The sequence below is a fragment of the Mizuhopecten yessoensis genome, unplaced genomic scaffold (assembly GCF_002113885.1).
Source record: "Mizuhopecten yessoensis strain PY_sf001 unplaced genomic scaffold, ASM211388v2 scaffold6971, whole genome shotgun sequence".
Lineage (NCBI taxonomy): Eukaryota > Metazoa > Mollusca > Bivalvia > Pectinida > Pectinidae > Mizuhopecten > Mizuhopecten yessoensis.
The window spans coordinates 77,124-149,212 of record NW_018406816.1 but is presented as its reverse complement, the minus strand read 5'-3'; the positions used below and the strand labels follow the sequence as shown (position 1 = coordinate 149,212).

Here is a 72,089-nt window from a genome sequence, read left to right as displayed (position 1 = left end):
TGTTATATATATTTCTTTGAGACAATATATACTTTTCATGGTTTTCTTGTTGTTTGTTAATTACGAATCAAAAATGGTTTGAGTAAGTGCAAGAAAATTTATAAGGCAATCTTGTTAGGTTGCAAAATCCTGTCACAGAATTGTAAACTGTACCAGCGCCATCTGGTTTTTATGTGTGGATACAGAGTAAGTTTACTTTTGATGAAGAGAAAGTAAGAGTTAGTACACAGGTTTATTATTGTAGTTATAATCAAACTGACAGCAAAAGTAGCGTGGAAGGTGACAATTGTTTAACTCTATCATGTCATGATAGACTCAAGCTGACAATACTGATTTCAGATATTTTGTATTTCTGTCTCTTGAATTTCAATCTAAAAGGGGTACATTTTTTTCATGGAAAAATCAAAGCTTCTTTGAAACTGAAAACATTATTAGCTAGAAATGTTATGAAATTTTACCAAAAACAAATGGGAATCCATGCATATGCATCTTAAAAACAAAAGAATGCACTTTTTTTTTTTTGTAATTTGATTTTTTTTTTTTTTTAATAAAACAAAGCTATTATTAGAAGTTTTTGTTAGTTTGTGCATGTGTCACTGGTGTCTTCAAAAACAGCATACAAAAAGGACCGGTAAACTAAAGGATGGTTATATAGACAGAAATTTCTCTTGATGCATGGCTTGTCGTAGTATATGACATTGCATGTGAACTACTGGAAAACAAACTCCACGATTTTCACACATTATAAGACCTGCGTGTTTAATCAACATTATTTATCATGTTTGGCTGTCAAACAAATCCCAGGGAGATTTCATCTTTTATGCTTCTAATGAGTAGCGGAAAAAATAAAGCTAAGAACAGCCAATCAAAATTGATGCATCCTAAAACCGATTTGTGTCGTGTATAATGAGCAAATTGTGTTACGGATCAACAGGGAATTCGTTAATGCATTGGAGCTTTAATCACCAAGCTTCTGCATCAGAAGTGTTAATCGTCTTCATTATGAGAAAATGGTGTTTTATTTTTGTCGTTGTCCAGAATATAATATAAGGCGGTATTATTTTATGGCTACCCTTCTGGCCCGACTATCGTGGTCTTGGACCTGTGTGGACTTTTAAGCCGGTGAACACAATGGATTAATTAAAACCTTATCTGAGAAACGTGTGACAGATTTATTTTCTAGATTTTACGATATTAATTTTATTTCTTTGGCCGATTCCCCTTGTGATATGTGAGTCATTTAAGGTCAAGGTCAGGGTGGCCATTTTGTATCAATTTTTGACACAATTAAAAATTGAATTAAGAACAAGATATGCAAACTAATATGGATCGGCAGTCAAAGAGAAATGAACAGGAACTTGAGTCAGAACATGAAGTGTCATAGTCCAGGTAAAACAGACCTTCAAATATTTAGAATTTGTTCCAAATCCTCTAAAATAACCATAAACAATATAAAAATGTGTAAAAAAAGGAGAAAAAAACCCAACAAAAAAACTATCTGGTATTTTAGTTAAATTTGTGTTGGGAAACATTGTCAACATTTGATAATTTCACCCTTGAAACATCTAAATATACATGTATCAGATGTAGGTTAAATATTTTCATATCATTTTCATTAATATTTGACAATAGTTATGAAATAAGTTTCATTAATCACTTTACTTGACCGACAGGATAGAAGCAAGGAGGGGATCTTAATGTGGAGGAAATTGAGGTATCCGAAAGTTAAACATTCAAATAGATTGACTATGAATATATGTTAAGAATTTGCAGTAAGTTAAATGTCAAACATGATAGCAATTTCAGTGCAATATAAGTAAAATTGTATTTGAAAGATGCAAAGGTATACATTTAATGATTTTGTTGGACAATACTTCCACCTAAAATATGAAGAATGATTTTTGAAAATCTGCTATCGGAAAAGAAGGAAGATTGAAATTCTACTAAACAGCTAGAATCTACTAGAAAAATATCATAAAACCTTGAACCTCTCACAGAATTCCATAAGGCGATTTAGATATGCTGATAAAACGCATCATTCATAACAAAGAAGTTACGGATGTTTATGATTTTTTTTTTTAGTTGCAAATAAAAAAACCCATCAGATTGTCACCAATTTGTTGGATAATTCTATTAATCCTTTCACCCCTATGTAACTTTAGTAGACTCTACCATGCATTGATCTGGACGAGTCCATTATGGTCTACAGTGTTGAAAGGGTTTAAAGATTCTGTCTTCATAAGAAAACTGCTGTCAGTGTTTCAAAGAGTAATGGACTTAACCTTTGTAAGCTGGTAAATTTGACATGGAAAACGAAAATAGAAAGTTGTCAAGTTAGCTAGGTGACAAAGAATGGAAGAGCAAAGACTACCTTTTTTTTAGAGTGTTGGTAATGTACTGGTGTCTTTTGTGCCTTTAAAGTTATCTCCATGGTCACATACATCTGTCAGTGAAAGTGAAGGTACTTGTACAATTCAGTTCCTGTTTACATAATTATTGAACCTCTCTTATGTGAACGGGTGTGTTCAGAACAGAAGTATTAGTAATGTTTAAGTTCAATTGGACAGAAAATGTTAAATTATTATATGAGTAAACCCATCTTATTCCGTCTTTTTGTATTGCAGAGTTATCTGCTCTTGTGAGCAGGTATTGATTGTTACGTCATTTGTTTGTGAGAATAATGCATAAATTTTTGAGAAAATGAGGTAATTTTCTCACACAAAATAATGACGTAACAATCAATACCTGCATGTTCACAATAGCAGATAACTCTGCAATACGAAAAGACGGAATACTACATCTCGGCTGAATTAGTATTATTTTGTAACCCGTGTATTAGGATATACATTTCTGTTCAAGATTAGTTGTTGTTTAATATATTTTATTGCAAAGGACATTTGAATAACAATAATTTTGTAACATACAGAATATTTCGGATACAAAGACAAGACATGAACAGTTTATCCTTTTTTTCTTGTTCCTAAATATCTTTACAGAACACATGATAAAGTACATATGGATAACTTGCTTGGTCATTAAAATGTTTGGCATGTTGTATATCGGGTCATTATAATGTTTGGCATATGGTGTTCATCATGGTCATTATAATGTTTGACATGTTTGGCAAACTGCAAACGTTGATGAACTGACAACCACAGCATGCAGAATGTGCCAATTTAAAAGGACTTAACCTAACACATGTAATTTATTGGCACAGCCTACAATAACATGCGTGTAAGTGTAAAAGATGAAGGGTTGGACGTATAGATCAGCAGGTGATGGTAACAAATTGTTTTAGTTATCTTTGTTGATTATTATAAACATTGAAGGAAAGAATCTTCAGTCTGAGGAATTGTAATCCTTAATTTGTTTTTCTCCCATTAAAACTTTGAGGAGGCATAGATACTTTAGTGTAAACATGTATGCATGATCATCACTTGGTAAAATGTGGTCCTACAAGTCAGGTGGTCTCTCATGGACAGGTGGTCTGATGATTGAAATCCCTTTGGTATATTGTTCCTTAATTGTGATAGGTGGACTTTTAGTAAAGTTCTGTTTTGCCAGGTGGTCTTCCTGGACAGGTGGTATCTCCTGACAGTTGATTTATGAAAAGTGATCATTTTAGACATCAGGTCGCACTAGACAGGATGAATCATATAACCCAATACCATGAAGTTTGATATGGAATTATCAACCCAAGGGGTGTTACGATTCCAGATCGTCTTTCCCAATTCTTGCTTCAGGAATCTTGTCTTTGCCCAGCTCTTGATGAAAACGCACTGATTCATCCACTGATTCCCTATTGTAATGATTCTTTTCTCCTGTCAGTAATGTGTTCCAATAAGTTGTCCAGAAACCTATAGGTGTATTTACTACCAGCATTTGCTGTATTTAAAGTTATCCTCCGGATGACAGTTCTAGTTAGCATTTGGAAATTGTTTTCTATCCAGATTTTTTACCTTGTTCGCTATCGCCAAAACTTTATTGTGATGTCGTATTTTATTGTTTCCAAGATGTCATCTTATTCAGGTGTTTTTTTGTCATGACATTGTATGTCATTGTACTGTCTATCAGGTCACAAACATGAGGATTTTTCCTTCAAAGGTCCGGTCAGAACTTGGTCTTTTTCAGCAGCAACAGGAGAAAACTATGTGAGGGGTTGGAAAAAGTCATGTGACATAAATAATCTCAAAATATTTGTTTTCTTTCTCTGTATCAACGGTTGATTTATAAAGACAGATACTGTATCTGTTACACAGAGTATTACAACCATCACATGTAGTATAGTGCCCAGTGTAATGTCACAAATGTATTGCTTTAATTCTAGTGTAATTTTCGACACAACATTTTTATGCTCATATGTTAAAAAAAGGTTGGAAATTGGAACTTGTTTGAGGTATGAAAACTTGTTGGCGCTGGCATGATTGTATCGCTCTAGTAAATGTCATGCTGTGCTTTTTGTTGTACCTGGCAAGTTACCAACACATCTATTGTTGATGAAGATATACGTTTACAGTAACACTTTGTAATGCAGTCACTTTCTCGTCCTATAGATAACATATCTACATTTGTCTGTGGGATTGATAGACTACTCGGAAAAGTGTATCTCATAGGGTGACAGCAGTTAAAAAAATAGAAAAATAGGATACTTATAATTATCAATTAAGGCTGTATGTTGCATTACAATTTATATCTGTGTCATTTTCTGTAAGAGTTGTTTCCCTTAAAAAAAATAGCAGTGTACATCCATTTTAATAGTTAACACATGCTAACTAACATTTTTATACCTGGTATTTGTGTTAGTCTCGATAAGAAGAATTAAGCAGAACTATAAAACATATTTTTGTGTCGCCTGCGAAAAGCTGGTGACACATAGGTATTGCTTTGTCGGCGTTGGTGGCGGTGTCGTCGTCGTCCAAACAGAGGTTTTTCGTGCGATAACTTGAGTTTCCTTTGGCCGATCAAACTCAAACTTCATGCAGTGCTTCCTTACCAAAAGTGCTTGCTTGGGATTGCTTTTCAGGTCCAAAGGCCAAAGGTCAAGGTCACTGTTACTATAAATAGAAACTTCATTTAAACTGTATACTGGATGGCTTCGATCTACCACTTGACCCACCGTGCATACCTCTGAAATGCCGTCTTACTCCAAATGTTATTGACAACACTAGCTGTTTAACATCATAATCAACAAGTTTATTCATTTATTTATGGGAAACCATCCAACAAATCATATAAATTAAACTTGGAATTGAGACAATGAGTATCCATAGCAAGTTCCTTAAAACTCAGAGTATTCTTCCCAGAATAACAGATCATATAACAAAATGATGCCATCCAAAAACATAATCTATGATTATTGCTTACTTTTAACATTATTTCTTGAAATGAAAAGTGTATCTATTTCTTCGTAATCTCCTAGCTTCCTGCGCAGGCGACACATCCACTTCCGTGGAATTCTTGTTATCTTAAGTCTGTAAATGGTCCCTTATGTTATATACACATGAGCTTTGCTCCTCTGAGGCTTAAAGTGGAGCAAATCAAAAATAAAGTTGGAGGTTCTTAACTAGTTAAGGCTATATCCTCCTTCACAAGAGTTATACCTGCAATCTGCTTCCCTTAAAACTGATAACTTTTGTCTTGACTGTTTAAAAAAACCACAACAACATGTGTTTCATCAAGTAGAGAATGAATTATCAAAAATGGTACACATTAGACCTGTTTCTAAATGTGGAACCTGTAAAATAAAAGTGTCTTTAAGGATGTAATAAATCAATGTAAAAATGAGACCTTTATTTAGAATTGTATGGAATGATTTGCTTCCTCTGTCTGGCCTTTATTTTGATGGCCTGTCAGGGCTATTTTAGGGTTTAATCAGCAGTAGAACTAATATGTTATATTTCTGGGACTCCATAATAAATGGCCAGAAAGCTGTCACTAGATTCAATCCTGTTAATAAAAGCTTTGTCAGGTTGAATTAAGAAAACTGAAAACGATTCTATATACAATTATTTGTAAGATTTTGAGACTGAAAATAAATCAATTATAGTTTGAATTTATGCTCCTTTGTGATAAATTTCAAACATATTATTTGACTCAAATTAAATTAAGAAAACTGACGAATAAATCTTTAATTTGAAAATCACAGCAAGTGTCTTTGTAAAGAAAGATGATTTGGTGTAAGAGATTTTGGGATTTAGTGATGGGTGGGATTGACCGTTGGAGGGAGTGACTGACCCGTGATATGTTGGGGGTGGCGCTGGGATGACATACAGAGGCTAGGCTTGTAAGGGATATGTTTCAGAAGTAGAACCTGACACATTTATAAGAGATATATATGAAGCTGTCTAGTTCTACCAAGACTAGATTCTGACAGATAGGCACACACTGGAAGGAAATCTACACAGGTTACAAACAATGACAGGTTTGTGTCAGTTAGACAGAAGGAAATCAACCAGTGTTGTATATACACTGACTAGTTGTTGGTTGTGATGGACATGATACAAGACCTGCCAAGGCAGAAATCACGATGGTCTTGACTATTTTTTAGAGGGGGGGGGGGGCTTCTGAATGAGCTTGTGATATTTATGCCATGTCAGGATTTGGACTTTCACTGAATGCACCAAGATGGGGGAAAAAGACAGAGGAAGTATTTAGCTGTTGAAGTTTATATATTTTCTTTTTTGTAAACTTTGATTTCAATATATTATTTTTTATACATGCAAATGTACAAGTGTTATGGAGTGCATTACAATTTATTCACTGACTGTTGCATGCTGTGTTAAAAAAAATCTAGTGTTGTAAAAATGTTAATAGAAAATTAAACTGTAGATATTACGATATAGAAATATTACAATGAATGTCTTGCTTTTCATTCCTGAATATGGAAAAGTTAGACATTACCTTGACTTGTTTTACCTAAGAACTGTAGAAGAAATGATATGACCTTTAACTATTTTTAACTTGAACAAAGTAAAAGGTATAAAAATGCCCTTGACCTTTAACTTTCCTAATCTAGAGAAAACAAATATTAAAGCGATATATATAAGCAATCAATTATTTCTGAAATAAGAAAGAAGACATTTTACATTGACCTTGACCATCAACTTTCTAAACTTGACCTTTTGTTATTTCAGGGTCGAAGGACACGTGACCCAGCACGACGGGCCACTGTGGTGACGTATAACCCTGGGAGTGTATCGGGTGAATATGAGGATTCCGACACCATGTCCAACATCGAGGGTCCGGTCACTAACTTCACCAGAGGCGGGTACATGCGGTCAAGTCTACCCATCGTCCGGTCACCCCCAAACACCTATGAACGACCTATGGGTAAGTAGGAAAGGGACTCAGGACATTGTTTTAAGGAGAAATATCAGCACTTGAAAGTTGAAGGCATGATGCCTGTACCACTGTCAAAAGCTAGCACTATGAATTGGAAAAATGCATATTTAACAAACATGAAAAAAACTCAAGTGAATCCTTTCTTAAAAGAAACATGTGCCTTCTGAATGTTTATGAAGTGCAATAAAGATTAAATACACAGAAAAATATCAACAACAGTAAAAACCTGTATTTCATTAAATGTCAATTTATACTTTGATAAATAGGATTATTATAGTGTGTTATGATTACTGAAAGATTATAAATACATTCTGAATCCTTATCTGAAGTGCAAAGCATTGCCAAGGTAAACACAGGTACTTATCATTACGATCAATATTCAAATACATGAGCTATGTATTGAGTTCGTTTAAGTCGGTGTTTAGATGTGTGTGTGTGTACAGTGTTTTGAGTAAACTTTAAGTGGTTTACTTAACCGTGATTTATCTTTGAAGTATATATTTATTTTCCGTGTAAAGTTGATAAGACATATGTAGAGCATGAACCTCATTACAAAATATATACAACAGAAATGTATGACAATGAGTCAGTTGGATGTATTATAATACCGTATTTGCCATAACATGTACCCCACCATTTATAAGTATGACTAGGCTGTTGTTTTTCTTGTTGTCTGATCATCTCTCACCATCATTTAACTCATTCACCCCTGATGACGCATTCGAACTCTTCCAATTCAATGATTGGAATAGTTAATTATGAAATTTCAGGGGTGAATGAGTTATTACAAACTAACTGAAAAAGGTGTGGTAGTTTTTAGAATTTTGTAAGGTTCTACAGTCATTCCTATAAATTGTTAAGTGTAAAGGACATTACAAGTTTAAATACTGTAGTCATGCATGCATATTTGTTACATTCTGAAACCCTCTCCTTACCTTCAGCACAGAAAACCCTGCTGAATATTTCTCTAAATAATCATGGAATTTATCACTTTCTATCTGTTTTATTGTATGACCTGTATACTATTCCACTTTCCCTTCCATACCATGAAACATTATAACCCAAAAAGTTGTAGCAGTTTCCCATCCATACAGATAGATGTTTTGTAGTATATTTTCTCATTTAGACAATTACAAATTGTGGCCATCTTTACATATCTTTTTCTCATCCTTATCTATCAGAAAGAATTAGTGTGTTATGTTCAGATTTCCAATTTCAGATGTCATTAAGACATTCAAAACTCAATAAATTATTTTTGATCGGGTGGTGCGCAGGGGCGACCAGTGTTCAGTTCACTGATGATCAGGTGTGAAAATGTGTCGGTCACCTGCAGGACCATGCGGGTTAACTCTCTGTGTGTACCCTTACTGATTTCCTCCTACATTAAGATCCCTTTTAACCCTTTCACCCCTATGTAACTTTAATAGACTCTACCATGCATTGATCTGGATGAGTCCATTATGGTCTAGAGTGGTGAAAGGGTTAAGTTTCTATCTTGGCAAACACATGAGTGATTTATATATGTCATTAAGACCTGTTTCACAATTATTAGAAATTAAACAATGCTTATCTAGATATATCATACATTTATCAAAAAAATCAAAGTCGGCTGTCTTGACTGGGAGGTCACTGGGATTTTTCTTACCCCTCAATATAAAATGATTAGTATGTGACCATTGTGTCAAAGTTGTGTTAAAATTGTTTTATCAATTAGATTGTGACATATACTTTGTAGTAAATTTTAACTTGAAATAATCTGGAATTGTTTTCTTAGCACCACATGGCAAATCTGATCACTTTGAAATACATTTGATGATTGTGCCAAAAATACCCACAATTTTAATGACACATGTATACATAGATCTTTTCAAGTATAGTACATTTGTATTGTTCCTTTTGTATCAAAAATAATGTTTTTTTTAATTTTTTTTATTTAACATATATATTACCAGATTGATGTTTCTAAAAAAAAAAGCCTGAAGGAAGGAAATTTGCAAATTTTATGATTATATTGTTAGTTGAATTAATTTTCAGGTTTTGTGTTTCTCATTTACCGGGAGGAGACACGGCGTGCTGTGTTACCCAATGAAATCACACACCTCGACACTGTGCGAGCCATGTTTGTTCGTGCATTTCCACAGAAACTGAACCTGGAAATACTCGAGTCACCTCGCAGGAAGATATATGTCCTTGAAGCAAAGAGCTCCATTTATTACCAACTGGAAGACTTACGGTAATTATCTCCCCTTAAAAGAAATGACAGCTGTTGCTATGGCAGCAGGTGCAATTTTCATTCTTTGACTTCAAAATGCAATTGATTGGTTAATAATTGAAAAAAACAGGTTTGACTAATGATATCTTCAATAAAATATCAAATAAATTCTTGATCCATCATGATTCATCACAAATATTTTATGAGATAGATTGGGTTTTTCCGTTTTTTTTTTTTTTTTATCATCAATTTGAACCTCAAGGCCATTGATGATTTTAACAGCTCCATTTGTTGTCCTTAATTAATGGGGTTTTGACGTTTGCATTATTGTGGTGTCCCTAGGAAAACCAGGATTTTATTGTTCGTTGCTGTTCATGCTAGGCTATAAATACCATTTTACAAATTTTACTATTTCTAAGTCAATCTGTTTCAATAATATCTTGATGGTGTACCGATACCTTGGTGTGGCAAGCTCTGATATCATTACCAAACTTAAATCTGTTGCAATAACTTTCTTAATGTCTAAGATATCAGACAGACTTCGACATGACAAATTCTGATGTCATCACGAAGGTTGAATTAAGGAGTGTCAGGAACTGGTTGTCACATATTCTTCATTATATTATTGCCCCATTGAGTAAGAAATTTAACAGAGAAAATAAAAATCATAAAAATGGATCAAATTTCAGAAAGTCTCTGTTTCTCAAGGTGATTCTCAAGGTGATTATTTCTAATTCCAGAACAGATATGATCTTTACTTCCATTTCCGCATAAATCATATGAAGTTGTTATTGTTTATGTCATACAATAAATCATGTTGTCACGGTATGGGGATTAATAAGTTGAAAAACAATCTTAGAAACAAAATGAACTCCTTGCAGAGTTGCATATACTTTTACCTTAAGCTGTCATTGCGCGTAAGGAAATATCATTTTGTAAGACATCCTGTGAAATTGATTCTACAAACTACCGTATTTAACAGCTATTGCCCTTAACCTTGTCTAAACGAAAAAAATTCTATATAATTCAGAAACCTTTATAAATCATATTTTTAGCTCGCGTATTCAGAGAATAGGTGGGCTAATGTAGTCACGCTGGCGTCCCACCTTCTGAGGTTAAACGTTTTGGGCAAGTTTTTTCCAGACAGTGTTGGATCATCACACTCAATACACAGTTGTCTTTTATGAGGTTATAAGCATTTATACCGAGTGTGAGCAGTGTGCTGGACCATATTTTCATATTTTAGGGTTCAAAAACAGCTTAATTAAACTTGGTTGAAGTTTTGGGACTAACTTGAGGTTTATAGAATAGCAAGTCTTCTGTCAATACAATAAGAACACTCCAGGTTAATTCTGTATCCCTTACTGTAAATTCTCCATAATGCCCATTTTGAGTCTTACAAAAAAAAATCAGTATTACAGGTTCAGGATAACCTTGGTTTTTCGATTAACCTTGACCTTTGCCTTCTATATATATTACTTTGACCTTTCAGGGATATCCGAGACCGTTCTGTATTGAAGATCCATGAATGTGACAGTTTTGAACCCCAGAAGATCAAGGAGCCAGCCCCTGAGACCCGGGGCAAACTTGTCCAGCCTCCTGCAGGACAGAGGGGGCAGGGGTTCCCTGGGGAGTCACCAGCTACAGCCATCACAGACCACGTAAATATTCTGTCAAACAGAGATCTCTGTCTTCACAATACATTCCTTGTCGTTCTTTGGTCATTTATCTTCTGAGGAAATAACTTCCAAACTGAAGAAATTGTTTTTTCCTGAAGAAGGGTTTGTTCCTTCATATAGACCTATCACAACAGGTGAAGTGAAAAACACCAACGTATGATGGGAAGGGTTTAGCCATCTTAGCGATCAAATAAAGTTGTTTCAGTGTAATATTTGATGTAGATACTGATCATCTTTTAACACATTCATCACTCAAACTGTGGTATTTCATGTTAATATCAGCATACCTGCCAACGGCTCTACAATGAAATGAGATTATTTTTAAAAAGTTCAAGTTGCAGGTGTAGCAGCCATGCTATAGTCATTTCTGTGTGGCAACTTTTCAAGTCATAAAAGTCAGTTTTATGGCAATTATGAAATTTGCCTTTAAATACACTTGTATGGTTATTTTTAAACATTTTCAATGTTGGGTCAAGTGTGGTTATTTTTAAACATTTTCAATGTTGGGTCAAACAGTGCAAGTGCAGGGGACTGCAATCTGTGTAGGCCTTATGACGTCTGTATACGTATTTGTTAGCAAGTTATGTTACAGACCTCTTTCTGTGTGTAAGTAGTAACATTGTTACACTGGTAGTGACATTCCTGTTACCATGGTTACAGATGTTTAAGGTTAATACTGTTTGTTGTGTTGAGTATACAGTGTGTCGACAAGTGTCAGCGGTCCACCAGTGATCAAATGTTGAATATTTTCTCTGCAAATGTTGGATTTTTTCCCCATGACATTTATATATATATTCATGACACTGAACATTGCGTATGTGTTGCTGATGCTTAAAGCTGGTGCCAAAATGGGTTTAAATCAACAATAGGTGATCACTGGTCAAGGACACCCGCTGGTAGACCATCTGTAGTGACTGGCCGGAATACTCTATAAATATGCTGACATTTCAGGTACGGAAAGCCCAGACGATGCCTCCCAGCATGGCTCATTCCTATCCGTCTTATGTGGAAATGGAGTATGAAAGGCCAAGGTCACAAACACCTGACCCCATACGAATGTCGAAAAGTCAGGGGACATCGTCGGGGACATATGGCCGTGTGATGTACCAGTCCCCAGAACGCCAGCTTTCACTTGAGCGCCCCAACCTGAGACCCATCCCAGAAAACCACCAGATGCAAAATGGCTACATTCCTAACAGTAAGAAGACTTCATATGATGATATGGACGGACGTGGCCAGCCTATATATGTTCATCTCCAGGGCTGTCGGAGTCAGCCCCCACCCGGGGATCCCCTTCGGAGAGCCTTTTCCCCGCCCCCTTCTAGTGCTGTTTCGCAGGAATATGAACATTTTCGAGCACCAGGAGGGCCGGCGCCAGGAGCACCGCCTCAGACATATGTCGCCCATGGGACACGGGCAAGCAACGTGTCTGCGCCACAGAGGGCAACTGGACCAGGCACTGATCCACGTACGTAAACAAACCACAGTAAAGACCCCCACCCCTACTGATAATGTATTTTTGTAAGTTAACAAAAGAACATTAGACTGACAACAAGACAACAATCGGTTACAACACGCTTTCAATTTTTATGTAACCACGATTACAATGAAGTTGTGTCTCTTGTGACCAAATGGAAGTTTCGTTAACAGGATGAAATATTTTCAAGTCACAAGACAGATATTTCATGCCTTTTTCATGAGAAAGTCAAAGCTACAGTATATTGCCCCATTTCTTGAAGTCAGACTGGTTAATTTATTCCCTTTACCTAACTACAATTTGTCATTAATTTTGTAGGACATGCAATGCATAACAATCGGCACTCACTAGCATTCACACCCATGGCTGATAAAACTGTGTCACCTACCAAACCTACAGTCACTAATGGAGTTCCGAGGTCACAGAGTTACAGGGTGGCCCCTGACACAGAGCGCTCAGTGCCGTTACCACAGCGACCTCGGAGTGTGACCCCTCAACCCGTGCCCCCAGATGTAGACTCAAAGTACGACGATTGGTAAAGGGCAAAATAATACATTCTTGATGTTGTACATGAACATTAGAACCTTTTTAATTGAGACCTTTTAATTTTCTAAAAGAATTGTTCTTTTAATTCTCTTTGTATTTTCCATCCATATTATTTATTTCTCATACAAATCTATATTTAAACATTATTGTTTTGGGAGTTTGATTTTGATTTTGAGAATCTTGGTTAACAAGACCCCACTGTACTGAACTGTTTTTGTGGCACACATTAAAAACACTGTTGAAGTCTTAGATAAACAGGAAATCTTTAAATCAACAGAAATGGTTGGTGTATGGATGGGTAACTTTTAATTGATCAGCTGATTGATTGATTCTGAATTATAATGAGGAATTGTCAAAAAAATGAGCAGGGGTGTGCAACTTTACTATCCCAAAACCTAGGTTAGTAAATGCTATGCCAGTTCTGCTAAAAATGTTTAATACTTACTATGAAATTCTTGACGGACGAGTGAAGAAACAGTGAAATATGAAATTGTTTACCCATTAGTAAGGGAGATCACTCTAATAGGAATTGCATTACACAATATGTAAATACCTTCCTGGAAGTCATTGGAAGTATTATATATGATTGACAACTTATATTTTCATGTTCTGAAGTTCAGTTTTGTCTCAGGCACCATCTTGTTTCCATGGTTACAGGTTTCGTATGGACAAGATGGAGGCCCAGATAGCCAACCTTGCGGCCTGGGTACAGACAGCCGTGGTGTCCACCAACTCCAGCCGCGCCAGCAGTGTCAGGAGTGGTGCCAGTACTACACCCTCGGACACAGGGGGCTCACAGCTGGGGAGCATTCCTGGAAGTAAGTTACAGAGGTCATACAAGGTTACTAGGGGTCAACATACATATGTCACTTACGTTAAACTTGTCAGGAAGACAGTGAACATTGACAAAGAATGTTTTTAGAGGTCAGGAGGGGTTACCAGAATCACCTTTAGGGATAAACACACTTATAATATTTGTTTTGAAATTAGTAATAAAAAAATCTTGTAGAGGTCATATCAAGGTCACAAAAGTTATGAGGTCAACCACAGATCTGGATGTCAAATCACTGGGGTCTGGCTTGTATAGCATATAGCTTTTAATTGTTCTGTAAAGTGGCAAGGTCATTCATTATAATAAGACACCATGATATTTCAAGGTCACACAAGATATGTGGGTTATTGGTCAAGTTTCATTGTTATATTTTTGAGAATATATCACACAAGTGCAAATCATATATGTATGGAAAATGATTTAAAAAGTTATCATACTTCATTCTTTGAATTTTATTTCTTCTTTAATATCTTCCTAAATCCCTTCCATTGTGCACCGTTTGATTACACAAATAATCTGCTATTTCATTTAAATTTGTTGCTTAATTGGAAGTAGAGAATCTTTGCTAAATGCAAATCATCCATTAATTCTGGTAATACTGCGAGTTGGTAGATCATGATTTCATCACAAAACGTGGCATGGAGTTTGTTTAATTAACTCCTAACATAAAACTATTTGGAGCATGAGGTTAATATCGAAAGCAACTAACCTTTTCTCTGCTTCAGTAATAAAGCAGTGTCTTAGTTATATTCAAAAATAATCAATGACATCTTTTTAGATTTTTTGATTTCTTATTGTCCAATATTTTATCAATTCCTGTTTTACAATTTTTCACCTACATTTTTTTTCAGACAAAATGTTTGCACTGATGTCTTCTTTATGTCTGTATTATAAGCATGGTCCCTATTGTTTAGTGACTTCAAATTGTGAATACTTCAAGTTTTAAGTTTGTTTGAACTTAAATTAAGATAATGTAACAATATTGGACAAATATTTTACCACTGTGGTCAAATCTAGATAATTTGTAGTTGAAATTGTGAAATGTATTTCTTTTCCAATCTTTTCAGTAGTTTCAGAGTTAATCTGTTATTGGAATTTTATTATTGTTAATTTTTGTGTTTATCTCATCTCAAAGTAAGCCATACTTTGGTAACAAAAATTATCAGCTCAGTTTTCATTGTTATATCCGATATAATAAAATGTTAATTACCTGAAATGTTTCATTTTCATTATTCCCTGGCAGTCTTTTTAGGTCACCTGAGCTTTAGCTCAAGTGACCTATTGCTATCCGTTTTCGTCCGTCGTCGTCCGTCGTCCGTCGTCCGTCGTACGTCGTCCGTCGTCCGTCGTCCGTCGTCCATCGTCCGTTAACATTTTACATTTCAAACTTAAAGTCAAGTTCTGCTGGGCCGATTGAACTGAAAGTTGATAGGAATGATCGCCTCATGGTCCTGACAAAGTGTTGTTATTTTTCGGGTCAATCAGAAATACAATTTGGCTGCCATGGCCGCTATTTTGCTACTAAGTTCTAATAGGCCGATCTCACTTAAAATTGGTCTAGGAATGATCAGCTCATGGTCCTGACAAAGTTAAGTTAACATTATACTATTTTTTACTCAAATTGGTACATATTTCAACAACAAAAATAAATACTATAGACTCAGGTGACCGTTAAGGCCCATGGGCCTCTTGTTTTTATTAATCCTGGCGACTAAAAGGATAGTTCATCTCTGCTTGCTTTACTGGTACCTTTGTACTGTACTACTGCGAGTTTTGGACTTGATAGAGAGATGCTTTTTACAAAAAAATAGCTACCGTACTTTTGTTTTGTGGATAACAAATTTAATTCTTTGCACTTGCATTATTCACTTTTCACAAAATGTGTATTTCGTAGTTTATGTAAAAAATAATGTGATACTTGAATTCAAGATTGATTTTTAATGGCATTTTATACACGTAATATTATGATACATAATGCAAAGAATAATAAACACTAGTTGTTTCGTTTTTGTAAATTATTCATTGTTATTAAGATATATTATAGATCAGTTAAATATAATTCTATAAAAAAAATCTTCTCAAATTTTTATAGAAAATAGAAGCAATGAAAGTTTACCGGAGGAAATATTTCTGTTTATAATGGAAAATAAATTAAAGTGATCTAAGTTTTGATGATGTAATGTGTCGATTCTGTGTCGGGTGTAACAAAAAGACTGTCAATGGATAGAGGTAGTACTCAGTTGTTTCAAACCCAAATAATTAGCTTGGCAGATTTTCGAAAAAAATGAAAAAAAATTAATATGTAGATTTATAAATTAGACTCTGTGTAAGTTGTTCAAAGTGACCAAAAAATGTTTTGAGAATTTTTTTTTCTGAATGTTTGAGTTACTGCTGATTTCATTGTTTAACTCATTCACCCCTGACATTTCATAATTAACTATTCCAACCATTGAATTAAAAGAGTTCAAATGTATCTTCAGTGAATGAATAGATGAATTAAAACCTAAATATTATTATATAAAGAGATTAAGAAGGGTCTTCTAAATATAAGTATTTTTCTCTGCTAGAAATTAAGCTAATGCAGGTTGAACAACTGAGTGTATATTGCTTTGGATCAGGTTTTCCACACGCATGTGCCTTTTTACTTTTCAGAGGTGGAAGCGGAAGATGCATTAGATATGAAAGGTACATATATCACAGTTTAAAAAACGAGGCACCCTCGCCTTGTTCACATATCACTGTCTGTACTCTATTTCACAAACTGATATCTTGGGATAAAACATATTGCAAATAGTTACAGAAATAATATGTAATGGACACAATTTCATAAATCCTACAGCTTTATGGAGTTCTTCTACAAAATGAAAAATAATAGATTCAAACGTTTCAAAATTTTTAACAAAATATCTTTTCAGCAGTTATCTCCCTTTTGTACAGTTTGGATACAGATTGCTCCTTTTTCTTAAGCTTTTGCTGAACAATAGGCAGTGTTGACAAAATTGTTGCTATTACTTTTTGTCAAAATATTCTTGGTTCGACAAAATGTTGAATTGTGAAAGAAAAAGGACAGACAGCAGTATATTTGCCACAGACAGCAGTATATTTGCCACTGTAAACCCTCATTAGATGCGCTGGATGTATGCTACCTTGCACTTTATATATTTAAAATTTGTATTAGAATTACCTCCCCTTACTTTTTGAAATTATGTGAAAAACAAGTCCTATAACCTTTCGCGAAAGACATTTTGCAGTTTTCTGAGTGTTGATGTGTTTTGTTAAGGAAACGGGTTACAGTTAGGTAGCATATATCCCTAAGTGTTTTCTTTATAATTGCCCTATTTTTCAAACACTTTCGCACAACCGTGAATTACATTGAATGACCTTGACTGACTTCAGATCTAAATATCTGTTTAATTTAATACTTTTGAAGTGAAAATATCAAGGTCATTCACATAAATTCTCCTTTGCATGAACTTTTAAAGAGTCACTGTATTCAATCATCTGAATAAATAATTTTATTTCTTCAGATTTTCGCAGTTTTTCCAATTCCGTGATGGAGTCTATTTTTGCTTACCGAGACTAAACATTACGTGAGAAAATCAATATAATTTTAGTTGGTTGAATACAGTATTATAGTTATCCAGTATATTTTTGTGTGTGTGTTTTTTCTGTTATTTCTCTTGTGTTACCTTGAATCACTTTGCTTACAACAATACCTGGATCAGTAAATGTGACAGACTTTTCATTTGAGATGACATGTAAACCTTGTAATTCTGTATATTTGCACTTATAAGGCTGGAATAATGTACTCGTGTCCAATTTAAGGCCATGGTATATAATTGTTGCCTAGTTTTGTGCTGTCTTGAAACATTTTGAACTGATGTTTTTTGGACATTTTATGATTTACTGGTAATATTATGACAGGCAGAATACTCTTGTAGACTTTTATATATACATATAAGGCAGGTAAAAATACTTGTTTGAATAAAACAGGCCAATTTCTGATACAAACTTGTTTAAATAAAATAGTCTAATTTCTGATACTTCAGTATGATGTTTTCTTGGCCTAATCACAAATTCAAGCTTATACAAGCTTGAGAATTTAACTTGAAGTGTTGTTCTAAAGGTCCCTACAGGAGAAAGGTATTACCTTGAATTGAAGGTTTATCTATGAATAAATCTTAAATCAAGAAAAAAAAAAATTTGCATTTGGAATCTGTTCGGTGGTGTATTAATTAGGAAAACAGAGACACAGATTTAATGGTGAAATACAGGTAAAATAGCCTTAAGTTTCTTTACTCCGACACTATAAAACGATAAACAAGTCATTTAGTTTAAATTATGTGTTTATATCACAGGCACATTGAATAATGTCACACTATCCTCCTCCAACATCAAGGGAAGGTTATCGGAACAAAATGAAACTGGACTCCTAGAGACGATATCTACACTTAATTGTTGTAATGGAAATGTTTATTTCAAGATGCATATCATAATACACTAACCTGTACTGGCAGAGTCTTTTATACATTAGCATAGATCTTTAGGATAATGGTTTCGTACCTGGAGGGTAAAGTGATTTTTAAATTATCCAGATTGAGGTCTTCAAGCTCTTTTTAACTATGTGTGACTCGGAAACATATTTTAATAACATTTTTATATTTTTTTTCTCATAAAAATTACATATTTATTTCATTGTAGTAGTATTTTCAATACACAGAAGATAGTTTGAAGATCAAGTCAAAACACAAAAATATATAGTCATTGATTTCCAAATTTTACAATTACAATGTATAGTAAATGATCAGCATGTTCTATAAATAGTAACATGTGTGGATTTTGGATTTTTTAAACTCAAAATATGAATAAAATAAATTTTATTAAATAATTAAAATTAATCCAATTAAGTTTTAAAATAATTTGTAGTGATTTTTGAAATAAAATTAATAAAATTAATTAAATCTGATTATAAAACAAATAGCTGCAAGACAGAATAAAGACCAGTATTGAATATAGAATTGTCTCTGCCCAGTCCTTTAACTGACCTCTTTCCTAGAATTCTATATCTGCTATTGTCTCTGCCCAGTTCTTTAACTGACCTCTTCCCTAGAATTCTATATCTGCTATTGTCTCTGCCCAGTTCTTTAACTCATTCACCCCTGAAGACACATTTGAACTCTTCCAATTGAAAGGTTGGAATAGTCCATTATAAAATTTGAGGGGTGAATGAGTTAACTGACCTGTTCTGATTCTTCTGGTTCTGTCTCTCGCATGAAGCCAGCAGCATGTCTAGTATCTTCTAAAGTAACAGAAATAAAACATTCCAAAAAGCTGATTTCTGCTTCCATCATCGCATATTAGATGAATCTGTAGCTTCAATGTATTCTGGTTTATATTTTGAGCTAATGTTACTATGGCAACTGGTGACTTTTTTTTTCAACTGAAGAGTTCTGAAATGAAACAGCATTGTGAAGAAACAAATACTTCAAATTGATCCTGGAAAATTGGAGAAAAATATGCTGTTTCCACCAAATTTTCATCATGCTGAAAAGCTTCTTAAACATGAAAAAATTTGAGTGAGATTTTTAACATTTGGAAACCTGAAAGATCTGTTTAATTAAATAATGGCACAATTCAATTAGGTTTTCCTTTATCATTGTCAATGAAAACATTGACTGCTGGAAGCTTACACTTATTCCTAATTTATGACTATCCACATGGAAATTTGTTCATGAAAAAACAGACACAGTGAATTGGATACATATAATCTTTTCAATTAAATAACAATTTCCGATTCCCCACACAATTAAGTTGCTTTATCTAACCAGGAACCATGTTCATTCATTTAACAGGTTTATCAGATCTTTCGACCGCCTCACAAACGACCTTGACTCCAGGAATCAAGGAGGGTATCCTCAACATCAAGAAGCAGACGACAGAACTCCGCTCCGATCTGCGTAACATCCGACGACTCCATCAGCTCAACAAGGAATGCATGCAAGAGTCGATCCAGGACACCTTACAGAAAATCACGGTAGGAAGAGCATCAACAATCAGGCGTGTCTAAACCAAGCAGCACAGCGACTAACAAATATCATAATAAAGAGATTTTCAAGTTGCAAGTAACAGTGAAATATGTCCAAAAAAAATTATGTTTACACATCGCCCAAAATTTAAAAAAAAAAAAAAAAATCTTCTTTCATAATAGACAGACTTAAACATCTGTTTGTAACTCGGGTTCTAATTAAAAAAAAATATTCCAAATTGACCACCATATACACGGATATAGACCGTTTTTCTGATAACACTGGATTAATTTACAAGAAAAGATATGTATAAATCATTGTAGTTGAACTTAGTTGCTAAGGTGCATCTCTATAATACCTTAGACTTCCTTCAAATCTTTAAATTGGAATGATTTTAGCAGACCATTACATTCATTTAAACGTTTGTTAGAAGTGTTACCTAAATGTGTGCATTCACAGGTGTCAGCCTCTGAAACCTCCAATGAGGGGAGAGAACTCTCTCATTCCACATTTCCAGTGAGGGAGAAAGTGTGTGAAACACGACTGAAACTGCTTTGCTCAGTTTTCCCTTTTTATGCTTTAAAATAACTTCAAGAGGCATTTATCTGATTCAGACACACCTGCTATGATCATAACACCCACCCTGCAGTAACTAGGAGATCATTTGACCACATGATGTAGATTTTGAGCTTGTGTGAGTTTGGACTTGAATGAGGGAGTTTTGAGGGAGATTTGTAAATTTTGAACAAAAAGAGCGAGTTTTTCTTCTGAGGTAATGATGTTGAAAATCTTTCTACATGTTTACAGAAAGTGCTGTCGACTGTCCCAGGCACAGAAAACCAGGTACTACGCAAACAGCGGAGTGAAACAGATGTCCGTTTGAAATCCTACATCGGAGACAAAGCTATGGCCTTTAGGGAACTAGGGTAAGAAATGCGTCTGTAAAAACATTTTATGATGATTTTTTTTTACATTTTCTTCTTTTAGCATTCATTTTTCTCATTAATTATCCTAATAACAAATAATAAGATGTTCTCAGCCACTCAGTATTCTATTTATGATTGTATTTAAGAAATAAGCACTGTAGGATTTGAAAAATTCTATTTACCAAAACCTGCTTACTCCAATATTACGAAGAATAACAATGCTTATATAGCGATATCTTTACTGAAATAACAAGTGTATAAAGATTAGCTTTATACTTTGGATATCGAACTGTCATTTACTAGAAAACGATCACACAAGCATTTCTAGCAGTTTGGCTTAGATTTCAATTGCATCCTTACCATGTTTCAATTGAAGGGAAATAACTCTAAGCTACTACAGATTTAGGATCCCAGTGTCATACAAGGATAGATTTTACTCGTTGTAATTCTGTTCAAAAGCTGAGAATCAACATGTTCTACAGTTCTTGTATGTACATCTTCATCAGAAATAATTTCTGAGAATCAACATTAATATAAAAACAAAAACAAACAAAAACGTGGTCATGTTATAAAAACTCAGTAAAGCAGTAAAAATGTGGGAATCTTCTAAATTAAGATCTCAAATTTAATGATAAGAAGAAGTTCTTTGTTTGAGAATGTTGTCAGCTGTCTCAAAACTGTGTGTGCTTCATTTTTTCAACCATTCAGATCTAGATCTAATTGTTATTTGACAATTTGCCCACTCAGTTATATTATGTTTCGCTATTTTCTGAGGTAGAAACAGAAATGTAAACAGAGAACTTAATTTCAGTTGAAATGTCAGTACATCTAGCTATATAGTGACCTTTAATTTTGTCAATTTAACCTTACAGTGACCTTGAGTCATGTGTGGAGGAGCTTCGATTTGATGTGCTGTCCCGGCATTGTCTTGTCAACATGACTGATGTGGAGGGGATGGCCCTTCTCCTCAGTCAGGTGGCACGCTGCCTGGGAGAACTCAAAGGTGAGGCTGTCACATACATGCTGTACATTATGGCTGTGTTCCTATTTAGAGTCAGTTCTGGACATCATCCAAAATTCACTTGTTGGTAAAGTAAATCTTTCACACTGAAATCTGTTAAAACCTTAACGAAATAATAATTGACAAGGTGTGGCCTAGTCTACATACATATGAAATACTTTTAAGAAGGTCACTGAAAATTGAATTTAAATTTAATTATTTAGAAGGTACTAAAAACTTCAGACCTCATATCTCAATTAAGACTTAAATAAAAATTATATGATTATTGTTCTCTTGACCTGAAGAATGAGATCTGTAGATGGAAAGTTAAATTGTTATGTTTTGTCCCAATTTTCTGTAAATATTTGAATTTGTTTAGTTTTTCTCACAAACTCACACACTCTAACATTGTAGGTCTTTTCCCATCGCTACAAGAGGAAGTCAAGCATGTTCTATCTGGTGAAATGGAGGTCGTGGTTAAGGAGGAAAAGTAGGTCACATTGTAACTTTCAAAATTATATCTTTAAGGGAAGATAACTCTGTTGAACTTATTTATTTTCAGACAGATTGTAGTTTCCATGTTAAATCATAATCAAATTATGTCTTCACAGATTCCTCAAGGATGAACCTGATACTTTAGAAGAAGGGTTGAAACGCTGCAAGAAGCTCACAAACACCCTGTTTACACTAAAAAGGTATTGTGATCTCTCAGACACCCTGTTTAGACTAAAAAGGTATTGTGATCTCTCAAACACCCTGTTTACACTAAAAAGGTATTGTGATCTCTCAGACACCCTGTTTACACTAAAAAGGTATTGTGATCTCTCAGACACCCTGTTTACACTAAAAAGGTATTGTGATCTCTCAGATATTGCATGATTTGATGTCAATTTTCCTAGTTTTACTATTTTAAGAGACCTGAAACTGTATTTTGTTTGTAACCTGATTGTACTAAATAAATCGTAGCTAAATGTTTCTCATTGCAACCATACTGGGAATTAACCTATAGTTGCACTTCAAGGAATTTTTGTCCACCTGAAAGTGGTATTAACATAGACAGTAATGAAATATAAGAAATTGTCTCCATATTGAATCAATTGTGCATTCAATCAAAAGAATAGCCTTTGATCAATGTTGGTATGTTATTTCTGTTACAATTTTCCTATGACTATATTTAAACTCAGATTTAAACTTTTACAGTAAACAAGATTCTTGAGTAAGATTCTCCATCAACGCCAGAAATGTTTAAGATATCTTTTTTTTGTAGGCTTGCTTCAGTTCAGGAACATCGTCCCCATCAAAAGGCAGGTCAGAGGTTAGGGGGCATGGTACCAACTGATGGTGACCGCAAACATTTACTGGAGAACATTACTGCCCTGGTTCCTGACCATGATGCTCGCCTACGGAAACTTGAGGTAACCCAGCAACGACAAGTCATTGATTCTACCTCGTTCACACTTCAAAAATACGAGTCCGATTGTAAATAAAGCAAACAGGAATTAAAGTTTTTGTCAACAGCAATGTCCAGTCAAAAGAATCACTGACGCAATTATTCATATTTGATTTTAATTAATTTGAAAAGCATATTGGGGTAAGAGGGAATCAAATAATAGGTTGTTAATTGGAATAAATGTGGTTATATTATGACAATATGTCTACTCCAAAAGGTCAGTATTCACCCTATCAGTATTCACCCTAAGCGCCATCTCAGGTCGGTGGTCGGTGAATATTGTTCTATTCAGGTACATGTACATCAATATTTGTATTCCCCTCATCTTTTTAAAGGTGTACCTTCACAACATTCATCTTTATAACAAAAGTACATGTATATTAAGGTAATTTCTAAATTGACAACTGGAAATCGTTCTTTTTAAAGTACAAAACTGATTTCTTTTCATTTATAATTTTGATGTCTGTTCAATTCATTTCATTATCGGTCAATAAAGCATGTTGAAATAAAATATTCACAAAATTTCTTGGAACTTTTGTAGGAAGCAGATGCATCCAGGGAGAGGAAGAAGAAGATTGTAGTTAAGCAAGAAGCTTTAAAATTTGGTCGGTCGCTTGAAATGGCAACTCGTAGCCTAAAGCCAGCAAGTTCAAAGGAACAGTTGGAGAAGGGACCAGAGGTCATGACTGCTCTTCAGGGTACAGAGTCACAGCCCTCAGGGTCAAAAGTCGAAGGTTCGCCAAGCCTTGTGCATAAACCTACCTCAAGTTCAAGTGATGCAACAGTTAAGTCATCTTCTCTTCCACCAAGTAGTTCAACCTCAGATAAAAGCGTTCAGAGAGGAGACCGTGACCGACAGACTGACCAGTCAAAGAGTGAAACTCGCCCACTCTTAACAGAGAAAAGTCGTTCATTGGACAATAGATTAGATTCAAGAGAAGCTATGGTGTCAGATATGACAGTAATGAGGAAGCCAGCTGTTGTTGTTAGTGCTGAGTTACCGTCTGCCAGTAAGTGTTTGCCTGTTGAAGCCTCCAAACCCCATGTCAATGGTGACAAAATGGCGTCTGGGAAACCACAATTGACCAATGGTAAGGGTGGCAGTTCAAAACGATCAAAAAGTGTTGACAGTGGTGCGCTGGAGGATAAAGATGTGAAACGAAATGCAGAAATTTTAAGAATTCAAAAAAATGCTGCACGTGCAAATTTCTTCAGTTCAATCACAACTCCTCCAACCTCCCCAGAAGAGGAAAAACGATCGCTGGATTCTCCCAGTGGGGCTAAAGTCATGGACTATACTGTGAGAATTTCTCCGGTCAAGGTCACAGTGTCAGGAGAGACTCAATACACTGTGAGCTCCTCAAGCTCAAACACTCAACGACCAAATGTGTCGAGCTCCTCTGGGAAGCCAACATTCTTGCCAGTCTCCTCAAAAAGGGAGAAAACGGGTGAAACTAAAAGTGCCACACCCTCTCCCACTACCCCTAGTTATGTAATTACTCCTGGTGGTACTCGTGTTAGTAGCATTCCAAGGATCTCTCCTCAAAAAAATTCTGGTGCTTCTGTTCAAAACCGTGATATAAGTGAACCAAAGACATCATCATCACCATCATCCAAAGACTCCGGGTCAGTCAGTGCAAATGGATCATCAAGTGCAAAATCTAACGGTAAAGTTACTGATAAAGTTGAAAAGAAAGGTAGTTCTTACAGTAGTGTGGAGGGGCGACAGAAACGGCCACCTCCTCCTCCACCTCCTAGAAAGAGCAGTAGTCGCCCTGGGGCTTCCACTGCAGGACCACTGTCCCCAGTGCGTACCGAGGGCGACCCACAGGACTCCAGTGTAGTGACAGGGCACCGTATGGGGTCTGCCTTAAATGTAGGTACTCTCACTTCCACACCAAAGGCAGGCATCACACACAAACCCACCACTAAATTCGAGAAAGATTTAGCTGGTGGCAAAAGTGTCAGCAATTTAGGTAATAATGACCGGAGGAAATCTGATAAAACTGACTCGCAATTAGCAAAATCAGACAAAACAGAAACTCCTGTAGTAAAATCAGAGAAATTATCCCCAGCGACAGCGCCGGTGACATTGAAATTTGAAGATACACTAGACCAAAGTGAGATGGCGTCGGGTATGAGACGTGAGGAGCGTGAGAGTAGCAGTGAGAGTACTACCAGTTCTAGTTCTCTAGACTCACAGCAGGGTACTGTTGTGCTCCGCTGTACCGGCAAAACGAACCGGAAACCAAAACCTCCACCCCCAGCACGGCGGTCTAGTCTGCCCCTCGGCAACAATCCACCTACAGAGAAAATGTACAGCAGTAGTAGGTCAAAGGTCAATGGGAGGAGAGAGAGTGACGGTGATATTGGCTGATATGTGGTGGTTTAATTGTCAGGATCATTTTTGTTACCATTCTTACCAAATTTTCATTGATACGTTATGAGATTGTTGTTAATGTGTGCTAGGCTGACACACTGCTGTGTTTGGAATTATCATTTCATCAATTAAAAAATTGTCATTTTACAAAACATTTTCCAGAAGTTAAATTTCACTCTAGTTAAGGTGCCGCTTGGCTCTGATGTAGTAATATAATTACTTGGTTTAAGACAAAGTAACGTCCGTTCCCTGTTGCTCTAGCTCGCATCTCTTTTATGCCAACTCTAGTAAACTGCTTGGTTTAAGAATCCATGTACCACTGTTAAAACTGTAACTGTGTATTGGGGACTTTTTAACTGGCTCAACAGTCTGGCTAAAAATTTAACTTCTCAAAAGAAAATGGGTCGTGGTGGCCAAGTGGCTTCACACTAGGTCACAGTTTTAATGCCTATTTTAGGCAGGTACATGTACTGGCCACAGGTCTGCGGAATTTCACCAAAATCCTGGTACACCCTTCAAAGACTATAGCTGTTTATAAGACACAAAACGCTTTCAAACCAATCCAATCTAAAAAAAAAAAGAAATAACATCCTTGATGCTCCAGAGCTTATGCCGTCATGTGCTCTCTGCACGCCTAGAATATGTCATAATAAATGCGAAGGCATGCAGTAAGCAATTTGATTAGTTTCAGGTACAAAACATGACCATTCTTTAGGCAGATACGTACCTGTCCTTTTAAGATTACAAAGGAGTGACACCTGACTTTGAAGATAGTCAATCTTTTGGTGTCTAATTGTATCATACACATCCATAAGGTACCTCATACAAAACCTTCAATTTTGCCATGACATAATGAAAGGGTGCATAACGTGGAAGTAGGCTTTACCCCTGGGGTATCCATGACAAAGAAATCCATGTCCTGTGAAATGTTTGGGGGGCAAATAAACAAAAATGAAAATTGAAAACTTAAAACCAACATCAGCATTTGGGAATAAAAATGAAAGCGTGCCAGATCGGGATTGGGACCCTGGAGATAGAACTGGCAGATTGAGTTCCTCAGCCAAGTCCTGCTACAGTTAATATCCAAAACAGATTAAAGGGAGACTATTGTGTGTATGAATAACTACACTGGAATTCTGCAGTGTGACAGGGATCCTTAAGGATACATTATACTAACAGACCTGACTGTGACATGAATCTCCTTTCCAAGAGAACTCCTCGCTAAGAAAAACATAAAGATCTTGTAACAGTGACTTGTTAAGTATAGTTAAACATTTAAAAGACACACAAGGTTAAGTGGCCATTTATTGTATTTAGCTTTTTCCCAAATGTTATATCAATTTCCAAGGGAGATAATTTAAATAAAAACGCATCATTTGTAACTAGCATCGATCGTTATCATTACATAAGGCTGTCAAAAGTATTGTAAAAAAATCAGCTGTTTATATGAATATGGGGTACATTTACTCATCAGTGACACCATTTACATTATTCACTTCATAAGCATTTGTGAGATTCAGTATTTATCAGTTACGAACTTTTGTTGAGGTGAATATATGGCTTTATGGACCTGGAAGGTATTGACAATGATAAAATTGATGAGGTCAATACTAAGTCTATATATCCATATATTTGCTGAATTAGTTACGTCTTTGTTATGTTAGGTAGGAGCTTGTGCTTCTATATCATTTAACAACATGGAATATACTTCCAACTCATTCACCCCTGCAGACACATTTGAACTCTTCCAATTCAAAGGTTGGAATAGTCCATTATGAAATTTCAGGGGTGAAGGTGTTAGTCTTTAAGAGAAAAGTACTGCATTTGGCTAAGAGCATATATATATGGTGTCGCCGCAATTCAAGTGATGCCAACAAGAGCATATATTGATATGTTGTCATTAAAATTTCAACAACATGTTACATTATTTGTAATACAATGTATACTGAAGTATTGACTCACACATGACACATCAAGTTCAAGAAATGCAATTTTTGTCTATGATATTTGAATGTATATTTTGAAAGCTCTCATAATCAGAATCAAGCTTGATAGATTGGTAAGTTACGGGATAAATAATTTAGACATTTTCACTATTCAGGATTATTTCTTGATAAATGACTGATTATTGTTGTTTATAATTCTGTTAGCTGTAGTAAAGCTTTCATGCTGTGACATAGAAAAATAAAACTTCGTTTGGTGTACTTTTCTTTTGAATCTTAAAATTTGAACACAAGAAAACTTTCTGAAACTATTCTAGACAGGTCACCAGTTAAAGTGTTATGAATTCAAGTGGGTTTTTTTCCCCCATTCGATTATGAGTGTCAGGTGTCTGTGTTAGGGGCAAAATATTTATCATGTTGAATTCAGTCTTACTTTTTATGAACCATTTATGTTCAAGTTGTAATTTCATTTAGAATGGGCATGGCAAGAACATCTTGGTACATTGCAGGCAGGCAAGCAGGCTGTTTTTTCTCTTAAAAAAATCTAATTTTTTACTTCAGTGAAAGATCTTTTAGTTTATAGCTTCTTAAATCTTAAATATATTCAGCTTATGAATAAATTTTGAGATTTAAGATTTCAAAGAAGATCTTTTTGGAAAAACAACAACAGAACAATACCCTCATGGAACTCACAGGGAAAGAAGATTTTTTGAAAGTATTGAAAAAAGGTTGCCTTTTCGTTAGGATGTTAAAATCTGAATTGAAAACAGTAATTCAACATTTTAGGGCAAAAGTGTTATGTACACCAAATCTTAAGAATATGAGGCCAGAAATTATTAATCCAGAAAAGTGTATTACACCTGTCATTCCTCGTCAGTGAAATATATCAACGTTCCATGTTTCCTGTATGATGCTGGAGTTATTTCCCTTGAACTGGTCTATAGGACCCTGTTCGTTTATGTGGAACAACCGGTTTGTCAGTTTTTAAATGTAACCACTTTGGGTATTAATCCTGTCAGACCTGCAAATGTTTATGCAGGCCTTGCAAGGCTTTGTCAAGGCGCGTCTGAAAGCAACATGAGTTGACTTAATTGGTCCGACCTTATTTAATAAACGAACAACTGTGGGACCGACCGTCAACTGTTTAAACGAAAACGGCCTAGATTTAATGCATTTAACCAAATTTTGTTATGGTTTCAAATTTTACTTTATTGGACTTCTAGGATCAAGCAAAACTTTATTTAAGCACTTTATTTAAGCATATTTTGTACCCTTGTAAATGAAGTATACCCCTTTATCAAATCATTGGAAACGGGTTAAAAATATTGCAACAGTTCACATTGTCAAAACACTGGTTTTCCAGAATCTGCCTCAGCTAATGAACTGCGTATCTTGTTTATATTCATTTGACAACTTAAAACGGATTGTAGGAAGATAATTACTTTGATAAACCAAGGGAAACTTGCCCTTAAAAGGAGGTTAAACATTTTCCCAAACTAGACCTTGCATATACAGAAAGAAGTCTTTTCCAGATTTCACTTTTTTTTTTAATTCTCTTAAACAAGTGGACAGGTCAACACTGAACAAGGTTTTATCACAAATAAGATACAAAAGCTACACATATGTAAACAAGTTTAACTCATTCACCCCTGAAGACACATTTGAACTCTTCTAATTCAAAGGTTGGAATAGTTCATTATGAAATTGCAGGGGTGAATGAGTTAACAGGAGAACGGGCTTAGCAGAGAGAGAATGGTGACTGCAGACATAACTTATACATAAGAAATGTCACTTGTACTTGTTTTAAAAGTTGAAAAGTACCTCTGTAAAATATGACAATTTCATAACCTAACTTTTATACAACTGCCTGTACCAGGTAGATTAAATAAACTGTAGTGATTTAAATGCACATGGTTGTGAATAGATTAAAAGCCTTCATCGTAGAAGTGGAAAGTGCAATATTAGAACATCAGTGTGTGTCTGGTACGATGGAACCTCACTAATCCCGAACTCCTGTAATCTGGACCTTTCCAGACCTGGTACACAACTTTAATAACATTTTACATGCCGTTTATTTACAACCTATCGGGCTCATGGCTATTGTAGAATGTTATGTTGTTAACAGAATTGATTCATTAATCCAAAAAATTAATTAATAAAAATTTCCCCAACTTTTTTGCTAAAGGACGGAAATATCAGGATTACTGAGGTTCCATTTTTAGCTGATGATGTAGTTATAGATATACATATAATTGTGAATGGTTCATAAATGTTATAAGTTATTGAAAATTTCAGTAAACAATTATTGAAGAAAGTGACAGTGAGATTTTGATTGGTGTCTCGCTGTATTCAGTATCGGTGTGATATTGTGTGTGATGGATGTCTTAACTGTGAAGGAGAAAATGCTGTACTCGACCTAATAAACACACATGTGTCTATAATGATGTACCCCATATTTGTTCAGGGTGAATAGTATGATTTTAATATGTTGTGTTACCTCCCTTGACAGTAAAAATTCAACTTTCTGTCCAGAGACTCAGTATTCCGTCTTTTCCTTATGCAGAGTTATCTGCTCTTGTGAGCAGGTATTGATTGTTACGTCATTGGTTAGTGAGAGAAACGTCATCAATTTTTGAGAAAAAGACGTAATTTTTCTCACACAATCCAATGACGTAACAATCAATCCCTGCTCACAAGAGAAGATAACTCTGCAATACGCAAAGATGGAATATATAGTGAACTGAAGTAAACCTCCAAGCATGTTGATGAATGTTTGGTGCGATATTTCATGTCTGAACACAAAAACAACAAAAAATACATAAGACTACATGTTGCACCGTTTTATATTTGTTATTCTGGTAACTCCTTTCTGTACCAATTCTTAGAACTGACCGACATTTTCGCAAGATCTTGTTTTTTGGGAAAGTATATTGATCTCAAAAGTAGGGAATTTAAAACCACAGCGAGACATGAGGGAAGGGGTTGAAGGATGTAACAAAGTGTAATTATTTCAGATGTTGAATTTTATTCATGTAAGACCGGTTTTCGTGTATAAATGCAGTGTGTTTATTAGGTAGGTTACAGACTACATATTATTGTATATAGATAACAGATACTGGATATGTTACCATGTATAGAAGTGTATAGATACAATAGTAGCCAGACTTGTAGACTGGTGTAGGGAATAGTAGGTCATGTGACATTTCAAAAGCAAATTTGAACCTTTCTGACTGCGATATAGGTGTCGACATAAATATATACAATGTGTATATATACAAGGTGATACATTTCCTTGACACAGCTAACTTTCCAGAAAGTCTCGTTTTATGAATCAAATAAGTTTGTATAGGAACTGAGATTAAAATCGAGATTAAGTCATGAAGTGTTTACAAATTGTGGAGCCTGTACTGACAATATACATAAAGTTCATTTGATGTATTTGAGGACAACTATAAATACTTCCTGATATCATTTTCACGTTAGTGAGACAGTTGCTACTTATCCACCTCTAGTATGTACTGATAGCTAATTGATAACAATCAAATGGTCAATTCGCTTCTGAAATGTAACAGACCTGTAATCTAATTTTACTACAGTATTTACTGATCAACGATTTACAGGACAGTACGGGTATTCCTACGCAAGCAGACGACATATTAAGGGGGGAATTCGGGGCGAATTTCTCATATTTTTAAGAGATTTAGTGTGCTTTATTTGAATTGTGTGCAATTTAAAATCTTGCCTACTTTTTACTTGCACATATATTTATGCAAGTACAAGATTATTGATTTTTTTTTTGCAAGATGATTTTTTTGCAAGATGTTATATCTGCACATACATCTGAATGCTTAAATACATCAGGGATGCTTAGTGCTGGAATGAATTGATGATCATGAAACAGCGCATTGAGAAGCTTTGGTACTTGAAAACATGACCACAAACTGGCCAGATTAATAAACAAAGGCTTTTTTGACAAACCGACATTGTAGCTTCTAATTCAGTAAAACTTATTAATATTGCACATGCTTTAAAGCAGTTACATCATTAATTCATGTAGAAATAGAATTTTAAAAATCATCTTTCCCTATGGGCAGTTTTCTTTCATATGGCATTTATAAGGATAATATATTGACAAGGAAATGTCATAATATATAACATTAATCAGCTGATCTATATATATATAGTATGTTGCATACATAACATTACCATAAATTACAGAGAATTCACTTCATATTTGAATCACACGTAATCAAGTGTGAAGTTATGAAGAAATCAAACAAGCTCATCGTCACTTGGCATGTATGTTACAAAAGAATAGTTTGTTTCTGTTTTACGTGAAGGTTTTTGTCTCAGTAATTGTTTGTTACCAGTGTAAGTGATTTAATTTCTGTAATGAAGGGTATTAGGACACTAACTGCCAATGTGTTATTTTGTCTCATCTACACAATAAATGCATGGTTTCAAAGAGATACCAGAAACGACTTGTTTTCTTTTGACTTTTCTGTCATTTTATCACAGTATGCTTCCTTATAGGTGTAATTACTTGTATTTTGTTTCCCATGGGGCATGAGGTAATGTCTTCTTGTTTCCCATGGGACATGAGGAAGCGTCTTAATGTTTTCCTTGGGACATGAGGTCTTGTTTTCCTTGGGACATGAGGTAGCGTCTTCTTGTTTCCCGTGGGACATGAGGTAGCATCTTCTTGTTTCCCGTGGGACATGAGGTAGCGTCTCCTTGTTTTCCTTGGGACATGAGGTAGCATCTTCTTGTTTCCCGTAGGACATAGGTAGGGTCTTAATGTTTCCCGTGGGACATAATGTAGGGTATTAATGTTTCCTTGGGACATAAGGTAGCGTCTTCTTGTTTCCTGTGGGACATGAGGTAGCGTCTCCTTGTTTTCCTTTGGACATGAGGTAGCGTCTTCTTGTTTTCCTTGGGACATGAGGTAATGTCTTCTTGTTTCCCGTGGGACATGAGGTAGCATCTTCTTGTTTCCCGTGGGACATGAGGAAGTGTCCTTCTTGTTTCCTGTGGGACATGAGGTAGCATCTTGTTTCCAGTGGGACATGAGGTAGCAACAATTCACTCTGTTTGGTTCTTTGCTACATGTTATGTCTCCCAAATTAAGTTATATTTAAAACATCAAGCTCTCTTGTTAATATCCTTGGTCAGCTTGTCATTTACCTGGCTGTGCAGGTCTTATTAAATCTTTACTCAAACGAAAACAAGTACGAGAAAAGCCCTTTCATGATAATACTTTAACATGGGAAAATGCTTTGAATGGATTCTGTTACTCTATTGCAGATACTAATGTATAGCCTTCCAGTAGAAATTCGTGAATGTTATAAAATATTGAGAATATAAATTGATGTAAAATACAAAATGATAAAAATGTTGTGTATGCAAATTAGAGACAAAAACAGCAGCATCTTTTTTATAAACGTGTCAAATTTAATACAAAAATCATTAATGATTTAAGTGTGATAAGTAAAACGAGGGAAAAGTATTTCAAATTGAATGGACTGAAGCCAACAGTAATGATAAGGAGCGGAATCAATTTACTTTTCAATATTTTCCACAAAACGGCGCATATGGAAAACACTGAATACTAGTAGTATAAAGTTTAATAAGGAAAACTTAGACATATGCTTAGTTTTAGGGTTGAACACTACACTAAAGCTAAAACAGAGAATTAGAAAGCTAACGACTAAAGATGTAAAGGTGAAATAGGAATGCTTGCAAGACATTTAAAAGAAATAATATTAAAAACGCAATGGTAAAATGTATGGATGGATGCGTTAAGGGCACGATATGATTCCATTGAGTACAATCTCAAAAATAATTTCCTCTGTACAGGTCGTGGCCTTCAATGAGATAACGGGTAGGTGTTCTTCAAAATCTTTATTTTGTGTTTGATGCATCAATAGAAGAGGGATGTGGTCCAAATAGTGGAAGTTCGGATGTAAACCTTAACTCTTTCAAAATGAGTAAGATTCCCACCATATAACAATGTACATGTTTTCATCTAGCGGACATAAAGAGATGAATAAATGTACACCCTTGCGAACTGGAATAGACAGGAGTCCTGCTCTGCCCCTAGGGAGTAAGTCCCTGAGTTAAACCATGGAAACGGTTGAGATCCCCAACCTATAACCATATATCAATACAATATTGCCATAAGGATTGGCCCGGGGGATACGACACCACCCCTGAGATTTACTCTCTGGGTCATAACTTTGAAACGATTGATATCCCAATTACATGTACCATAACCATATATACCATTGCTGTGTGTAAAAATACCAACACAAGATATCAGAATTGAAGTTTGGGTCTGGCCACACCCCTAGCAGTTTGAGGATTTAGGCCAAGGTTCATAGTGAGAAACAAAATGATGATATTAAAATAGACTCTGGGTTCTCTTAGTTTCTGGTTCACAGTTGATATCCTCTCCCTATGACCATTTTTAGGTCACCTGAGCTTTAGCTCAAGTGACCTTTTGGTATCCGTCGTCCGTCGTCCGTCAACATTTTACATTTTCAACTTAAGCTGAAATACTGGCAAAGCGATTTCATTAATATTTCATGGGAAGGTTACTGACATCTCCCTGACCAAGTGTTGTTATTTTTCGCGTCGATCAGAAATCCAATATGGCCGCCACGGCCGCCATTTTTAAAAACTATTTCAAACTTAAAGACAAGTTCTGCTGGGCCGATTGAACTGAAACCAGGTAGGAATGATCGACTCATGGTCCTGTCAAAGTGTTGTTATTTTTCGGGTCGATCAGAAATCCAATATGGCCGCCACGGCCGCCATTTTGAAAAAACAATCTCAAATCAAGTCAAGTTCTACTGGGCCGATTGAGCTGAAACTTTGTAGGAATGATCGACTCATGGTCCTGACAAAGTGTTGTTATTTTTTGGGAGTATCAGAAATCCAATATGGCCGCCACGGCCGCCATTTTGAAAAAAAAATCTCAAATCAAGTCAAGTTCTACTGGGCCGATTGAACTGAAACTTTGTAGGAATGATCGACTCATGGTCCTGACAAAGTGTTGTTATTTTCGGGTCGATCAGAAATCCAATATGGCCGCCATTTGAAAAACTATTTCAAATTTAAAGTCAAGTTCTGCTAGGCCGATTGAACTGAAACCTGGTAGGAGTGATCGACTCATGGTCCTGACAAAGTGTTGTTATTTTCCGGGTCGATCAGAAATCCAATATGGCCGCTACATTGAAAAACTATTTCAAACTTGTCAAGTTCTGCTGGGCCAATTGAACTGAAAGTTTGTAGGAATGATCTACTCATGGTCCTGCCAAAGTGTTGTTATTTTCCGGGTCGATCAGCAATCCAATATGGCCGCCATTTTGAAAAAATAATTTCAAACTTAAAGTCAGTTCTGCTGGGCAGATGGAACTGAAACCTGGTAGGACTGATCGACTCATGGTCCTGCCAAAGTGTTGTTATTTTCCGGGTCGATCAGCAATCCAATATGGCCGCTACATCGAAAAACTATTTCAAACTTGTCAAGTTCTGCTGGACAGATTGAACTGAAACCTGGTAGGAATGATTAACTTATGGTCCAGACAAAGTGTTGTTATTTTTCGTGTCGATCAGAAATCCAATATGGCCGCCAAGGCCGCCATTTTGAAAAACTTTCTCAAACTTCAAGTCAAGTTCTACTGGGCCGATTGAACTGAAACTTTGTAGGAATGATCGACTCATGGTCCTGACAAAGTGTTGTTATTTTTCGGGTCGATCAGAAACCCAATATGGCCGCCACGGCCGCCATATTGAAAAACTATTTCAAACTTGTCAAGTTCTGCTGGGCCAATTGAATTGAAAGTTTGTAGGAATGATCGACTCATGGTCCTGACAAAGTGTTGTTATTTTTCGGGTCGATCAGAAATCCAATATGGCCGCCACGGCCGCCATTTTGAAAAACTATTTCAAACTTAAAGTCAAGTTCTGCTAGGCCGATTGAACTGAAACCTGGTAGAAATGATGTTATTTTTTGGGTGTATCAGAAATCCAATATGGCTGCCACGGCCTCCATTTTGAAAAACTATTTCAAACTTGAAGTCAAGTTCTGCTGGGCAGATGGAACTGAAACCTGGTAGGAATGATTAACTTATGGTCCAGACAAAGTGTTGTTATTTTTCGGGTCGATCAGAAATCCAATATGGCCGCCACGGCCGCCATTTTGAAAAACTATTTCAAACTTAGAGTCAAGTTCTACTGGGCTGATTGAACTGAAACTTTGTAGGAATGATCGACTCATGGTCATGACAAACTTTAGTTAACGTTATACTTAACTTTTTTGACCTCAAATTGGTACATATTTCAACAACAAAAATAAATACTGTGGGACTCAGGTGACCGTTTAGGCCCATGGGCCTCTTGTTGCGATTGCTGTGCATTGACGTTCAAATACAGAGTTGCTATTGTGACCGGCCACTGGGTTTGCCCCCACCGCAGTGACTTAATCCCTGGTTCAGAACACGATAAAATTTGAGATCCCCACCTTATTACCATATACAATTGCTGAGTATGAAGAGGAGAATAAACATAACTACCGTGATTTTCCAACAGACTGGCCCTATACTTCGTGACATAAATCATTAGTTATAATTCTGAAATGGTTGAGGTCCCTATCATATTCCTAATTGCTAGTCACGAACAAACTCAAACAGAGATGCTACCATGATTTACCTCTAGGTCTATCCCAACCCTGGTGACGTAACCCCGAGCCAAAACTTCTGAATTAAGATTCAATGAAGTTGAGAAGCCCACTCCTTAATTAGACATATTATTACTCGACATAAAGAAACGAACACAATTTTGCTACCAGATGTTGGGTTCTACCATCACCCTTAATAATCTAGTCCTTGGGTAATAACAAGGTTACATTTAAGATAACCTACATTTTGCAACACACATTAGGACAATATAGAATCTCTTGTCCTACCAGGAGTGGCCCCCGGGACTTGTCCTACCTCTAGGATCTTGATATACTTCTTTTAATGAGAATATGTTGCATTAATTGCTTTAAAATCAAAGTAAACAAAACAGGCCCTCTCGGCCTCTGGTAACAATCGGAAACCTATTATATCGTGAGACCTCGTTGCTTTATGTCTAATATTTGATACTAGACCCGAATGAATGTTCACAGATGGACATTATCCAGGACACTGGCGTTAGTACTTACATTTTCTCTTGCATCATGCACGTATGCCAAATTATAGTTCAAGGAACTTCACTTCGGATACAGCAGGGTTCTGTAATAACTCGTTACTACGTATACTTCCCCGTCGTCGTCCTACAACACTATGTTACAGCTTTATAAGTGTCAGTTCCTCTTACTACACTCTCACTGGACCATTCCTTACTCTTACTACACTCTCACTGGACCATTCCTTACTCTTACTACACTCTCACTGGACCATTCCTTACTCTTACTGGTCTTATTTAACATCTTCCGGTCGGAATTTCCCCACCCAACAACTCAAAACTAGTGATAGAATGCTGACTCCATCTTATATCTGTGTGTCCTCAAGTTACTTTGTTTTATAGATTGGTAGCTTTTTATATTGTCATTGTATAGGTACATGTATATTGTAAGTAATACAAGTAGTACTTTATAAAAGGTGGATATAAGTTGCCTCTTCATGGAGGGTTTTTGCTGATGAGCATCTTTTCTTGGCAGTCTTTGCTTCCTTTGATGTGGATACACTCGTCTGTCGCCCCATCGATTGGATCTCTTTTATGAAGGTTTACTTAGATGTTGCATTTCAAAATGCAAACACATAGAAAAGTGAAATGAAATAAACTAAACATTTGCTTACCTTTTACCGACAAGGTATTTCTGTATTTCAGTATAAGTTATCTTTGTCAAAATCACAGAGTAAAGCAACTTTCCTGTTGATGAACAAGAAATGAAAAGTATATAAAAAATATGAAACCGGCCTTGGCCCTATATCTTTTGATAATAAATAATTGTTTACCCCACGTTCTTATTTATAACAAATAATTGAAACTACCCTTGTTAAATACACCGACTTCATGAGTTGTTATCCATTTTCAACAAGTAGCAATGAACATTTTATCCATAGACCTGGTTCACTGATTCAACGTGCTATTTCCCGCGGTAATGCCTTTTCAGGAAACAATGTTCTCTGAGTATCCTTTCTGTGGACACAGCTAGGTCCTTACAACACAATTCAGCGACATATTGATGACTTCTATCACACCGTGACATTGATAGTAACAATTATGTACAGCATTCAAAGTATGTGCCAGGTTGATTGCTTTTGTAGTAAATAGGTTTTTCATTTCTTGGAGAAGCCCTGTTTCTCCATCAGCTACCTCGGTAAAACCATTTGGACTTCCCGCGTAGAAATAGTGGCTCTTGCTAATAACAAATCCTGAGATTACAACAGTCACATTTATATCTTAAGCAGCATTTGTTAATATTTCCGTGTATTGTCTTATAAAGGAGCCTCCGACTGCTTCTGAGTCCCAGATAAATACATCGGCAATCACAAACCATGCCACACAGAAAAAGCATGTGAATGACTGGGATAACTCCAAAGTTTTGGACAGAGAGAGAGAGAGAGCAATCTGTTCAAGGAAGTCATCTGGATACGCCGCAGTGTGCCAGTTCTAAATCGAGATGAGGGGGCTGAAAGAATCTCGCACATCTATGACAATGTATTGACCAAAGCGTAGCTGAATCGGGTCATTTCGGTACAAATATAACAACTATTGTGCATACGCTTACAGCGTAGCCGAAATCGACATCTATTTTGTGGACACCTCGTACATATTTTACACCTCTGTGTGCATACGCTTCATTGGTCATTTGTCTGATGAAGGTAACAGTGTACATATCGTACTAGTCATCGAAACGTCACATAGAACATATTATTGGTTGTGTAAAAAAAAGAATTTTTCATAAGAAAATGTTTAGAAATATCACATGTAACAGTTAATAAACATCACGAAGCGTGAACAAGTTTAGACTCTTGGCGTGATTCCCGTGCTTCTTCTTTCATATTAGTTAGACCGGAACATTATGATTAAATGTTATTATATGTGAGTTTTATAAAAAATATATTTGCACATTTAATACAAAATACCAATCTTTTGTGCAGTTTCATCAGGGTAAAATGATAATTACTTTTGGGTTGTTATTTGGATGACTTGTTACTGAAATCTTTGCTTTCGATTTTTTAGAGCCTATAAAATGTGTCTTTTTTTCTTATAAAGTAAATGGATTCTCCAACAATGCATGTATTTGAAAATTAAGACCTTTCTACCAACCATTTCAGTTTATTTTTAATGTTAAAGTTATCGTGGTGCAATTAGTCGGAAAAACTGCGGTAAATAGTAATGTTATGTCATAAATTTTATAAGTTTATTGTATGAAAAGATTCAAAATTCGAATAACTTATATTTATGTCAATCATTAGGGTGCAAAGTCTTTTATCGACTTCTACCTATCTCACCAGTTACAGGGTTGAAGACAAGTTCTTGTAATGATCATACATACTTGAATTAACGAGATTTCACGGGAACTGAATCCAACGAATGGCGACAATATGTTTTGGTCAGAGATAATGTTTATACTTTAAACGAGCTTTAATATAAATTTGTAAAGAATTCTTACGTCACTTCGTTTGATAAACGATTTTGTAAGGCATTGATGAAGAATTGTTAACAAAATATGATCGTTATAGTATAGAAGTTTGCCTAAACTTGACTAAAAATATCATCATTGAAAAGGGACCCATTGGGGTACGCGGGAAAGGCAACACAATCCCGCTAAAAGTATTAAGAAATGTTGTAAAGAAAGTTAAAATATGCACGTATCTCGAATAATATAGCTACCCGTAATGATAAACAGTTATATGTATTACTCAAATGATAAACACACTTTCAACCATCGAGGTAATGTTGTATTAGCCAAGTGTAGAATAATACAAGCATTTACGACGGATATTAACTTACAAGACTGTAAAATTTAGTTGTATTGTTTACTAAGAACCACTTTCAAGAAAAATATATATGCGACGTTGTCATCAATATTTCATCAACACCTTCATTTCACGACGACATTAGATATACGTCAATGTCTATATTTAACGCGCATTATCATGCAAAACGTTGTCTGCATCACGTGACGTGGGACATATTCCTACTCTGCTGTTCGTCTTACTGTAAGTATAATCACAATACTGAAACATTTACGACTAATCTTTAATAATCACAAGTAACGTCATAATAACAATATATGATAGCATTTTAGAACATACATAATAACTTTAATTTACGAACTAAATATCTCTTTACCTCTCAATGAAGAATTCTCGGTAAACGAATAGTTTACCTAGTATAGTGTCAGCCATCCACGTCGTAAAGGAAAATGGCTACCCGGGTTCGCTTTATGTTTACAATGTAAATTTGATAATTATAACCAAATCTCTGATAATATAATTTTGGGATTTTGTCGTTTAAACATTACATATTTGAAAGACGGTGAAAGGTAAACGATTTCAGCCACATCTCATGTGAAGTGTAATGTTGTCTGGTGCATTTTGTTGTGCTTTAATGTTACCACAGGTAAACCTCTAGGTAGGGAACACTGAAGATTCTACTCATAAAACCTGTGTATATTATCGTAATCGTACACCCATAGCATGGCACAGACTGGTTTGAAACTCACAATGCATACAGAAAATATTGATCTTCGTCATGCTGTTGCTCTAGCTGTCGGTAACCTGTTTTTCAGAGGGACAAATTAATTTACTCGAAATTGCATTTAACAATCACCAGTTGCAAAAATATCTTCTAATTATTTTAAATTTGACATTAAACATATTTTATTGTCCAAAAAATGTACAAAGGTTTTGGCACAAGTTATAGCCAATGATGAAGGCATCTCCTCTCAACAAAATAGTTCATATATATATATACAAGTGATGACATAGACATTTAATTTAAAATTCGAATGTTCGAATACATTACAATTTACATCCAAAGCCAGGTTATCATTGCCAAAAAGTAACAAATTTAAACTAATTTGCATATTTAAGTTATTAAAAGCTTGGAGCATTACTGCACAAGTATTTGAATGAAATGGCACTCAAAAAGGAAATTATAAGCATTTTCACAATGGTGCCCACAATTTACACAATGAGAATTCTGAACTAAATTAGCACGAAAGAGACAATCTTAAAGAGAGCTGCATTGATGTCTTAGTCTGGTATGTATAATATTTATCTTTCTTTCGTCATACCTATAGCAACAAGAGTGACTTGTGGGAATATGTTGGGATAAGGCTAGTTTAAATAATGGGAGAGGCAGCATTGTAATATAATCATCTAAAGAGTTCCAGTTATTTAATGTAGAAGGTAAGAAAGATTTTGTTGAAGTAGATAGTCGACAATTTGGAATTATATAGCTGTCTCTATTTCTTTAAGCATATGGATTGTTTTCACCTACAAAGATGGGTAATATATTTGATAGATAGCTTGGAGTCATTTCCATGTCCAGCTTATATAATAATTGAAGTTTTCTTCTAGCTCTTCTATTCGAAAGTAATTCTAATTCTGATTCACTATGTAAAGATTCATTTTGAGCATAAGATAGTAATCCAGTGATTAGTCTTGCTGCTCCACGCTGAGCCCATTTCTAACTTCTCTGAATCTGGTGCATTTTGTTGTGCATCACTGTTACCACAGTTAAACATTTAGATATGGAACACTGCAGATTCTACTTATAAATCCTGTATATATTATCGTAATCATACACCCATAGCATCACACTGTCTGGTTTTGAACTCTTGATGCATACACAAAATATTGATCTTCGTCATACAATTGCTCTAGCTGTCGGTAGCCTGTTTTCGGGGACAAATTCATTTCCTCGAAATAGCATTTAACAATCTCAAGCTACAAAACATGTCTTCCAATTATTTTAAATCCCTTGATATTCAACTCTGTTTTGAATTTTAATAAATTTTCAAACAGAAATTTAAATGAATATTTCATCTTGTTTACTCATCCGGCTGTGAGTTTTGAACATCACTAGGTTACGTTCTTATACTGCATTATTTATATGGGTGAGTGATTTATAATCACACACCAAGAATATATTAGATAAATGGATGATAACACACTTTCCAGTAACAAGTAAGCAAATACCATCGAAAAACCATCGAAACGTTACACAAAACGACAATCTGGATTTTCAGTTGCTGTAGTGTCTTTATTAACTACGATTGAGGATAAAGATAAGGATGCTATGTGTACCGAGCAGAGTTTTCTAAACCAGTCATTCGTGACTGTTTGGTGTGTATATTGTGTAGTATGTGACTTTTGTTTGATCAATATTTGTGCAGACCTGATTTAGTATTTCGTACATAATACAGTCAGTGAAGGAAAACGTGCAGAAATAGCTTGTAATTGGTGTTAAGTTAGGAGAGATATATATCACGTACTTATATTTGTCAATAGATACATTGATAGGTTATACAATACTTGATTTATCTCAAGAGTTATTTCCAAGATATATTCATGTACTGTTAACGACTACATCAAATCGTTATAGCCGTCTTTAGGGATCATTTTATATAGGTCTTTATTGATTGTATATCTATCAATCGAATTTTAATGACAGCCTAACCATGGAGAAAGAGGAATAATCGTTTTCATATTAAAGCTAAATATTATAAATTTATAAAGGTAACTAGTACAAAAGTATATATAATCGCATTTCGGAACAGAATGCATTTAATACATAAATAATTACAAAATAGTTCATGGTTTTGTTGCTTTCAACATTACAGACAAATTCGTTCAAAATGATCGGAGTGTTCTTGTATTTCACAAACTTGCTGAAGAAAGCATTATCTGATGTAGCCAACAGCTGTAGATTTGAAACACAATTAAGGAATGTTAAGCCACATGCTTCTTTTGCTTGATTTCCTGTTTTCTTGTTTCGGACTATTTTTGAAAATGATATTAAATTATCACTAACGAGTCCTTAAAATGGACGAAATGACTTTGTAGTGCAGTAAATATTAATTTCATTCGTTTTTCTGTATATTAATTAGCCAATTTTGTATGTGCTTCTTACGTTCATCCTTCAAGTGACATGGTGGTAGACTCTGTATAGTTCCGAAGGTCTGCTGTCACCTTTGCTATTAACACTTTTCTCTTTTAGCGAAATGGCATGGTTCATAATAAATACACACTTTACTCATTATACATGTTAAAGTAACTAGTACTACTTTAATTTTTGAATTTCAAATAATTTGGAAGTTTTACTCCCCTCCTCTTCTGGTTTAATGGTAGTTGAAACCAATTTCGGATTTCGAATTGTTTGGTCCCTAGCATCACCAATTAGTCATAGAGGGACGAAATAGCTGTATGGTGCACTGTTTCGCATCTATAACTAGATCTTCAAATTGCATTCACCTGTTTGTATCTTACCTTTATTCTTCTAGTGAATATACTTTCAATTAATAGGTTAATGAGATATATATAACGGAATCATACGAAGGATTAATCAGTGCCTTCAATTGAGGGAGTGTGAGTAAATTATCCTTCGACGAAACATCTCTCTTTCCTTGACTAAATGGTTTGCGAATAATGATAAGAGAGAAATTAAAAGTATATTTATATACGATTTTTTGGACAACAAAATGTTTTCATTTAATAATATTCCTTCGGGGACCCCACAGTTGGGTCCCCTTGTGGGCCCCCTGCTTCAGAAAGAAAGGGGGAATTTCCATTGGTTAAAAGGTCAAAGGCGAAAGGGCCCCCTGGCTCCTTGCACGCTGACCCCAATCATTAACCCCACAGCCTTTAGATCCGCCATTTTTAAAAAGCGCAGAAAATCTACAAAACGAAGAAAAGAAAATACCATTGTTGAAAACACTTACAAATCTTCATAAAAACCCACCCTCCTCCCCTTATTCAGCACAGAGAGCATGTTTTGAATGTTACCAATACTGTAGGTTGTGTAACGTGGTCGGGTCTATCTCTATCAAGGCCTATGATTTGTAGTAAGATAGCCAACCCTTCACCCTTGGTCAATAGGGTCTCTTCTTAGCCCTTGGTCAATGGGGTCTCTTCAGCCTCTGGTAAGCAAGGCTACTCTAAAATGGATACTACTTTGAAACCACTCAGTGACAGTGATCAAACGCCAAATGAACAGTTCTATAATGTTTATTTATATACATAGGAGTACTGGAGCCATACGAGCATGACAGTTGCAAGGTTAATACAAGTCCATATCAACGTATCTCACTCTTGTTCTGTACATATGTACACTAAAACTTCCAATATAGCTCAGTTTCACTATTATTCTGATTTATAAAGTAAATCTGACATATAGATATCAACAATAAACCTTATGTGTTTCAATTCTAGCAGTCGGAATTATATCTGACTGAAGTTCGTTACGGTTTCTAATGTAAACATTGACCTACATTTTATACGACTTTGACGTCACTTTACCATAAGCGATTACAGGGAAATCCCTTCTAAAAATAGTTTGATAGATAGATTAAATGACAATAGGCTATATCCCTAGGAAAAATAGGAAGTGAATCACGCTCGAACCTGGTAAGCGGTTCCGAGATCTTAAAACCGTGTGTATTCACCGGCTGCTGAGTCGTGACTGCCGATGTTTAGCAATAGTCCCGAAAATAACGGGACACCGTCCCGAGAAATTCACGTGCCGGGACTCTAATATGATTGGTTGACATGCACACAATGTGAAAATGTAAACTTCCGGCCTCGGACATGCGCACTGCATTACCGGAGAACAACATGTTGTCGAAATTAAACATATGAACAAGATCGACTGAAAATGACAAACTACACGACTAAATGACGACTGACCAGGTAATCCTTATAGATGCGACTAAACTATGATATATGTAAATGTTTAATTACCGCGATTCTCATTGACAACTATTATAAAGTACGTTATTATTGGAAACTAAAATGCTAGACGCACGTCTAAAATCGCCATGTGTCGGTAGTACTAAAGTCCGATTTAACAGAACGAGCCAACGATGCTGGGGAACACAATAACAATTAAAGATGGTCCTGAATATAAACAACGTTATCATAGTGGCGTTACAGTTGTAAAAATGCATTGTGTAATCATTTTATCATAAGTATTAATTAAGATTGTTGAAATTTTCTCGATTTGAGTCATTATCTATGTTACTTAAGTTTTACCAGTCAATGATCATATTATCACATGTACTAGTCAGTATTCATGTTATCTATAGCATATTTTCCAGTTATATGTTATCAAATTTTAATAGTCAGTATATATTCATGTTCTAATTTCAACTTCATCATGTTTATTTAATATGTACTGAACAATTTGTGATCAATCTTATGTATCAAGAATCAGACGCCATACACCAAGAGTTTGTTTTTATGTTCTAAGATATTGTGATTAGGGATATTTCCCTATTAATAGTTAAGCTGTGGGCTTTTAAATTTATTGTAAACAATATTTGGAACTAGGGGCAAATCAGAGGTGAGACAACACTGCCAGCTGGTCAGAGCCTCTGAAAACCTACCTCCCCCTTCCTATATAGGGAAGTTAGGGTTGGGTAGCCTGCTCTCCAGCATATTCTGATTTATCTTTGGTGATTTTTGGAGTCTGCTTCTTTAATTAGACGGTTTTAGTTATATTTTGCGGCTGTTTTAATTGGCCGCATCTTTACAAAAAGGTAATTCATTTCGAATATAAAAGTCAAAAGAAAACAAAAAATAGGAAAGGGAAATCATTTCAAAAAATAATCAAAAGAAGAAATACAAAACAAATAATTTAATAAATTCGGCGGCCCAGTTTTTTGGGTGAGCCATTTACGCCAAACCCAGGTCTTTGTGTTATGATTTTGTAAACAGAGCGTTGCTGCATGTTTCGTACATATAGTTAAAAGGAGTTAACATCTCATAGCTGCTTTGGAGGAACTTGGGAAAACATGAAGAACAAAAAAATACTTGTTAAAATATTCTTGTCTAAATTGACGTGTCAGTTTGACTGTCTACACTAATGTTACAGACTACTATCTAAACCCTGAAGTCCACAGTACCTTAAATCTTCTCGAAATTTTGAATCATCAGGTTAAGTAGTTTGTTTTGCTACTGACACTTGTATGCGGAAATTTGTTACGGCCTCTTGTTTATTTCTTGTTGTATATTTAAGTGCTATAGTTCTCCCTCTTAATTATTTTAGGTGTAAACAGAAACAGGAAAATAATGGACAAGCGCAAATCAGAAATCAGCATCGTGGTTATAGGAAATGTTGGCTCTGGCAAGTCAACGACAGCTGGCCACTTGATCTACAAAGGTGGCGGTTTTGACCGACAAACCATTGAGAGATATGAGAAAGAGGCTGCCGAGGTAAAAATTGTGATACTTTCTTATATATAATGCTGCATCCAGCCCTGGGTACGCCCTGTTTCTATGTCAATCAAATGTATAATATTTACATTTGCATGTCATTGTCACTATATAGCCTCTTTGAAAGCTATGTCGTTGATGGGAATTAAATTACCATGCAGCACGAGACACAATGCTTAGCGTATTAATACAACACTGACCGGAACTGCAATATCCAATGTAAATAAACATGACGGCTGCTGAAATATTGCTGGGCATTGTGAGACTTGACAATGTCATTGTTAATTTATGTGCAAAAGAAAAAAGTTTTTTTTTTTTTATTACAACAAAAACAAGACCAAGGTCTGCAATATCGTACAAAATGCACATCGGTTGAAATCACCAATGCAGGTAATGGAAACAATTTTAACACTCATGCAATTTATCAGAAATATCGTCTGTTACACTGCACTGATCGACAGGGGTTCGTTACAAATGTCTGAAATACACATATTGTATAGACCTACTGACACATATGTTACAGACCTACTGATATGAGTCACAGCACACATAAACATTTCAGACATTTGTAACGACGAACCCCTGTACTCCGTCGCAAGATCACTCACTTCAAACGATATCAGTTTCACGCGTCTCGCAGCCACGGTTTCCCCAGTTTCTGATCACGCCATGTCAAATAACGATGCTGTTATAGAATCTACCGACTGTAGTCAGATTCCCATACAATCAACAAATAAATTCACGTCTGGATTCTTCACAAAATGAGCAAAGAATACTTTCGAATTAACTTCCAAAAATAACTCCCTCGTGGAGTTCAAAGTCGGATTCACGGTGTTCACTGCAGCTCAGATTTCTATTGATAAACTTAAATCACCCTATAGACATATCATACGCAATTGTATAGATACTGAATTGTGGAATAAAATTGAAGTGTTTGTTCAAATTTCAAAGTACTACTTTGTTTGCCAATCAGCACGCGACAATACGCTGTTCAAATTATCGAACGAAATTGTGTGGACTATCGATAAGGCGGGCACTTTTAATTTTAAATATAAATTATAAGTTAAAAAATAACATAAGAGGAAGAGAAAACGTAAATATAAGTATTGAACTGTTTTTGTATGGTATTTATGATCTATTTGAATGACACAGCTAGCGCGCATTATGAGTTGTTTGCTTGCAAAGCTGTGTCATTCAAATAGATCATCAATACCATACAAAAACAGTTCAATGCTTAATTGAACTCCAGAAATAAAGATTCATGATGTGTTTAAGCTCTTGCATTATCGAAAAATTCACATTCAGTCTAAAATTTGTAAAATATTGTTTTGAAATTTAAAATTGAGTTCAAGTTTCTCACATGATACCTAAGCCCGGTTTGATACGGACCATTTACCTCTATATTAATTTCCTAGTTAACGATATTTTGCCAGATAATATAAATCACCATTACCGTTTCAGAGTGTAAAGGGCACATATGCCTGGCTTCTGGACAAGATCAGGGCCGAACGTGGTATCACCACTGACACATTTGAATTTGAGTCAAAGAAACATTTCGTCACAATCATTGACGCTCCCGGGTATAAGGATTTCATCAAAAACATGATCACAGGTAAGAACCTTTCACCTCATATATGGCTGGCATTTCATTAGTACCCGCTTACCCTATAAATAATAATAATAATATGCAGCATTCATATAGCGCCCTATATAATTTGTAAAGTTACTCTAAGGCGCTTATAACATATGGATAATAGTAATGGTTATAATTGTGAAAACAAACAACAAAGGCTTGCAATCACTTTCATACATTTAACAAGCAATGTGCACATAATTGAACAAATAAAAGGGTGGTATTTACATGACGTCTTTGCAAAGATTCTAAAATGCAGACGTGAAGAGGTGAGTTTTTATGTCCCTCTTGAACTTGGCCAGGGTATTTGACTTCCTAATAGCAGATGGTAAGCTATTCCACAACGTAGCCGAAACCCTCCCAAAGCATGTAGGCGTTCATCCAGATACTGATATCTGTCAGACAAGCTTCCAGACTTTCTGAGACTGTATTCCAACTGTTCTGTGGTTTTATGACCATGCAAATTTGTGTGTCATCAGCATAGCAATGATAGCGAAGGCTATGGCAACGACAAATCTCTCCAATCGGTTTGGAGTACATACAATAATTTCGTGGTCCTAACACCGACCCTTGAGGAACCCCGCAATCTAGTACTTTGTCATGTGAGGTGGCAGATCCGATGGCAACACACCGTCGTCGTTCACTCAGGTATGACTGTATCCAGCATAGTGCGGTATCAGTCACTCCATAAGAGTGTTCCAGACGTTTTTAAAGTATGCCATGGTCGATGACGTCAAATACAGCTGACAAGTCCAGCATGACGAGCACCGCTCTGCACTTGTTATCCAATGCAGAAGCTATATCACTATGTACACGTAGGAGGGCCGTCTCAGTAGACCTATATAAGGTAGACATTTGTAGAAACCCTCTACATCCTAAGCCATATCTTATTTGAAAAATTTGGTCATTTTCTTGAGCTTATTGTTTCTTTTGAATTTGCAGAACAAATATTGATATTTGTATATGGGCCGATTCTAAATCGATATGAGGGGGCTCATAAATTCTCGCACATCTATGACATCTATTAAACAAAGCGTAGCTGAATTGAGTCATTTCGGTACATATATAACAACATCTTAAAAAAAGGGGTTTAAATAGAACATCGGACTAGCTGAATGACTACCGAACACAAAAAAATGCATTCCAATATTGACTAAAATGATTGAACTTAAAAATTTAAACATTCAAAATGATCACAAAAAATGTGAATTATTAAAAATAACATGTATATGTATTATATGTATATTGTTTTTAACAAACGGACCTGCAGACTTATTATCATTTAAGCGCAACATAAATATATATATCGTTCTAACATTTGTGGTCTTTTCTTGAGTTCCACACGGTGTTCTATGAACCTGTCTGATAAACCTTATATATTACCTGGCTTGAGGACAAAGTTGGTGGCCAGTACTTCTGTATAAATCAGGTCTATGGAAGTTTACTCTGTTAACAGATCTGTTTGGGATATAGTCAATTGTAACAGCGACAGAGATACTTTTGTATCATGGAATAAAGTGAAACGAAGTGGATGATATCGAGTTTTCAATAAAGTGTTTTATAGCTTTTAAATTTTCTCAAAACGACATCGGTTTGAGTATCGTCTTCACTGTAAGCCCTATATGTTCAACGGAAGTGACCACAGATAAAATGTCGACCCATTTGCATTTTTATTTAAAGTAAAGGGAACCACTCCATCAGACAGTACCGCGAAGCAGCCAACTAACCTTTGTTTCTGACTAAGAGTAACTTCCCTTGTAAAGATAAAGAGTTTCATATGCTTTGTAGCCCGTTAATTGGACACTTATTTTGATGTTCTGATAGTATAATTCCTGTAAGGCAGCATTGCCATCGTATAATCTGGTAATCTACAGGTTCCGAGTTCGATGCCTGCTGTTTTCTTTTTTTTATTTCTACTTTCAATAATTCAAGTTTTAAACAACCACAATTCTGTCATGGCAACATGTAATTTTGTATGAAATATATCGTTTGAAAATGTCTTAAAGGAATTACTTGTTATGACTATTTACTTTTAAGGAGCATATCAGGCTGACTGCGCCGTTCTCGTCGTTGCTGCTCTGACAGGAGAGTTTGAGGAGAGTTTTTCAAAGAACGGCCAGATACGAGAACAAATCCGTCTGGTTCATACCCTTGGTGTGAAACAGATGATTGTCGCTATTACTAAGATGGACGTTACAGAGCCACTCTACTCTGAGGTAGCCAGTGTGTGATTGCATTTGTATCGTACAGTTCATCATTATGTTTCAATTTACTTAAAGCATGTCCTTCATACCCATACTTATTTGTAACTACGCCTGTTCTTTAGGTTTAACATTTGTAATGATATAAAATATAGCAAAATATATAAAATTAAGTTGGCGACATTGAGCTGTAATCACTTGCGAAAGGGTCTTGGAATTAGAGATAGAATTTAGGCGTAAAATGTTTGAGTCATTATTTCTTAAATCATTACACCAATGATTGGTTTGGTTTGGTTTAGTATTGTTTAACGAGCTATGGTCTTTTAAGGACGGCCTCCCCTGCATGCGTGCAGTGTATGCGTGTGTGTTTTGGGAGGCTGCAATATTTTCGTGTTTGTCTCCTTGTGATAGCGCGAAACTGATGCCGACTTTACAGTACTACCTCAGTGAAATATACTACCGAAGACACTAAGCAGGACACCCCACCCGGTCACATTATACTGACAACGGGAGAACCAGTCGTCCCATTCCTAAATTGCTGAGCGTTAAGCAGGAGTAGAAACTACCATTTTTATAGACTCTGATATGTCTAGGCCGGGGGACAGAACCAAAAGCCTTCCTCACAGGGGCGAACACTCAACTTAAGGCCAAAAGTGAGGCATTGTAAAAGGAGACATTAAGAAGAAAGTTGTTTAGAAAGAAGAGAAAAGATAAGATCCCAAATTAAGTCGCCTCTTACGATCATGCAATGGGGGCAGCAGGTACAATTCGTACGCCCTACTTGCAGGATATACATTTCAACTTAACATTGTATTGGTAAATGATGCTGCATTTGTATATATGATTAAACACATATTAGTTGGAATAATAATTTGATGTAAGTATTTGAAATATGACAATAAGAAGGTAGTTGTTGGATTATTGGTTAACATATCCTCGATATCCAGGGGTTACTCTCACTGTCGCTCTCTACCCCCCTGGAATATGTCTTACCAAATTTGAGTTCAAAAACCTGACAAACCCCTAAGGTGGATACCTGTCCGTTGAAGATTACAGAGGAGCAGCACTTGACTTCAAAGCCAGTCAATGTTACCGTTACGCGACCTACAGATTCTTTTGAAGTGCATCAAAGGATCAAACTAGTCTTCTCGTCTCTTCGACAAGGAATTACAAACTGAGCCTTTGATTTGCTATAACATATTTCAGGGGTATAGAGAATGAAAGTAAGCGTAACCCATGGAGTATCGAGGATGGGGTCAACAACTACCATGAGTAGGTTGTAGTCAATCACAAAAAGAACATGACAACTACGAAAGACAGTGTGTTTATCGTGTCAGTTCCGTTCCGTTCTGAAAACTGAGAAAAAACTCTGTTTAACTAACAATGATGGTATCTAACCAAATCAAAATTGACTCAATGAACCTCAATATCATTGACCCTGATTTCTGTGTTCTCTGGTAATGTTGAAATAATCATCCCAGAGAATCGTTACACAGACTCTTTTATCAGCTAATCATTGCGTAAAGATGGATGATATACGGCACTACTTTGTTGTGTAATTGGCTGCGTAAAGATAACAATTTAGTAAGCCATTAATCCAACAAATCAATTACTAAAATAAATGCTCCGTAACTCACAAAAACACTCCAAAATAGTGATTAAAAAATAAGCAGAAAATATATGATTAATTATGTTATAGAAAAAAATATATCTAAAATAAGTCATAGTTATCGTCATTTTTAAATTTGGAATGTTAAAAAGTTTGAATAATATCGAAAGGACTATGTGTTTGCAGGGGCGATATCAAGAAATTAAACGTGAATTGAGTAGCTACCTCAAGGAAATTGGCTACGTCCCGCAAGAGGTCGCCTTTGTGCCCATCTCCGGTTTGCTTGGTGACAATATGCTGGAACCTAGTGCGAATATGACTTGGTGGAAGAATTGGTCTATTGAAAGAAAAAAAGAACTAGCAACTGGTCAGACCCTTTTCGAGGCTATTGATGCCATCCTCCCACCGGAGCGTCTAGTGACAAAGCCACTTCGTTTGCCTCTTCAGGATGTTCATAAAATTGCCGGTAAGAATGTCTGATATGTACATGTACACTGTAATGCAGAGTTTTATAGGTCACCTGAGCATTGCTCAAGTGACCTATTCTGATCGCTTTACGTCCGTCGTCGTCTGTCGTGCGAAAACTTTTTACATTATCGACTTCTTCTCAAGAACCAGTAAATGGAATTTTATCAAACTTGATCAGAATCATCCTTGGTAGATGAGGCAACAGAATTTTAAAATTGAGATACCTGCCCCAACTCGAGGGGCCAGGGCGGGGCCCTAAAGGGAAAATTAACCAATATTTCAAAAGTCTTCTTCTCCAGACTCAGATGCACTACAGTCAATTTCTCTACATGGATGGAAAGATCCTCAGGGGCTTTTTTTAAATTGTAAATATCAGTACCCCCGGGCAATCCGTTCTCCTTTGGGGAGGGGGTAAAATTCACTATAGCTTATATAGGGAAATACAACTTTTGGGTATATTTTTGCAATTTCCGGTAGGAAATTAATCTTACTTGGTCAGATTAACCTTGGAGGAAGATAGTACCAAACTGTAAAATTGGGATTCCTTCCCCAACCCCAAGGGGCCAGGGCGGGGCCCTAAAGGGAATATTAACCAATAATTCAAAAATCTTCTATTTCAGACTTAGATGTAGTACAACCAAATTCTGTGCATGGATGAAAATTCCGTCAGGGGCGTTATCTTTTTTATCAATTTAATTACCCCTGGCCCATCCATTCTCGCTTAGGTACGGGGTCAAGTTGACTTTAGTTTATATAGGGAAATAACACTTTTGAGAATATTTTGTACATTTTCAGCAGGAAATTATTCAAACTTGGTTGAAATGATTATGATGCCAGATGGCAATAAGATAGTATGAAAAAACCCTGTCCTATCCCCAGGGGCTGGAGGGATGGGATCCAAATGGGGATAATGGTTAAAAGTTTAAAAAAATCTTCTTGATCAGACTCAGATGTTATACTGTTCATGGATAGAAATGTCCTTATTAAAAAACTACCATTACCTAAATTGTAAATTTCATTATCCCCCCAGGTCACCTGCTCTCCCTTGGTGAGAGGGTATATTTCTCAATAGCAAAATAATTAAACAAGGTTTTGACAGATTCTAATGGTGACGTATCAATGTAGAGTCGTCATCTTATTTCTGATTGTGAATGCGTAATAGTAACAATGACTGGGTGTTTCTCAACATAGATATTACTTATGGGACACATGTATCTTACATGCGTTGAGGTGGGGGTAAATGCGATGCTGGCTATTCAAAGGATTAAGTGATTTGTAAACATTCTTACCCTTTCTTTGTTATTCGTAGATAATTCAACAATACTCTTTGAAAATGCGATGGTAAGCAGTGTTTTGCTTTTTCTTTACCTTAGGTATAGGAACAGTTCCTGAAGGAAGGGTTGAGACTGGAATTATCAAACCCGGAATGGTCGTCACATTTGCTCCACAAAACCTGACAACTGAAGTGAAATCATTGGAGATGCATCGCCAACAGGTACCAGAAGCTTTGCCAGGGGACACCGTTCAGTTCAATGTGAAGAATGTGTCCGAAGAACTCAATAGAGGAGATGTGGCTGGGGATAGCACTAATGATCCACCAAAGGAGGTGGAAAGTTTCATCGCCCAGGTGAGTCACAGAGCTACGTTCATATTGTCCTTAATCCGTACATCGGTAAGATTACGGACAATATGAACGTAGCACTGTTTCATATACATAAATGGACATTCTTAAAAAAACCGTTTTTGACTTTTTATTTTTCTTGTTAAACATACTGTAGAAGACGATACGTTCACAATGCTGTTGAATTACGTGTGTTTTAATGGTTTGTAATGGCCGCGTGTGCATATATACCCGCTGATTAAGTACAACCGAATCAGCGAAAAATAAACATCGAGAAAATATCTACTTCTAAAGGTATATCTTTGTGATGATGAACAATAAAAGTTCACTGCATCTGATTGATGAATGTATGACATAATTGATCAATAAGACAGTTAATCGATCAAATAATCAATTTGCAGCTTATAATCCTCGATCATCCCGGAACTATCAAAGCCGGCTATTCTCCTGTCATCGACTGTCACACGGCGCATATTGCTTGCAAGTTCGTCGAATTACTTGACAAATATGATCGCGGAACCGGAAAATCTATAGAAAAAAAACCTGAATCCGTCAAAGCTGGTGATGGTTGCATAGCTAAGCTTGTTCCATTGAAGCCAATGTGTGTTGAAAGATTCTCCGAATACCCTCCCCTGGGACGTTTTTCTGTCCAAGACATGGGACAAACCGTGGCTGTTGGACTCATTAAGGACGTCGTTAAGAAGTAAACTGTCGGCAAAGACCCCAGGTCAGCTGCCAGGAATTGAACATTTGAGAATTATATCCAACACCATTGCTAGGGATTCCGCCGTCTTTATACCACTGAGTTAAAATATCTGACATAGTCACAAACGTTTTACCTAATTTTCTTACCAAATTATTACAATCTAATTAAAATTAGTTTCAAAGGATTTACAATTATTTTCTCTTGTCGGCATACAGGTCGTAGAAAAGCAAAATATGTTCTGTTCAGATACAAAGCGGCAGATTCCCCCAACTTTAAGGCAAGGAAGAAAATGAAACACATGTACTTGTATTTTATTTATATTCACTTATAACCATTTTTTTGTAGACGTTAGACAAATGAGTTGAAGACGAACCATATTTAAGTTTAGTATCTCGTCCCTATCAATACTTTGAAGGCTTCATTGTTGTCAAACTGCCATTGCATGATTTATAAGGTGTTATTTCTGTTTAAACAGTTTGTCTACTGTTGCAGAATTAGGAAAATGTATGTGCTCTTGTGTGATGTGTTAAACCAACACACATATCATATCTATGAAGTCAAGAAAGACATGTATATGTCAGGATATTTTTTTATTTTTTTTTAAATGCTTTGCTTATTCTTGATAACATATTGAGCATGAAGTTCATCTTACATATGGTCAAGATACAATGTATGATAAAATGTACAATATTTAGAGCTTATTTTTTTATTGTTTATGTGGTGAGGAAACCATGCATTTCCCGACAAAGAATTATTTGATTTAACAAAATTGACCTATTTGAAAAATGGATACTATACAATAATGGTCACGTGCTATGTCTATTTGTATATCTGTAGTTAGAAGGACGAAACAGCTTATGGAAACGTTTTTGTTAATTATTAATTGTTTTAATTACCAACTTTCATAGGAGCAATAGCACGCGTGTATCTTATAATAACCGCATACTAATGAGGGCCGAAGTTTATTCTGGCAGAGATAATTTGTTTTCATCATTCTCCTTTGTAATTATATATATTGTTCTGCAGTGTAATGTATTATTATGCTAAGAAGTATACAGTATATTATAATATTATGCATCTAAATATCCACAATAAAAATTGATTAAAAAAAACAACACCTGTGGAATATTCTTTTCTCAAAAATGTTTCTTCTATCAGAACACTTGACTTTTACGCTATACAAACCTATGCCTTTGGACGATTCCCGTGGGACATGAGGTAGCGTCTTATTGTTTCCCGTGGGACATGAGGTAGAGTCTGATTGTTTCTCGTGGGACATGATGTAGCATCTTATTGTTTCCCGTGAGACATGAGGTAGCGTCTTATTGTTTCCCGTTGGACATGATGTAGCGTCTTCATGTTTCCCGTGGGACATTCTTGTTTCCCGTGGGACATGAGGTAGCGTCTTCTTGTTTTCTGTGGGACATTCGTGTTTCCCGTGGGACATGAGGAAGCGTCTTCTTGTTTACCGTGGGACATTCTTGTTTCCCGTTGGACATTCTTGTGTTCTGTGGGACATTCTTGTTTCCCGTGGGACATTCCTGTTTCCCGTGGGACATTCTTGTTTCCCGTGGGACATTCTTGTGTCCCGTGGGACATTTTTGTGTTCCGTGGGACATGAGGTAGCAACAATCGCACTCTGTTGGGTTCTATGCTATATGTTGTGTCTCCCAAATTAAGTTATATTTAAAACATCAAGCTCTCTTGTTAATATCCTCGGTCAGCTTGTCATTAAACTGGCTGTGCAGGTCTTATTAAATCTTTACCCAAAAGCAAAACAAATACGAGAAAAGCCCTCTCATGATAATACGTTATCCCAATTACATGTACCATAACCATATAAACCATTGCTGTGTGTAAAAATACAAGATATCAGGTTTATAGTGAGAAACACAATGATGATATTAAAATAGACTCTGGGTTCTCTTAGTTTCTGGTTCACAGTTGAGATCCTCGACCTATGACCATTTTTGCGATTGCTGTGCATTGACGTTCAAATACAGAGTTGATATTGTGACCGGCCACTGGGTTTGCCCCACCGCAGAGACTTAATCCCTGGTTCAGAACACGATAAAATTTGAATTCCCCACCTTATAACCATATATACAATTGCTGAGTATGAAGAGGAGAATACACGTAACTACCGTGACTTGCCTACAGACTGGCCCTATACTTCGTGACATAAATCATTAGTTATAATTCTGAAACGGTTGAGGTCCCTATCATATTCCTAATTGCTAGGCACGAACAAGCTCATACAGAGATGCTACCATGATTTACCTGTAGGTCTATTCCAACCCTGGTGACGTAACCCCGAGCCAAAACTTCGGAATTAAGATTCAATGAAGTTGATTGAGAAGCCCACTCCTTAATTAGACATATTATTACTCGACATAAAGAAACGAACACAATTTTGCTACAAGATGTTGGGTTCTGCCATAACCCTTTATAATCTAGTCCTTGGATAATAACAAGGATACATTTAAGATTTCCGACATTTTGCAACACACATTTGGACAATATAGAATATCTTGTCCTACCAGGAGTGGCCCCCGGGACTTGTCCTACCTCTAGGATCTTGAAATACTTCTTTTAATGAGAATATGTTGCATTAATTGCTTTAAAATCAAAGTAAACAAAACAGGCCCTCTCGGCCTCTGGTAACAATCGGAAACCTATTTTATCGTGAGACCTCGTTGTTTTATGTCTAATATTTGATACTAGACCCGAATGAATGTTCACGGATGGATATTATCAAGGACGCTGGCGTTAGTACTTACATTTTATCTTGCATCATGCACGTATGTCCAATTATAGTTCAAGGAACCTCACTTCGGATACAGTAGGGTTCTGTAATAACTCGTAACTACGTTTACTTCCCCGTCGTCGTCCTAAAACACTTTGTATGTTAAAGCTTCATAAGTGTCGGTTCCTCTTACTACACTCTCACTGGACCATTCCTTACTCTTACTACACTCCCACTGGACCATTCCTTACTCTTACTACACTCTCACTGGACCATTCCTTACTCTTACTACACTCTCACTGGACCATTCCTTACTTTTGCTACACTCTCACTGGACCATTCCTTACTCTTACTGGTCTTATTCAACATCTTCCGGTCGGAATTTCCCCACCCAACAACTCAAAACTAGTGATAGAATGCTGACTCCATCTTATATCTGTGTGTCCTCAAGTTACTTTGTTTTATAGATTGGTAGCTTTATATATTGTCATTGTATAGGTACATGTATATTGTAAGTAATACAAGTAGTACTTTATACAAGGTGATTATTAGTTGCCTCTTCATGGAGGGTTTTTGCTGATGAGCATCTTTCTTGGCAGTCTTTGCTTCCTTTGATGTGGATACACTCGTCTGTCGCCCCATCGATTGGATCCTTTTTATGAAGGTTAACTTAGGTGTTGCATTTCAAACTGCAAACATATAGAAAAGTGAAATGAAATAAACTAAACATTTGCTTACCTTTTACCGACAAGGTATTTCTGTATTTCAGTATAAGTTATCTTTGTCAAAATCACAGAGTAAAGCAACTTTCCTGTTGATGAACAAGAAATGAAAAGTATATAAAAAATATGAAACCGGCCTTGGCCCTAAATCTTTTGATAATAAATAATTGTTTACCCCACGTTCTTATTTATAACAAATAATTGAAACTACCCTTGTTAGATACACTGATTTCATGAGTTGTTATCCATTTTCAACAAGTAGCAATGAACACGATATCATTTTATCCATAGACCTGGTTCACTGATTCAACGTGCTATTTCCCTCGGTAATGCCTTTCAGGAAACAATGTTCGTGATCTCTGAGTATCCTTTCTGTGGACATAGGTCCTTACAACTCAATCAATTCAGCGACATATTGATGACTTCTATCACACCGTGATCTTGATAGTAACAATTATGTACAGCATTCAAAGTATGTGCCAGGTTGATTGCTTTTGTATTACATAGGTTTTTCATTTCTCGGAGAAGCCCTGTTTTTCCATCAGCTATCTTGGTAATACCATTTGGACTTCCCGCGTAGAAATAGTGGCTCTTGCTAATAACAAATCCTGAGATTACAACAGTCACATTTATATCTTAAGCAGCAGTTGTTAATGTTTCCGTGTATTGTCTTATAAAGGAGCCTCCGAATGCTTCTGAGTCCCAGATAAATAAATAAATCGGCAAACACAGATCATGCCACAAAGAAAAATCATGGGATTGACTGGGATAACTCCAAAGTTTTGGACAGAGAGAGAGAGAGAGCAATCTGTTCAAGGAAGTCATCTGGATACGCCGCAGTGTGCCAGTTCTAAAACGAGACGAGGGGGCTGAAAGAATCTCGCACATCTATGACAATGTATGGAACAAAGCGTAGCTGAATCGGGTCATTTCGGTACAAATACTGATGAAGGTAACAGTGTACATATCGTACTAGTCATCGAAATGTCACATAGAACATATCATTGGTTGTTTAAAAAAGAACTTTTCATAAGAAAATGTTTCGAAATATCACATGTAACAGTTAATAAACATCACGAAGCGTGAACAAGTTTAGACTCTTGGCGTGATTCCCGTGCTTCTTCTTTCATATTAGTTAGACCGGAACATTATGATTAAATGTTATTTTATGTGAGTTTCTAAAAAAATCTATTTGCACATTTAATACAAAATACCAATCTTTTGTGCAGTTTCATCGGGGTAAAATGATAATTACTTTTGGGTTGTTATTTGGATGACTTGTTACTGAAATCTTTGCTTTCGATTTTTTAGAGCCTATACAATGTGTCTTTTTTTCTTATAAAGTAGTTGGATTCTCCAACAATGCATGTATTTTGAAAATTAAGACCTTTTTATTAACCATTTCAGTTTATTTTTAATGTTAAAGTTATCGTGGTGCAATTAGTCGGAAAAACTGCGGTAAATAGTATTGTTATGTCATAAATTTTATAAGTTTATTGGTATGAAAAGATTCAAAATTCGAATAACTTAAATTTATGTCAATCATTAGCGTGCGAAGTCTTTTATCGATTTTTGGTGCCGAATTTAATACAAGATGGCAGCCCCTATATAAAAAAGTTCAAATTGGCAGAAATTTGTAATATTTTTTTTACAGTTGTATGAGATGCTATTCTTCCAAATGAGGTCAGGTAAACCAGTGTGGATAACCCCATTTAACCAGGACAGTGGTAAACGTTAACACTATCGTCTATGGAAAATCATTTGGTTCCGCGGTCCCTTTATCGACTACTGCCTATCTCACCAGTTACAGGGTTGAAGACAAGTTCTTGTAATGATCATACATACTTGAATTAACGAGATTTCACGGGAACTGAATCCAACGAATGGCGACAATATGTTTTGGTCAGAGATAATGTTTATACTATAAACGAGCTTTAATATAAATTTGTAAAGATTTATTACGTCACTTCGTTTGATAAACGATTTTGTAATGCATTGATGAAGAATTGTTAACAAAATATGATCGTAATAGTATAGAAGTTTGTCTAAACTTGACTAAAAATATCCTCATTCAAAAGGGACCCATTGGGGTACGCGTGATATTATGTAAATCATTGAATTCTTTTACGGCACGTAGGAAAATACAATTTTTATTTATTTTTTTATTTATACCGTTTACGCGTTTCACATCCTGAATGTGGTATAAACTGAAAGATAATAACTTTTGCTATGTAAGACAAAGATAAGAACAATAAGCGAAGGTCAGCGGCACGGTACCTTTAAAAGGAAATCCGGTAAACGAATATTTACTTATACACTATATACTGTAAGAGTAAAAAAAAAAAACACTAAAAAAAAATAACAGACAAAACAAAGAAAATAATTTGACGAAATGAGGTTAGCTGAGAGACGACATTTACTGGCAAAGAAATAAATGTAAGGGGGAAAAGGCAACACAATCCCGCTGAAAGTATAAAGAAATGTTGCAAAGAAAGTTAAAATATGCACGTACCTCGAATAATATAGCTACCCGTAATGATAAACAGTTATATGTATTACTCAAATGATAAACACACTTTGAACCATCGAGGTAATGTTGTATTAGCCAAGTGTAGAATAATACAAGCATTTACGACCGATATTAACTTACAAGACTGTAAAATTTAGTTGTATTGCAAACTAAGAACCACCTTCAAGAAATATATATATGCGACGTCGTCATCAATATTTCATCAACACCTTCGTTTCACTACGCATTTTAACAAACATGTCGACGACCCATATTATACGTCAATGTCTATATTTAACGCGCATTATCATACAAAACGTCGTCTGCATCACCTGACGCGGGACATATTTCTACTCTGCTGTTTGCCTTGCTGTAAGTATAATCACAATGTTGAAACATTTACGACTAATCTTTAATAATCACAAGTAACGTCCTAATAACAATATATGATAGCATTTTAGAACATACATAATAACTTTAATTAACGAACTAAATATCTCTTTACCTCTCAATGAAGAATTCTCGATAAACGAATAGTTTACCTAATATAGCGTCAGCCATCCACGCCGTTAAGGAAAATGGCTACCCGGGTTCGCTTTATGTTTACAATGTAAATTTGATAATTATAACCTTAAAACAGAAGGTATTGTTTAATATGGTTTGACAGAATGTGGTTAACGAAAAAGCTTGTTAGTTTCAACATGACGCATCAAATCGAGAGGAAGGGGAGAAATTAATAAAATCCGTCATTGTTTTTATCCTTAACTCTCTGATAATATAATTTTGGGATTTTGTCGTTTAAACATTACATATTTGAAAGAAGGTGAAAGGCAAACGATTTCAGCCACATCTCATGTGAAGTGTAATGTTGTCTGGTGCATTTTGTTGTGCTTTAATGTTACCACAGGTATGGAACACTGCAGATTCTACTCATAAAACCTGTGTATATTATCGTAGTCATTCACCCATAGCATTGCACAGACTGGTTTGAAATTCAAAATGCATACACTAAAATTGATCTTCGTCATGATGTGCTCTAGCGGTCGGTAACCTGTTTTCGGGGGACAAATTAATTTACTCGAAATTGCATTTAACAATCACAAGTTGCAAAAATATCTTCTAATTATTTTAAATTTGACATTAAACATATTTTATTGTCCAAAAAATGTACAAAGGTTTTGGAACAAGTTTTAGCAACTGATGTAGGTATCTCCTCTCGACAAAATATTTCATATATATATATATATATACAAGTGATGACATAGACAATTAATTTAAAATTCGAATGTTCGAATACATTACAATTTACATCCAATTGGCACTGAAAAAGAAAAGTATAAGCGTTTTCAAAATGGTGCCCACAATTTACACAATGAGAATTCTGAACTAAATTAACACAAAAGAGACCATTTTAAAGAGAGATGCACTGATGTCTTAGTCTGGTATGTATAATATTTATCTTTCTTTCGTCATACCTATAACAACAAGAGTGACTTGTGGGAATATATTGGGATAAGGCTAGTTTAAATGATGGGAGAGGCAGCAATGTAATATTATCATCTAAAGAGTTCCAGTTACTTAATGTAGAAAGTAAGAAAGATTTTGTTGAAGTAGAAAGTCGACAATTTGGAATTATAAACCTGTCTCTATTTCTTTAAGCATATGAATTGTTTTCACCTACAAAGATGGGTAATAGATTTGATAGATAGCTTGGAGTCATTTCCATATCCAGCTTATATAATAATTAAAGTTTTCTTCTAGCTCTTCTATTCGAAAGTAATTCTGATTCTGATTCACTATATACAGATTCATTTTGAGCATAAGATAGTAATCCAGTAATTAGTCTTGCTTCTTCACGCTGAGCCCATTTCTAACTTCTCTGAATCTGGTTCATTTTGTTTAGCATCAAAGTTACCACAGGTAAACATTAAGATATGGAACAGTGCAGATTCTACTTATAAACCCTGTATATATTATCGTAATCATGCACCCATAGCATCACACAGACTGGTTTTGAACTCTTAATGCATACACAAAATATTGATATTCGTCATACATTTGCTCTAGCTGTCGGTAGCCTGTTTTTGGAAACAAATTCATTTCCTACAAATAGCTTTTAACAATCTCAAGCTACAAAACATGTCTTCCAATTATTTTAAATCCCTTGATATTCAACTCTGTTTTGAATTTTAATATATTTTTAAACAGAAATTTAAATAATTATTTCATCTTGTTTACTCATCCGGCTGTGACTTTTGAACAATACTAGGTTAAGTTCTTATACTGCATTATTTATATGGGTGAGTAATTTATAATCACACACCAAGAATATATTAGATAAATGGTTGATAATACACTTTCCAGTAACAAGTAAGCAAATACCATCGAAAAACCATCGAAACGTTACACGAAACGACAATCTAGAATTTCAGTTGCTGTAGTGTCTTTATTAACTACGATTGAGGATAAAGATAAGGATGATATGTGTACCGAGCAGAGTTTTCTAAACCAGTCATATCATGGAATCATACGAAGGAGTAATCAGTGCCTTCAATTGAGGGAGTGTGAGTAAATTATCCTTTGACAAAACATCTCTCTTTCCTTGACTAAATGGTTTGCGAATAATGATAATAGAAAAAATTACTTGTTAAAAACTTGTCTAAGTTGACGTGTCAGTTTGACTGTCTACACTAATGTTACAGACTACTATCTAAACCTTGAAGTCCACAATGCCTAAAATCTTCTCGAAATCATCAGGTTAAGTAGTTTGTTTTGCTACTGACACTTGTATGCGGAAATTTGTTACGGCCTCTTTTTTTATTTCTTGTTGTATATTTAAGTGCTATAGTTCTCCCTTTTAATTATTTTAGGTGTAAACAGAGACAGGAAAATAATGGACAAGGACAAATCTAACATCAACATCGTGGTTATAGGAGATGTTGGCTCTGGCAAGTCAACGACAGCTGGCCACTTGATCTTCAAAAGTGGCGGTTTTGACCCACAAACCATTGAGAGATATGAGAAAGAGGCTGCCGAGGTAAAAATAGTGATACTTTCTTATATATAATGCTGCATCCAGCCCTGGGTACGCCCTGTTTCTATGCCAATCAAATGTATATTGAACTCCAGAAAGAAAGATTCCAGATGTGTTTAAGCTCTTGCATTATCGAAAAATTCACATTCAGTCTAAAATTTGTAAAATATTGTTTTGAAATTTAAAATTGAGTTAACGTTTCTTACATGATACCCAAGCCAGGTTTGACTGGGACCATTCACCTCTATATTAATTTCCTAGTTAACGATATTTTGCCATATACTATAAATCACCATTACCGTTTCAGAGTGTAAAGGGCTCTTCCTCTAACAAATATGTCTGGCTTCTGGACAAGATCAGGACCGAACCTGGTAGCACCACTGACACATTTAAATTTGAGTCAAACAAACATTCTGTCACTATCATTGGCGCTCCCGGGCTTTTTGTAGAAACCCCCTTACAGCGTAGCCGAATCGACATCGATTTTGTGGAATCTCGTTTACATTTTACGCTTTTGTGTGCATACGCTTCACTGGTCGTTTGTCTGATGAAGGTGACAGAGTACATAACGTACTGGGCATCAAAGCTTCACATGGAAATAGTTATTGGTTGAGTATAAGAACTTTTCATAGTCGTTACTTTCAAACCTGAAGGAAATGTTTTATCTTAGGATGATTTTTGAAATGCAATGCTAAGGATGTTTTGTTGAAGTTTTAATAACTAGGCTACAACATCTTAAAACAATGGGATCAAATAGAAAATCGGACTAGCTGAATGACTACCGAACACAAACAACTACATTCCAATATTGACTAAAATGATTGAACTTAAAAATTTAAACATTCAAAATGATCACAAAAAATGTGAATTATTAAAAATAACATGTATATGTATTATATGTATATTGTTTTTAACAAACGGACCTGCAGACTTATTATCATTTAAGCGCAACATAAATATATATTGTTCTAACATTTGTGGTCTTTTCTTGAGTTCCACACGGTGTTCTATGAACCTGTCTGATAAACCTGATATATTACCTGGCTTGAGGACAAAGTTGGTGGCCAGTACTTCTGTATAAATCAGGTCTATGGAAGTTTACTCTGTTAACAGATCTGTTTGGGATATAGTCAATTGTAACAGAGACAGAGTTGCTTTTGTATCACGGAATAAAGTGAAACGAAGTGGATGATATCGAGTTTTCAATAAAGTGTTTTATAGCTTTTAAAATTTTCTCAAAACGGGAACCTGTAATCTGGTAATCTACAGGTTCCTAGTTCGATGCCTCCTGTTTTCTTTTTTTTCATTTCTACTTTCAATCAATCAAATTTTTAACAACCACGATTCTGTCATGGCAACATGTAAGTTTTTATGAAATATATCGCTTGAAAATGTCTTAAAGGAATTACTTGTTGTGAATATTTACCTTTAATCACTTTTAAGGAACATATCAGACAGACTGCGCAGTTCTCGTCGTTGCTGCTGGGCAAGGAGAGTTTGAGGCGGGTTTTACAAAGGACGGCCAGATACGAGAACAAATCCTTCTGGTTCATTCCCTTGGTGTGAAGCAGATGATTGTCGCTATTACTAAGATGGACAATACAAATGGACCCTACTCTGAGGTACATGTAGCCAGTGTGTGATTGCGTTTGTATCGTACAGTTCATCATTATGTTTCAATTTACTTAAAGCATGTCCTTCATAACCATACTTATTTGTAGCTACGCCTGTTCTTTAGGTTTAAATAAAGCAAAATTATATAAAATGAAGTTTGCGACATTGAGCAGTTATCACTTGCGAAAGGGTCTTAGAATTTAAAGATAGAATTTAGGCGTAAAAATTTTGAGTCATTATATCTTAAATCATTACACCAATGATTGGTTTGGTTTGGTTTGGTTTGGTTTAGTATTGTTTAACGAGCTATGGTCTTTTAAGGACGGCCTCCCCTGTGTGCAAGATGCATGCGTGCAGTGTATGCGTGTGTGTTTTGGGAGGCTGCAATATGTTCGTGTTTGTCTCCTTGTGATAGCTCGAAACTGATGGCGATTTTACAGTGCTACCTCAGTGAAATATACTAATGAAGACACCAAGTAGGACGCCCCACCCGGTCACATTATACTGACAACGGGCGAACCAGTCGTCCCACTCCTAAATTGCTGATCGTTAAGCAGGAGTAGAAACTACCATTTTTACAGACTCTGGTATGTCTCGGCTAGGGGACAGACCCCAAAGCCTTCCTCACAGGGGCGCACACTCAACTAAAGGCCAAAAGTGAGACATTGTCAAGGGAGACATTAAGAAGAAAAAAAGTTATTTAGAAAGAAGAGAATAGATAAGACCACAAATCAAGTCGCCTCTTACGATCATGCAATGGGGCAGCAGGTACAATTCTTACGCCCTACTTGCAGGTTATACATTTTAAAATTAACATTGTATTGGTAAATGATGCTGCATTTGTATATATGATTAAACACATATTATTTAGAATAATAATTTGATGTAAGTATTTGAAATATGACAATAAGAAGTTTATCGTGACAGTTCCGTTCCGGCATTACTATGTTGTTGTGTAATTGCCGCAGCATAAAGGTAACAATTTAGTAAGCCATTAATCCAACAAATCAATTACTAAAGTAAATGTTCTCGTAACTCACAAAAACACTCCAAAACATTAATTCAGAAATAAGCAGAAAATATATGATTAATTATATGTTTTAGAAAAAAGATAAATCTAAAATAAGTCAAAGTTATCGTCATTTTTAAATTTAGAATGTTAAAAAGTTTGAATAATATCGAAAGTACTATCTGTTTGCAGGGGCGATATCAAGAAGTTAAACGTGAATTGAGCAGCTACCTCAAGGAAATTGGCTACGTCCCGCAAGAGGTCGCCTTTGTGCCCATCTCCGGTTTGCTTGGTGACAATATGCTGGAACCTAGTGCGAATATGACTTGGTTCAAGAATTGGTCTATTGAAAGAAAAAAAACCCAGCAACTGGTCAGACCCTTTTCCAGGCTATTGATGCAATCCTCCCACCGGAGCGTCTAGTGACAAAGCCACTTCGTTTGCCTCTTCAGGATGTTTATAAAATTGCCGGTAATAATGTCTGATATGTACATGTACACTGAAAGGTAGAGTTTATAGGTCACCTGAGCATTGCTCAAGTGACCTATTCTGATCGCTTTACGTCCGTCGTCGTCTGTCGTGCGTAATCTTTTTACATTTTCGACTTCTTCTCAAGAACCAGTAAATGGAATTTTATCAAACTTGATCAGAATCATCCTTGGTAGATGAGGCAACAGAGTTGTAAAATTGAGATACCTGCCCCAACTCGAGGGGCCAGGGCGGGGCCCAAAAGGGAAAATTAACCAATATTTCAAAAATCTTCTTCTCCAGACTCAGTGCACTACAGTCAATTTCTCTACATGGATGGAAAGATACTCAGTGGCTTTATTTAAATTGTAAATAGCAGTACCCCCGGGCAATCCGTTCTCCTTTGGGGAGGGGGTAAAATTGACTATAGCTTATATAGGGAAATACAACTTTTTGGTATATTTTTGCAATTTCCAGTAGGAAATTAATCTTACTTGGTCAGATTAACCTTGGAGGAAGATGGTATCAAACTGTACAATTGGGATTCCTACCCCAACCCCAAGGGGCCAGGGCGGGGCCCTAAAGGGAATTTTAACCAATAATTCAAAAATCTTCTATTTCAGACTCAGATGTAGTACAATCAAATTCTGTGCATGGATGAAAATTCCGTTAGGGGCTTTAATTTTTTTCAGGAAATCATTCAAACTTGGTTGAAATGATTATGATGCCAGATGGCAATAAGATAGTATGAAAAAAAACCTGTTCTATCCCCAGGGGCTGAAGGGATGGGACCCAAATGGGGATAATGATTAAAAGTTAAAAGAAAATCTTCTTTATCAGACTCCGATGGTTTACTGTTCATGGATAGAAATGTCCTTATTAAAAAACGACCATTACCTAAATTGTAAATTTCATTATCCCCCCAGGTCACCTGTTCTCCCTTGGTGAGAGGGTATATTTCTCAATAGCAAAATAATTAAACAAGGTTTTGACAGGTTCTAATGGTGACGTTTCAATGAAAAGTCGTCATCTTTTTTCTTATTGTGAATGCGTAATAGTACCAGTGACTGGGTGTTTCTCGACATAAATGTGTCTATGGTACACGTGTATCTTACATGCGTAGAGGTGGGGGTAAATGCGATGCTGGCTATTCAAAGGTTTAAGTGATTTGTAAACATTCTTACCTTTTCTTTGTTATTCGTAGATAATTCAACAGTACTCTTTGAAAATGCGATGGTAAGCAGTGTTTTGCTTTTTCTTTTCCTAAGGTAAAGGAACAGTTCCTGAGGGAAGGGTTGAGACTGGAATGATCAAACCCGGAATGGTCGTCACATTTGCTCCACAAAACCTGACAACTGAAGTGAAATCATTGGAGATGCATCACGAACAGTTACCAGAAGCTGTGCCAGGGCAAACCGTTCAATTCAATGTGAAGAATCTCACCGTCAGAGAACTCAAAAGAGGAGATGTGGCTGGGGATAGCACTAATGATCCACCAAAGGAAGTGGAAAGTTTCATCGCTCAGGTGAGTCACAGAGCTACGTTCATAGTGTCCGTTATCTTACCGATGTACTCGACAATTAACTTGCAAATTACTTATAATTCAAAATTTTAATTCAAAATTAAAAAAAAAATTGCGTAATTAAATTAACCAATATCATGACATCTAAATGTTATTGCTCTCTTGGTATTGAGATACCATGTAAACATAGTCTGTTTATTTGTTTATTATCAAAATGTCGTATTGTATTCAAATAACTTTGTATGCGTGTTACTTGTACGTAATTGGAGGTCGATATTAGAATTTTCTAAAAACTTAAAAAATATATTTGTAGCTTCTTGTGAATGAATAAATATTGTTGATAAAAAAAAATATACGACACTACCGCAGTACATAATTTGATATAGACAGTTTACAGGGAGGTAACTGGTGATTGTTATTGATGTTATTCTCTTGAAGATATTATTATATCTATATTTTTCAATTTTGGTGTAAGGCCAATTTGATTGTTTTCGTTTTTTGATTCATGTACATAAATGGACATTCTTAAAAAAAAGTTTTCGACTTTTTACCTTTATGGTTATACATACTGTAGAAGACGATACGTTCACAATGCTGTTGAATTACGTGTGTTTTAATGGTTTGAAATGTCCGCGTGGGCATATATACCCGTTGATTAAGTACAACCGAATCAGCGAAAAATAAACATCGAGAAAATATCTACTTCTAAAAGTATATCTTTGTGATGATGAACAATAACATTTCATAGCATCTGATTGATGAATGTATGACATAATTGATCAATAAGAAAGTTAATCGATCAAATAATCAATTTGCAGCTTATAATCCTCGATCATCCCGGAACTATCAAAGCCGGCTATTCTCCTGTCATCGACTGTCACACGGCGAATATTGCTTGCAAGTTCGTCGAATTACTTGACAAATTTGATTGCGGAACCGGAAAATCTATAGAAAAAAACCCTGAATCCGTCAAAGCTGGTGATGGTTGCATAGCTAAGCTTGTTCCATTGAAGCCAATGTGTGTTGAAAGATACTCCGAATACCCTCCACTGGGTCGTTTTTCTGTCCAAGGCATGAGACAGACCGTGGCTGTTGGAATCATTAAGGAAGTCGTTAAGAAGGAAACTGTCGGCAAAGTCACAAAGTCTGCCATGAACGCTGCCAGGAATTGAACATTTGAGAATTCATATCCAACACTATTGCTAGGATTTCCGTCGTCTTTATACCACCGAGTTAAAATATCCGACATAGTCACAAACCTTTTACCTAATTTTCTTACCAAATTATTGCAATCTAATTAAAGTTAGTTTCAAAGGATTTACAATTATTTTCTCTTGGCGGCATACAGGTCGTAGAAAAGCAAAATATGTTCAGATATAAAGCGGCGGATTACCCGAACTGTAAGTTCTGCAAGGAAGAAAATGAAACATATGTACTTGTATTATATTTATATTCACGAATAACCAGTTCTTTGTAGGCGTTAAACAAATGAGTTGAAGACAAACCATACTTAAGTTTAGTATCTCGTCCCTATCATTACTTTGAAGGCTTTGTTGTTGTCAAACTTCAATTGCATGATTTATAAGATGTTATTTCTGTTTAAACAGTTTGTCTACTGTTGCAGAATTAGGAAAATGTATGTGCTCTTGTGTGATGTGTTAAACCAACACACATATCATATCTATGAAGTCAAGAAAGACATGTATATGTCAGGATATTTTTTTTTTTAAATGCTTTGCTTTTTCTTGATAACATATTGAGCATGAAGTTCATCTTACATATGGTCAAGATACAATGTATGATAAAATGTACAATATTTACAGCTTATTTTTTATTGTTTATGTGGTGAAGAAACCATGCATTTCCCGACAAAGAATTATTTGATTTAACAAAATTGACCTATTTGAAAAATGGATACTATACAATAATGGTCACGTGCTATGTCTATTTGTATATCTGCAGTTAGAAGGACGAAACAGCTTATGGAAATGTTTTTGTTAATTATTAATTGTTTTAATTACCAACTTTCATAGGAGCAATAGCACGCGTGTATCTTATAATAACCGCATACTAATGAGGGCCAAAGTTTATTCTGGCAGAGATGATTTGTTTTCATCATTCTCCTTTAGAATTATATATATTGTTCTGCAGTGTAATGTATTATTATGCTAAGAAGTATACAGTATATTATACTATTATGTATCTAAACATCCACAATAAAAATTGATTAAAAAAAAACAACACCTGTGGAATATTCTTTTCTCAAAAATGTTTCTTCTATCAGAACACTTGACTTTTCCGCTATACCAACCTTTGCCTCTGAACGATTCCATTCTCTATTTAAGAGCTTTCTTTTTCAAGGAGAAAACCGTCGATAAATATATGATCGTTAACATTTTACGACCAAATTGTTTGAAAAACATTGCCAACGTTCCAGATGAAATATAATAAGGATAAATCGTGATAGAGGAATGATGTTTACAATCCTTGAAAATAAACAATAGCATAATAGTTTCATGATATAAAGGGTTCTGTAGATTGTTTGACCTTAATATACCACTGAGCGGTCGTTAGTGGACGACAGGGAAATATAATGCAGTAAAATTTTAATTTTAGGTTTTTAATCGACAAAATAAATTTTCAAATAGCTTTTCCTTACCTCTTATAGTAGTGATAATTTTAAAAGATAAGATGTGGATATTTTCAGGGGACCTTGCACACCTATGTCTAGATACTTATCGTTGCTAGGATACGGCCCTGTAGGTACATGTCTACGTATCCCATGTTATGAAGGTGAAGTAGTACGATGTTATCTTCTTCTGATGATGAAACAATTGTTGACTCTAGAGTGCTTCATTACATGGTAGTATACAGCTGCTAAACCAGCACAGACACGAACATTGTGTTGGACTGACAAAAGCGTAATGTGAAAATCCGTATTCTGAACGTTATCGTCTTAATGGTAAGTTTTTTCAATATATTGACTTTATATCATAATATTTTCATTTCATCAAATTTTATGGACAAGATGTCGTAATCAATTGGATTGAATAACAGGCAAAGCCTATATAAATTATCTCCGTCAAATGGCCAAAGTTGAATAAACAAGGCGACATAATATTTTAGACATGTTGCAAATGAAAAAATTAACACAAAATAATTCATATTAACACAAGGCTAAGGGGAAGTAGCTCATGAAGGATAACATACAACACACCTCATACACACTTACACACACATACAAGTACGTGTACAAATACATTTATTTCAGCATATATATACACTATCATAGACAGATATTGGCAGGCTTAGACCATTATCATAATATCATAATATAATTAATAATTCGTCCAATTGTATATATTTGAAATAGATACATGTATACATTTTAAGTATCACCACATATTTATTATATTATATATTATTGTTACTTTTTAATTTGCTATATTAGTAATATTATCAATATAATCCATTGGACTTTGATACAGCTGACACTCTCGTGACTACTTTTTTATAAGTTAGATCGGTTGTTTCATCCGCAATTTCAAAATGTGACGTCATTAAAATGATAACAATGACGACCTCGTCCACTGAAATCGTAGAGTATAGATATTGCTAGATACCTCGTCCGCTGAAATCGAAGAGGATAGATATTGCTCGGATGCCTCGTCCACTGAAATCGAAGAGGATATATATTGCTCGGATAGCTCGTCCACTGAAATCGTAGAGGATAGATATTGCTCGGATAGCTCGTCCACTGAAATCGAAGAGGATAGATATTTTGCTCGGACATCTGGTCCGCTGAAATCGAAGAGGACAGATATTGCTCGGATACCTGGTCCGCTGAAATCGAAGAGGATAGATATTGCTCGGATGCCTCGTCCACTGAAATCGTAGAGGATAGATATTGCTCGGATAGCTCGTCCACTGAAATCGTAGAGGATAGATATTGCTCGGATAGCTCGTCCACTGAAATCG

The 72,089-nt window shown here is 35.6% G+C and overlaps 2 protein-coding genes and 1 pseudogene across 11 annotated transcripts in view; all 3 read left to right on the top strand.

Annotated features, from left to right (window-relative positions):
- LOC110452905 (sickle tail protein-like) overlaps nt 1-32,281 on the top strand; it is a 223,951-nt gene extending 191,670 nt beyond the window's left edge. For 8 of the 10 annotated variants that reach the window (XM_021501649.1, XM_021501646.1, XM_021501647.1 and 5 more), the window contains 14 exons: nt 7,134-7,329; nt 9,376-9,574; nt 11,046-11,214; nt 12,184-12,700; nt 13,028-13,244; nt 13,913-14,073; nt 16,740-16,772; nt 19,940-20,121; nt 20,921-21,039; nt 21,912-22,042; nt 22,454-22,529; nt 22,651-22,734; nt 23,307-23,454; nt 24,031-32,281. In XM_021501649.1, the coding sequence (XP_021357324.1) occupies nt 7,134-7,329; nt 9,376-9,574; nt 11,046-11,214; nt 12,184-12,700; nt 13,028-13,244; nt 13,913-14,073; nt 16,740-16,772; nt 19,940-20,121; nt 20,921-21,039; nt 21,912-22,042; nt 22,454-22,529; nt 22,651-22,734; nt 23,307-23,454; nt 24,031-25,866 (4,068 nt within the window). In that variant the 3' untranslated portion in view covers nt 25,867-32,281. The remainder of the gene's footprint in view (nt 1-7,133; nt 7,330-9,375; nt 9,575-11,045; nt 11,215-12,183; nt 12,701-13,027; nt 13,245-13,912; nt 14,074-16,739; nt 16,773-19,939; nt 20,122-20,920; nt 21,040-21,911; nt 22,043-22,453; nt 22,530-22,650; nt 22,735-23,306; nt 23,455-24,030) is intronic. The other 2 variants (XM_021501642.1, XM_021501644.1) reach the window with 2 other exon arrangements.
- Nucleotides 32,282-39,927: 7,646 nt separating this feature from the next.
- LOC110452902 (elongation factor 1-alpha-like) lies at nt 39,928-55,602 on the top strand. Its single transcript, XM_021501640.1, has 7 exons — nt 39,928-40,030; nt 46,083-46,249; nt 47,711-47,861; nt 49,920-50,098; nt 51,879-52,158; nt 53,534-53,787; nt 54,183-55,602. Exons 1-7 carry the CDS (start codon nt 39,943-39,945, stop codon nt 54,486-54,488), a joined length of 1,425 nt encoding a protein of 474 aa, XP_021357315.1. The 5' UTR covers nt 39,928-39,942; the 3' UTR covers nt 54,489-55,602.
- Nucleotides 55,603-60,783: 5,181 nt separating this feature from the next.
- LOC110452904 lies at nt 60,784-70,318 on the top strand (annotated as a pseudogene).
- The last annotated feature ends 1,771 nt before the right edge of the window (nt 70,319-72,089 follow it).

Coding starts and splice junctions, on each gene's coding strand:
- LOC110452902 (XM_021501640.1), top strand. CDS start 39,943: ATGTCTATATTTAACGCGCATTATCATGCAAAACGTTGTCTGCATCAC. Junction 47,862..49,919: donor CATCAAAAACATGATCACAG/GTAAGAACCTTT, acceptor TTTACTTTTAAG/GAGCATATCAGGCTGACTGC. Junction 52,159..53,533: donor GGATGTTCATAAAATTGCCG/GTAAGAATGTCT, acceptor TCTTTACCTTAG/GTATAGGAACAGTTCCTGAA.